This window comes from Chelon labrosus, assembly GCF_963514085.1.
Source record: "Chelon labrosus genome assembly, chromosome: 16".
Lineage (NCBI taxonomy): Eukaryota > Metazoa > Chordata > Actinopteri > Mugiliformes > Mugilidae > Chelon > Chelon labrosus.
Genome location: NC_140349.1, coordinates 24,665,416 through 24,736,519, shown reverse-complemented (window position 1 = coordinate 24,736,519; position 71,104 = coordinate 24,665,416). Strand labels below are relative to the sequence as shown.

The 71,104-nt window shown below is 41.7% G+C and overlaps 5 protein-coding genes across 5 annotated transcripts; 2 read left to right on the top strand and 3 right to left on the bottom strand.

The window, feature by feature from the left end:
• Positions 1-15,195: 15,195 nt before the first annotated feature.
• On the top strand, positions 15,196-18,112 carry marcksl1b (MARCKS-like 1b). Its single transcript, XM_084563646.1, has 2 exons — positions 15,196-15,737; positions 16,698-18,112. Exons 1-2 carry the CDS (start codon positions 15,651-15,653, stop codon positions 17,247-17,249), a joined length of 639 nt encoding a protein of 212 aa, XP_084419772.1. The 5' UTR covers positions 15,196-15,650; the 3' UTR covers positions 17,250-18,112.
• A 3,509-nt stretch (positions 18,113-21,621) lies between these two features.
• hdac1 (histone deacetylase 1) lies at positions 21,622-28,340 on the top strand. Its single transcript, XM_084563535.1, has 12 exons — positions 21,622-21,868; positions 22,682-22,794; positions 24,399-24,516; positions 24,602-24,676; positions 25,076-25,214; positions 25,492-25,633; positions 25,756-25,848; positions 25,948-26,056; positions 26,146-26,526; positions 26,630-26,785; positions 26,864-26,909; positions 27,253-28,340. Exons 1-12 carry the CDS (start codon positions 21,820-21,822, stop codon positions 27,278-27,280), a joined length of 1,449 nt encoding a protein of 482 aa, XP_084419661.1. The 5' UTR covers positions 21,622-21,819; the 3' UTR covers positions 27,281-28,340.
• A 150-nt stretch (positions 28,341-28,490) lies between these two features.
• On the bottom strand, positions 28,491-32,358 carry eif3i (eukaryotic translation initiation factor 3, subunit I). The gene is made up of 11 exons (XM_084563536.1): positions 32,253-32,358; positions 31,795-31,887; positions 31,616-31,703; positions 31,428-31,493; positions 31,145-31,294; positions 30,060-30,187; positions 29,855-29,965; positions 29,315-29,404; positions 29,140-29,213; positions 28,909-29,001; positions 28,491-28,791 (listed from the first exon to the last, which is right to left on the bottom strand). Exons 1-11 carry the CDS (start codon positions 32,253-32,255, stop codon positions 28,710-28,712), a joined length of 978 nt encoding a protein of 325 aa, XP_084419662.1. The 5' UTR covers positions 32,256-32,358; the 3' UTR covers positions 28,491-28,709.
• A 301-nt stretch (positions 32,359-32,659) lies between these two features.
• On the bottom strand, positions 32,660-40,128 carry txlna (taxilin alpha). The gene is made up of 11 exons (XM_084563289.1): positions 39,836-40,128; positions 38,997-39,189; positions 38,138-38,401; positions 37,835-37,926; positions 36,549-36,719; positions 36,023-36,217; positions 35,801-35,920; positions 35,628-35,702; positions 35,445-35,537; positions 35,256-35,351; positions 32,660-34,997 (listed from the first exon to the last, which is right to left on the bottom strand). The coding sequence occupies exons 2-11, from the start codon at positions 39,178-39,180 to the stop codon at positions 34,656-34,658; spliced, it is 1,632 nt and encodes a 543-aa protein (XP_084419415.1). The 5' UTR covers positions 39,181-39,189; positions 39,836-40,128; the 3' UTR covers positions 32,660-34,655.
• Positions 40,129-40,159: 31 nt separating this feature from the next.
• Positions 40,160-54,426, bottom strand: kpna6 (karyopherin alpha 6 (importin alpha 7)). Its single transcript, XM_084563297.1, has 14 exons — positions 54,214-54,426; positions 51,764-51,897; positions 51,561-51,653; positions 51,337-51,436; positions 51,133-51,227; positions 50,581-50,712; positions 50,374-50,462; positions 50,156-50,255; positions 49,275-49,438; positions 49,100-49,178; positions 47,874-47,999; positions 46,696-46,823; positions 45,928-46,112; positions 40,160-45,572 (listed from the first exon to the last, which is right to left on the bottom strand). The coding sequence occupies exons 1-14, from the start codon at positions 54,215-54,217 to the stop codon at positions 45,385-45,387; spliced, it is 1,617 nt and encodes a 538-aa protein (XP_084419423.1). The 5' UTR covers positions 54,218-54,426; the 3' UTR covers positions 40,160-45,384.
• Between the last annotated feature and the right edge of the window lie 16,678 nt (positions 54,427-71,104).

The following is a 71,104-nucleotide window of genomic DNA, read 5'->3' as shown; positions in this document are numbered from 1 at the left end:
TTTTCGTTCATAGCTGGATAGAGAGAAAGTAGACAATTTCCAAATTTGACCCAAAGCTGAGGTCATATTTGAATCTCATTGTAATAGAAAGGCTAAACTAAACGGATGAACCGTGTGTTAGAGTCCCTCACTGAACAATATAACCTATAAAAACAGTGGTACCATGTACCATGAAGGTATTTATAGCCATGATATGATACTGCAGTCTTTTAGGAGTGTCTGTAGTTGCTCATACTGTAGAGGGTCACAGGGAGCTGGAGCCTATCCCGGCTGGCACTGGGTGAGAGTTGGGGTCCACTGTGGACGGTTTACCAGTTCATCGCAGGGCACAGAGACGGACAACCGTTCACACTCATACACGTCTGCAGTTATGCATCTTTGGACTGTGGGGGGAAGCCAAACGGGCACACAGAGAACAAGCCAGCGGGTTTAAATCCAGAACCTTCTTTTCACCCCTTCTCTCACACAGAGAACCTTCTTTGGAACCCAAAACCTTCTTAGTAACAGACCTACTAGTCACTACAGGCACAGCATGTCTGAGATAAACAAGGTATCAAAGCGCCAATGCTGTATCAACATATTAAGGTCCTTATGTAAAATAATGTTGTCCTTCCCTCCAAAATGGACCTACTGTATATGTTAATGATACTTAAACTGTTGATTAAGCAAAGACATGAACCAATCACATGAAGCATCTCTGTCTGATTAAGCATGAACATAGACTCTGGCCAGGAATTAGATCAACCCTCCTTTACATTCTTACATTTTCCAAGATCTGAATCTAAACTATGGAATCTTAACAGATAATGACTTCATTTGAGCCTAACGAGTATTCTAATAAATATTAGATTTCAGCTGATTTTAAACATGTTTGCCATGTACATAAGCTCACAGTCAGAGCAGACTAAATAATATCTTGACTGACACAAGCCATCGCTTCAGGGAAGTCTATTTCAGGTTTTTGATGTCATCTGTACAAAGGTCAAATTCAGGGACTGAACTGAATACAACAAGGTTGATATTTGTCATGTTGCGAGGAACAGTCCTCACAGCAATCGATTTAGAACAGCCGCCTTCTTGTTCATCCACCCAGTGTTGACTGTAAAAACTGCTTGTGATTCCAGGAATGTTTATCACCGAATCCTCTAACAGATGCAAAGTGTGCCTTGTAATAATGTGGCAGAATCAATGCGAGGAGGCACCTGGGCTGGTGTGCTGTTTACCTTGCAGTCAAAAAAAGAAAAAAAAAAAAAAAGAAAATCATTAATATTCTCCTCATTGTTTTGTGTCGTCTTCTCAGATGGTGGGTTGCATCTCAATAGGCATTTCATTGAGAGAGAGTCGGGGAGTCAGTGAGCTTATCTGGCTATTGGCAATATCATACGTGGTGGTTGTTGCTGTCGCCGTGCAGGGCCGGCAAAGGGCCTGTCTACATGAACAGTTCCTTAACACAAAGTCACGTAGGAGCATGCCGGGCCCACTGATAACACAGGGGCCATTTTAAAAGAGACCTCACGCGCGCATGCACACCATACAAACGTGCACACACTCTCGCGCTCCCCCCGCGCACATTCCCCCGGGCTGTAATTGAGAGCTGGGAGGCCCCCAGGAGATAAACAAGACCTATTGATTCAGTGTAATTTGACTCAGTGGGTGCCATAATGACATTATAGGACACGGCCGGTAAGTGTGTTTGTGTGTAAGCACACGTGTGTGTGCGCTCTAGTCACTGATGACACATTATTCAGCCGTGCCAGGGGAATTTAGCTGATTGGAAAGTGATATAGAAGAGGGCGAGCGAGATGAAGAGACAGAAAGAAAGGGAGAGAGGGAGTAGTGTGCCAGCAATAGAGTGAGAGTGTGTGTGTGTGTGTTATAGATGAGGAGGTGGCAGTGTGAAAGGAGAAGTAAATGGCGCTGCTCTCGTGTGTGTTTTTCCACGGGCACACAGCCATAAATACTGTGTATCTGTGTGAAACTCCCAGGCGATCAATGAGCCATCAGAATAATGTTTTACTTGCTAATCAAAAGAAGGCAAGAGAAAGAGGGAGGCTGTTCAATGGTGTGGCAGCAGATAAAGTCTCCAGCTGAATTCCAATCATTCCTGAATCATTCCAGAGTTCAACTACTGATTCGGAAATGCTAATCAGCCATCTGTTGATCGCAGACAGCAGATCAGGGCCATTCCCTCTCCTCCGGTGGATGCACTGCAAAAATAGAAACTCAGTCTGCAAAGTGTTTGTTTGGTTTCATTTCGACGCTTAGCAGCTGAAGAACGTGAAGAGAATTCCGGCACAGATCTTTGCGGGTTTACATATTACGCAGGCACACGCATAAGAAAGTGCCGGGGTGTTAATGGTTCGACCAGTGTTGCTGTATTTAAACTGCCAGTAGCAGATGTTTTATGCTGATACTCAGCATCGCTCAATGTGACAACTTTAATGCAACGCAATTACAGTTAATCAGGTTTTATTCTTGGCTGGATGGAAAGACTTTCTGCAGCAGCACTAATATTATGCAGCACTAAAGCCCAGCTTAACAATGGCAATAAAACACTATCATGGATACTCATGTGGAAACCAATTAAAACATTGTACTGTGCTCCGTTCAGGTTGGGAGCTTTTCTGTGATCTGGAACACATCAAATATACTCAGAATCAGAATCATTACATATTAGATTAAATGGTATAGCCAATATATTATATAGGATCTGTGAAGTCTCACTCACTGAAATCAGATGGAAACCTCCGATTTTAACGCAAACCCTGAAAACTTCCATAAGTACTGCACTTAAGTCTGACACAGACTCCGTTCATTAAGGCGGAAATGCGTAACTTAACTCAGCGGCTCCTTATACATCAACATGATGCCCAGGGTGAATGTAAATGCAACGTTGAAACGTGGTCTTAGATTGGATGATGGCCAGCCTTCAGGGGAACATGGATATATGTGCCAAATTCTATGGTAATCCTTTAAACTGATGGTGACACCAGAGGAAAAGCATTTCTAATGCCAGTATGATTCTCCCTCTGGGGAATGAGATATTGAGATATTTTAGTCTGGACTGATATTTTCAGTAACGTCAGTATTATCTTGACACCTACAAACACACGGCTTGACACTTCAGATCAGAGATGCGTTTGCCAGCCACAATGAGAGCTTCTAACCCCCCCAGTGGAAGATAAAGAGACTCTTGGCTGTCATTTTGACTTCTTCTGGCTTTTCTGTCCTCTACTTGACAGGCTGAGACTGAGGTAATTGGTGCCACGTATGATTCTGTCAACTTGGACCGCAGGTAACAAGAGACAGAGGAAGACAATGAGAAACACAGACAGACAGATATTTATGTCAAGGGCTGTGTGGGCATTTTTATTCTTGTCTGTTGCTACAGTAAAATTGACTTGGAATGGTAGAAGATTGGTTGCCATATTTATGCAAATGTATTATTTTCTGTTACACTTTGAAATCCTTGCCTTCTACCATCTGTTCTTGATTCATCAAGTTTGTGATATTCCACAAATGTAACATCCCAACCCTAAATGCTCAATTTGTTTGAGTACATGCATGAATTTGTTTCCATATTCTCCCAGTACTCCACCTTGCAGCACTGGCTCTCCTCCCCCATCAACTAGAGCCATGCATTTTTTAGCAGCTTGCAATATATATATATATATATATATATATATATATATATATATATATATATATGTTCCAACATCATATTTGAATTCAGGCACAGATTACATACAGAATCCACACACACACACACACACACATACAACCCTGGCTCAAGCCCAGTCCCAGGCATTACAGTATATGGCACCGACAATTCTGTCTACCACACAAGCAGCCATTTGCACAGAATTAGGTCAACACTTCTCCACACAACACCCCTCCTTCTCTCTTTCTCTGTCTTTGCTGATTACCAACTCATTCGCCTTGTCGGGCTTCCTGATTATCAGTTCTCTGTACTGTAATTTATATAAGCGAAGCATCCCCACCCCAAAAGTTTCGGTCTATCGTGCCTAATGCGAAGATCAAATTCTGTGTGTCGTTCATTTCAAAGGTGCACAATCGGTGGTAAGACTTGAAAGCATTTCCAGTCCAGTGAAAGTGATCCACCAGGAATCATTTTGGGATGCGATGTGTATTTCTTTGATAGGGAATTTTCAAAAGCTCGGTCTGCGGTTGCTGATTGCGACGCTCCAGATGTTCTGATCTCCACAGATGAATTATTCCACGCCGTGTATCTAGTGCATCGGTCTGGCTCACATACAGCTTTTAATTTAATAGGAGTGCGAGAGGCGGGCTGAGCCACGCAGCCATCTTGCCATTCTCGGATCGCTCTCTCTTTCCAGTCTCATCCTTGGGCATGCAGCCTCCCTCCCCCCACCGCTCCATGTGCCAGCCTAGAGGGTGTGCTTGGAGGGCAAAGCAAAGTGTGTGTGTGTGTGTGTGTGTGTGTGTGTGTGTCTGTTGATGCCAAGGGTAGCCTTGCTACTGTGGCTTTTCAGGCTTTGCTGTCAGTATGTCACAGCCACTGCCCTTTTCTTACAGGTCTACATTTACCCTCCAAAGCTGCCTTCCACCATCACCCATACTTGACCTGGTTACCTCATCGAGCACATGCTAAACGAATTCAACTCTTACTGAGACCAACACAAATTCTCTGCATTCTTTGGGAACGATGTGACCTGTCAGTACAGCCCTGGGTCGAGTTAGGCTGGGAATTTTGTGGTTTACTGTCTTGGGTTTACATAGTGGACCATTATTCCCCCTAACCAGCTGACTGTCTTATCTTATGTAAGCAGCACTGTAGGCTAAAACCCCATACGGCCAACACAGAACCTGTCTCACCTTCCTCTTGTGTTGATTCACAACAAATGGAAAGATGAAATGTTTTATGGCACTAATAACCACAAGTACAAACAAAGAGCATGGATTCACTGGCCTATTTCTAAAGGAGATGGCATCCCACTGGTGTGTGTTTTCATTGTGGTGATATTAAAGGGCCAGTGTCAAGCCACAGTGAAAGAGTGCACATCCAGGTAGTATCCTCACAGGGACCTGTCACTAGCTCTCAGTCCCTTCACATCCTAATACTGGTCACTAATGTTGTCATTTTGCCATTTTGTCATTGTGGGCACCATAAGAAACAAGCTGGCGCCCGACATATGCGACATGAAAGCTGAACAGGCTTCAACTTTGGTTTTGTCGCTCCTCTGACACGGTGATGTGTCAACCAATTATATGCGTTTGCTTCACCCGTTGCTTCGACTGGATATATCCAGTCAAAGCCTGTTCTAAACCTCAACATGGATGGCACCGCTGAGCACTTGAGTGACACTCCAACATGTGACCCAGTTGTAGCTTTTGTTGCCTATAGAGTGAACTCCCCATAAGGGTTAACGCTAGGCACTTAGTTGAGATGGTTAGGGTTAGGTAGTGAAGAATGTATTATATAAATGGAAAGTAAGATAGAAACATGAGTTTGTGATTCCTCTTCCTACAGATGCATGTCTTTATGATTTTAGGATGTATTTGCATATAAAACATTATTCCAGAGACATAGTCAGCACTGTTGTCCTTGGAAAGTGTTCAGCTTTTAATTAGATCTGTATCTCTTTAACGCACAGTCAGACTGAGTTAATTAGTAGATTTCAAGCATCCCTTTCCCAGTGAAAAATGGGTTGTTAGGTTCCTTTATAGGAACAATAACAATAAATGCAACTGTAAAGCTTTAAATAGGCTGGTAAAAGAAGGAAATATATCACACCAATAACACTAAACCTTGGGGTTTTAAGATATTTTAATTTTAAAGACAGCACCAAGGTTTCAGTGCCAGTGTAAGAAAACTGATATGAATACTAAAAGCATTTATTGATTAATCTGATTTTGCTCTGATGTGTGGTCAGGGTCAGCCACCACTGTTGAACCTTCACAAATGGTAGCCAGAAAGTTCCACACTATATTTAAGCCAAATTAGTTTTTGCTGTTCTTCCCAGTACTACTCATTAAAGCTGAAAATACACACATATGGATATTACACAGGATGATCAATACCACTAGCTTATCTTAACAAAGACATCAAAAAAACAATAGTCAGCTTGGTGTCCAAAGGTAACAATGTTTATCCAACAGTGCCACAAGCTGCACCATGCCAGAGAGCTAAATTACAAATGAAGAGCAAAATCAACACGTTTTGGTAGGAGGTGTAGGGCTAGGGTATGTACTTCTTCGACAGGCGCAGTGCCTTAGTCGAACCCAAACAAACAGACCAGAGAGAGATAACTGCACCTAGCACATCAACTCAATGCTAATATTAGCCGTGTTATTTCCTTTTTTTTTTAACCCCAGAAGGATAGATCCACTTTGTTGTTTACTTCAGTGAGAGTGAATGAGTGGCAGGGCTGTTGTGTATATTTTACTGGATGCTACACATCTCTACCCAACTCTGTTCTTGTTTACCATACAAAGATAAGAGTGGTATTAATCTTTTCATCTAATTTTCAGGAGGAAAGGGATTGACTGGACTTACCAGCCGTTCCTTGGAGGAAGAAAGTTGCAAAGTGGCCTCAAAGCACCTCTAAGTGGCCTGACTCTTCACGTTTTTGTGTTCCCGCTTTCTCCCTCAGACAGGGAGGCTCTTCACCTTTACACTGCCAGAACACATGACAAGGAAGATAAAAATATAGGAAACAGACTGAGTGAAAATGTAAAAGACGATGAAGAAGAAAGAGAGATGACACATCTCTGTGGCTTTGTTTGGTTCAAGAGTGACTCAAATTCTACTCTTCAAATGTCTTCAGTAGAACAATAAAACAAACTAATAGGTTTGTTGACTAAAAACTCAGGCAAAATGCTTATTTTTCTGGAATTTCTGAAAGGTTAGGCTTACAGTAAATGTCACATTTTGGCTTGGGGACTTATGACAAGACGTATGACATTAAGATGAAGGACTTTCAAATGACTTGAAAGCACCACTTGACGATTGTCCTCAAAAGATCTGACGTGTTTTGTGCTTGAAGTCCCTCTCACGCACTCTGTCAAAACACAAGGCTATACTCTGAAACTCATTAGGCATTGTAAACTAAAAATACATGTGACAGGTTTAGAAACCCAGTGGGGGCAAAGTTGTGAAACCTGGTGCATGTTTCCTGTTTCCTGCTTCCTCCATTTAATAAACTCTGACAAAAGATAGGCAATGATGATAGCAGAAGTGTGCCAGTGTATGGTCTCCTTAATTCAGTAAATATCAAGCTGTGTAACAATGGAAACACATGTGGCGCATAGGAAATCATTGCTTAAAATTACAGTCCAAAACACTCCAAAATACTACAGCATCTAAGTGCATGTATTAGTGTGAGTATGTGTGTTTCACCAGGCCAGTTGGAGCCACTGGCAATACAGCTGCAACATTAGTGGGTCAGTGTGCCATCAGCCCATTCATCAGCACTTCTCTCTCTTCTCTCTGCCTTCATCTCCCCTCTGACTCACCACCCGTCCTTCCATCCCTCACTACCTAGCACTCCCTCCCTCTCCTGCTCACTTGAGTTCGCAGCGTGGTGAGTGTTTTTAAGTTATGAATTAATTCCTTCAGACCGGCAACACCAAACGAGGTGTGCATATGAAGTGCGCCCATTACTGTTTGTGCGTGGAATCATTGCAAATACTGACAGACTCCTAGCAGGGATGTGACAGATGGAAAAGGTCAGCTTCTTCTATCTATCTATCTATCTATCTATCTATCTATATAGATAGATAGATAGATAGATAGATATAGATATATATATATATAGAGAGAGAGAGAGAGGTCAGGTCTTTAGAGTTGCTCAGAATGCACAGGAAACCTTTTCAGTAATTCAGCTATATAACGAGGGTGATATTGAAGTCATTCTTGGGGTGGCCTTCGTTTGCTTTTGCACCATTTTGACAAAGAATTTTTGGTATTTTGCACACAAATTCATGGTCCCCCGAGAATGTACACTGTGATCCACTAGTTTTTCATTTGGTATCACCACTAAGTTGATGTTTTTATGGTTCTGAATGAAATGAGTTTTAGTCTTGATGGTCCTATGGAGCGCTAATATAATATAGTAGCATTGGTTCAGTTTGAGTAAATTGGTCACAATAAGAATTTATTTTGATGTAACTGTAAAGGAGCATACACACAGGAGGCACCTAGCAGGGATGTGCCATCAAGAGACCATGGAATGTTAATTAAATTCAGCAAATAAAAAAAAGGTTTTAGCAATCTAAAGTGCTCTTGCACTGAGTCGAACTAATCTCAACTTCGGGGTGACGGTATGGAGTCAACAACCAATGGGAGCAGCCAATATGGTTGGGCGACATATGACACAAGCACAGTTGCCGCATGGAAACACCGCCCACAACTTTGGTTCCCACCATGAAATTCACCATGCTGATAGCGCCTCCCAGGTGGAACAGCTCACTGCATCCATACACTCGCGATATTTTTTACATTCTCCTTCTTTCACTTGAAAATTTGGGGCGGGAAATACTATACCAACCGGAGACTGGGACGCCCACTAGCAACCAACAGTCAGCTACACAGCAACAAGCAACAAGTTTATTGCTATAATGCCCTAATTTCCCCACGGGGATGAATAAAGTCTTATCTTATCTTATCTCTTATCTCTTATCTTATTTGTTTACAGGGCTCTAACTGAAGCAGCTCTTACAGCCTCTAAAACAGTCCATGCATGCAGTTTCTCTTTTCATTCCTATTTAATTTTCACTTTCCTCAAAGGTGCCTGCCCTCCATGCATGAGGTAAATGCAAAAAGAAAAAACAGTATGCAAAAATTCACGGCCTTCCCATTCCCTTACTTTACCTTGCCATTCTCTCTCTATCTTCCACAGGATGGATGGAGGAGAGTGAAGTAGAGAGGAGGAGGCAGGAGAGGAAAAGGGAGGGGGTGGATGTGTTGTTCAGTTCTGCTGAATGTGCTCACATGTATGAAAGAAGAAGCATTTATTTTAGGACTCTCGCGTGGGTGTACGCAGGTTTGAAACACACACACACATGCACACACGCACACACACCGGAGAAGTGAAAGCTCACAAGCCCAGAGATAGGCCTGACCTACCTTTATATCAATCTTGTTTTGAAAGCTACTGGAAGGATGCTTTTCTCTCTAGCTCCGGGACGTTTCCTTATACCTGAACTCTTTCAAATGCATTGCACATTACCCAGCGGATACACATACGCATCCACACACGCGTGAGGAGGGAAACGGGAAAACCGGGGCAAAGAAAATAAAAAGACACAAACCACATGAGGAGAAGGCAGGAGAAGAGAAGAAGGAAAGGGAAATAAAAAGCAAGTGGTTCACCTCTCAGCAGCACATCGCGCAAAAAAAGTGTCCGCGTTGTTGTGTCATATTGTGTCAGCATTGCCACAGCGTTGTTATCCGGCAGAAACTGTTGTCATGGTAATAAGGTCACTGGCATGCTCATATGTCAAAAGGGATTTATACTGGGCTGACACCATTTCCAGTGCTGCATGTGCCAGGCGTGTGCGTGTGTATGTGTGTGAACATTTGTGCAGTATGTTAGACAAAGACAGACTAAGTGCGGTCATTTCTTTGTTGGTGAGTAGCAGAGAGGTGGAAATTCCTCATTTAAGATTAACTCTGCTGTATTTTCTTTAAATTTCAACCCTGTCAAAGTTACACGTAACAAATGCTAGAAATTTTCCCAGCACATAAAAAATAAATAAATAAAAACCTATCAGAGCTTTCAGAAAGTCCTCTGCCTGTCCGGGCTTTCACTTATTATATTTGCACTTTGATGCATGCAGTAAACATCTACTCTTGTAAAATCCCCACAGGGATTCCCCCCCATCTCACCATGAAGTCAAACAGAAAGTAAAAGTAAAATGCCACCAGTCTCATGCCAGGATTGGTCTGAATGGGTCAGTAGTTGTATTTGGGTTGTAAATGGAAAGTCTTAAAATTACACTTCCTTGAAATTACACACTGACCTATTAGTCCAGTCAAGATGCAGTCCTTAAAGGGCATTATATGAGATACAAATGAAAAGAATCAATTCGAAAGTGTCTCTCCAAACATCATGTTACTGGGACCTTCCTCTTATTCAACAGGGCTTGTGTACAACACAATACTCCACCTCCCCTTACGCCATTGTCGCTTGCCCCCCCCCCCCCGACTCTGACCCTCGGCCACTGAGGCAGTTCAAAGCTGAAGTCATGATTATTTTCTTCTCGCTCTCTGTTTGTCCAGCTTGGACATCTGTCAGCTCAAACGCTAAGCCATATGCTATCTATTGTCCGGGAATCGCTGCTTATACGACTGAGCGAGCATTTAACAGATATTGACCGCATCTAGGCTGACTTTGATTAAAATGGCTGATTAGAATCCGGGGCGGGCGGCGTATGCTTTTCAAAAAAGATTTGCGCTGATCATCTAAAAACTGTTTAGTATGGCGACGTCCAAAAATAGTAAAGGGAACTTTTGGTGCACTCTCTGTTTTTTGCTGATTTGATACCCGTAATCCCCTCCGTGTCTTTCCTTCACTGTCTTTAGCCTACCGCCCTAACTCTCCTTCACCCCTCCAGCCAGACTTGTGATGCTCATCCATATGGTAAAGAAGCCCGAGACAATAGAGCCTTTGGGAGACAGAGCTCACCCACATCTCTACATCCAGGAACACATACACAAAGCTTCATTGACTGCAGCCAGACAGAAAGCAAGTGAGGGGGTGGGGTTTGGGATATCATACATACCTTTAAAATTAGCTGATGTGGGAATAAATTACGACTACCAGGGGGATAAAAGACGCAGGGCCGGTAACAGTAACCCAGAGATCAAGGGGGGCATTCTTACACCCTGAGCGAGGCTGCATGAAGAGCCTTGGGTGACGACCTCCAGTCATGCGATCAAAGCGTGGGAGGAGGTCTGGTCAAAGGCCAGATACAACTCAGAGAATCCCCTGAGGCTGAGCTGTTTAGCTTGGTGTGACAAGGTAATGGCAACCAGTGAAGAAAGTTAAAGAGTATGATTGGCTCAGTTAGACTTTTAGTGAGGTTTCCAGTAATCCTTTTCTGTCAGCATCTCACCACATATGTTGTGTCACACCATTAGAAGCAAATGACAACTAAATGAGCTGCTTTCATATTTGTGAGAATAGGACAGCACACTTTCAGTTCCACCTTCTTCCCTATCTACCACAACGCTGGTACCTGATTGGAAAGTACCTTTCTTACCCTGACACAATAAAAAGCGTCAGGCAAAGGAGAGTTAGGTGACTTCCTCCAAAGAACTTTTTATTTAAATGAGGAAGGTGTCCATGGTCGGTTCAAGGATTTGCACTACCAGACAAAACAATGTCATCGCGTTGTATACAGTTTTTTCCGTGAGGGCAAGCGTTGATTATAAGGCAACAATCTTGAGGCCAACATTTTTGCGTCTACCTCTGGGTGTTTTCTCTCTCTTCCACTCGTCCCTTTCATTCCATCTAAGGCCTTGGCTCTATCATACAGATCAGACTGCCCCCCCACCACCACCACCGCACACACACACACATTCACACACCTTCCCTCCTCTTTCCCCAGCTCTCTGCATTCCAGCCCTCAGCGCATCTATATGAACTCTGTCACAGCTGATGCCCCGATGCTTGTGTGTGTGTGTATCTGTGTGTGACGATGAAAAAAAGTGTGTCTGTCTGCGAAGGATTGCTTCTTTGTGGCTTTCACCCCCTGACGCTCACTGGTCCCATGACAATGCTTCCCTTATATGCACATAAGACACAGACGCACATGTGCAAACACAGAAATGCACATCACACAGAGCTGCGTGTCAAGTGCGCTGACGAGGAGATGGGGAGACGCCGAGCCTGTGCCTCATCCCTGCCCTCAACACCGTCGTCATTAGCATCACACGGAGACAAGGGTTTCATGGAAAAAGAAGAAAGCAGCACTTGATGTAGTTCTTCACTGCAAAAGTTAAATCTCTCTCTGTCGCTTCTCCCGGGCCGGATTTACCTCGGGCAGAGTGAAGAAGCCCATTCACAGGAGAAGATGTCTTGAGGAGACGAGAGGGCCTGCGTGCCAGGCATTCCACAGTACACAGTGGACACATTATTATGACATTTACAAAGCCAGCTAGATAGATACAGCGTGATATGGGAGTGAGAAGAGGCTGAGTGTGACTGCTCAGAAGCGAGGGAAAACCAAAAACTAACTCAGAGCGAAGGAAACTAGAAAAAGCCAATGATTAAACGACAACAGCACGTAGAGTTGATGCTTTGTCGGTCCTTGTCATCATTATCAGTTGTTCAAAACAAGTGCATTCTCTGTGAGATTGTCTGAGTCACTACAGGGCCAAATGTGTGCACCTCTATTGGGATATTTTAACCTTGTTCTGGTCGGGACCTGTTTCATGGTTTGGGCTTGGACTACTTTAGACAACAGTGTACTTCCAACTTTGTGGCTATTCTAGGAAATGGCCTTACCTTAAAGGACAGTACGTCCAGGCATCACCCCCACCAAGCGAGGTCCAAAAATGATAAAATGAGAATCAGTTTGGTATTAAAAGACTTCTCAGAAGAATGTTCGGCACTTTGGGAAATATGAGTTTTTGCTTTGTTGCGGAGTCAGTTGATAAGATTATTGTCGCAATCACAGGGTTGGAGGTTTGATCCTTGGCCCCTCCACATCCTGAAGTGTCCCTGACAGCAAGGCAGTGAACTTGAAGTTGCTTCCAATGGCAGGCGAGCACCTTGCATGGCAGCTCTGTCAACACTGGTGTGAGCGTGTATGTGTAGAAAAGCATTATATGTGGAACATTTACTATTTATCACTCTCCTCCCTAGAAGACAGTTAGCTTAGCATGAATACTGACAGAAGAAAGAAAGAGATAGAGTGGCTCCATCCAAAGGTAAATGAATTTTCCTACCAGAGTTGCTGCGCAGAAGCAGCCTAGAAACGGTCCCACCAGCAACATACTATAAAAATTGTGTCTGTTCTTTCTCTCTTTCGTTGTTTCTTTTGTCTTTGCTCTTATTATTATTATATTGTTCTTACTTGTAACAAAATGTGCTCAACTGATTGATTCAGAAGTGGTTATAAGCATAGATTCCCTTAGCTTCCACTGTTTTATTGCCAAGCTAAGCTAAGATAAGCAGCTGTCAGCTAAAGCTTCATATTTGTCCTACAGCCATGACAGTGATAATGGTCTCATCATCGAATCCACAGCACAATGGCAAAAAACAGCAAATTATTTCTTTATTATCAATATTTATTCTGCATGTTCGACAGTCACATATGGGTGTAATTATGTGGCATTCCAGTTCATGTTTATGGATCTACATACTTGTGGAATTTTAATGTCCTCCCCTACAGTGGCCTGTTCATGTGGAAATAATCTAATAAGAGAAATCTGCATGTTACAGTCAAATACTAATAGTGCAACATATTATTACAGTCACATGAATACATTTGCAGTTTCCAATAATTTGGTATCTACGACACTGATAATATGAATTTGCATGGCACTGTGAGGGGTGCACATAGCTGTCTTTGTCTGAGCATAAATGCATTTTTACAATTATATAATGTGGCTAATATGCCAGAGTAACTTCTGTTATGTGCTAATGGAGAGGCGTCACCAAAGGCTGCTTTAACTTCCGTGCAAACTGGAGGGCTGGATTGTTTAGCATGAAGACAGGCTGCTGACACACATTTCAGTGTTCCAGAGTCTTGCAAAATCAATTAGGCTGATTGGTCGCAATAAAGATCAATTTGTAGCCCTGAACACTGAAAGTCTTTTCCTCCCATAACTGAGATTTTTAGCCTTAACAGCTGTTGCGAGGAATGCGCGTGGAAGAAAACGATCAGGGGGAATGTGCATGATCATCACACTGACATATTTTGCTGCTGGTATGTTGTTGACAAGCGGAAGTGAACAACAGATCCAGTCATGGAGACATGAGGAGACAACGTGACAAGACATTTGCCAAGACGCAGATCCTGCTCTCTGGTTAGATGGCCAAAAAAATGCGTCCTCGAAGCCACAGTGTGAGCATTGAACAGATTCACCTCTAAATTCACCATTGTACTGAATGACAAAAGCAGGTTAATTTTACTATTCAGTTGGCGGAGAGAGAGGGGAAGGGTATGCCTGCAGAGTAAATCCACGTTTTCTATCTTCCTACTGAACTTTTCACCTCTATATTTTGTCTCAGTTCATGTCTTGTATCATGACATCTGTTACCTATTTTGCGCTTATGCCTGAGAGGCTATGACCATGATCTCATGACTCTTACAATTTACTCATTCCAATTCATTTCCGTGCAAACTGATGTGTTCCAGTGACTGAATACTGGTGTTATGTTGAGTTGTTCAGCAAAACCGTAGGTATTAATAGAGAATAAAATGTCAGCATGTTGGATTTTTCAGTACTTTTTTTCTTTAAAAAGGATAGATGTATAGAAAACCATAAACATAGAAATGTTACTGGATGCCTATGCTGTCAGCCACACACTGGATTTGTCAATGGCATAATGACCCTGAATCAGATGTCTTCCAGAAACAGCTGTTGCCTTGCATTTTGCCAAAAGTCTGACTCAGTGCTGAATCAGATTGTAATTTAAGATGTGCATTTGTGCGCATCTTCGGTGATACTGAAACCGAAAGAGTCACGCTCGGAAGGTTCCCCGCTTGATTTAGTCATACTCAAAAGTGAAACTATTACTGCATTGTGTACTGCTTAATGCCATGAAACAAGAGAGTCATTCCAAAGGGGAATTTATCTTGCATGTCATTTTAAATGATACAAAAAGGAAACTGAATATGTCCTGGTTTTCTCCTTCTTTTCATCTTTTATAGACCTCTTTGACTTCTGCAGTGAGCAGAGTTGCCAGAGTTAATAGACGTTAGACTTGTTGATGTATTCCCAGCTCAGAGTTCTTGATTTAACAGACTTTAAATCATACTAATTGAGTATCATTTACGACTTGCACTAATAATTAACAATTAGTTATGCCTCTACACTTATTTGTGTCAACACAACGGCTTGTAGGTCTCAGCTTAGATTGAATGCTCCACCATGAGGTAACTAGAGGTGATAAGTGAGCATGCAGTGACAGGCTCACTGCAATACAAAGAGAAAAGTGGATTTCACTTGGAAAATGTTTCATCTTTATGCCATGTCAGCGTTATTTTTTTATTTTATTTATGTGTTTAAAACACTGAATTCAACTGAATTTATTTGATTTCATTGCTGGGTCCTGTATAAGACAATTAGGGAGTCAGAGGTGGTTGGGTAGACGTGCCCCTGGACTAGACGGTGATTGGTCGAACCTGCGCTGGCCCCGCCCACGGGCGGCGCCTTGAACCTGCTGTATGTTGAAGGCTGGAGCTCAGACAGCAATGAGTTTAGAGGGTCTCTCTCTACTGGGGTGACAAGACAGACTACAGGAACAACCGAGGGAAGTAGCTGCCGGTCTGAAGAAGAAAAAAATATACACAACAAAAAAAAAAAACCGACACTTTTCATCATTTCACCGCCGGATACGTAACTCGCCCTGGGCTTGGATTAACTTGAAAATACCCTTTTTTAGTTTTTCTTTTTACTTTGCTTTAGAAGACCACACAACTCACCGAAGACAATGGGATCCCAGTCATCCAAGGGAGAGGTGGCCACGGAGGCGAACGCTGCTGCCGCTGATGCTGCAGCTGTCAAAACCAACGGACAGGTAATTACCCTCAACTGGCTCACTGTGGTTATTTTATTCAGCGGCACGGAGTAGTAAAAACGGATAAAAGTTGAATTTCTCACACGAAAAACCCGCGTTTGGCCAATTTAGTCGACGCTGGACCGGTTAAACTTGAATGTGGGGGGGCATTTTGGGTAAGACAGGTGGGGCTTTCAGCATCGCTGTCTCCCGCTGAGGGGTTGGTCACAGAGCAGATGTAAACAGCTCAGGCAGCGGACGGCTGTTATTTAGGTGTAGTTTAAGTGAGTAAGTGTTTATTTGTGATTGAGCTTCTAACCCAAAGTCCGCTCAACGTGTTGGATGGTGCCAGGCTGAGAGGGGGAGGGGGGCAGCCTGAGCGCACGTAGGCAGTCTACTACTCCTCCCTTCTTGATAACAATCCTGGATGTCGTCTGGACTCAGATATTGTAAACTGGGACTTTCCAAATTTTAATGTTAGTGACACTAGTCACATTTTAGTCATCAACTTGACACTCCAGACCTTTTTAGGAATGTAAATTACCCACGCACTCATCAGATACCCAAAAATTGGATTTGCAGATTTGTTTTCAGAAGGTTTTTCATTGATTCGGAGCTTTAATTATTAGTGTTATTTTTTCTTAAGAAGAAAAGAAAATGAAGTGTCTCCATTCTTCCATCGATGAGCTCCAGCCTTGTCTTTGTTGAGCCGATGTCTGTCTGGTACCCTAGGCGGTGTGTGTGGTGCTGCCGCCGCCTATCGGATGATTAGTGTACTGCAAGGCGTCGCCTCTGAGGCAGGCGACACGGTGGTTAATTGATGAGCTCAACGATGCTGTGAACGGAAAGAAGAGACGCTCAACGCAAATTAGTCTTTTATGTATTTTATGCATGTGCTGAAATATGTTTTATAAGGATGGGCAAGCTTTTGAATCATATGACTTATTTGTGACATGTTTATCTTTTGACCCCTTTTTCCAGGAGAATGGACACGTGAAAACCAATGGTGATGTCTCCACAAAGCCAGACGGTGATGCTGCTGCTACCAATGGCTCAGCTGAGGCAGCCAAGGAGCCCGAAGCCGGCGCAGAAGGGGACGCTATTGAGCCGGCGCCCACTGCAGATGGAGAGGCTGCCAAAACCGAAGGCGAGGCTGCGGCCAAGGAGACTCCCAAGAAGAAGAAGAAGAAGTTCTCACTGAAGAAGTCCTTCAACTTCAAACTGAATCTGAAGAAGACCAAGAAGAACGAGGCCGTGAAAGAGGAGGCGGCCGCTGCCGCCCCCTCTGAGGAGAAACCCGCTGAGAACGGCGCTGCTGCTCCTGCGGAGGAGAAGAAGGAGGAGGTGAAGGAGGAGGCTGATGTTGCTGCTGCTGCTGCTGCTGTGGCCGAGGCTCCTAAGGCAGAGGAGGGGCCAGCTAAAGAGGAGGCCCCCAAGGAGGAGGCCAAGGAGGCAGCTGCCCCAGTCCCTGAGGCCACGAAACCAACAGAGGAGAGCAGCTCGACCCCCGCTCCCTCTGAAAAGAAAGAGTGATTGTACCCTTAGCTCACAATGAACTGGGTGAACTGTTTTTCAAGAGAGAGAGAGAAAATTTAAAGAGTATATATATATATATTTATATATATGTGTGTATATGTATACATATGTATATGGATATATGTATATGTAAATATATACACATGTATGTGAGAGACTCCTTCGACGTGCCACTTTTCGTCATGATAACAAGACGACAGGCTAGATTCACTAGATCACTTCCCTGGTTACTGCTCGACATCTGGACCTGGACTGATTTTAGGCTGTGGGTTGGTCTCTGTGTGGAAAATGGATTTTAAAGGCTAGGACGCCAGCTAATGACACCATGAAGTATATATAGACGGATGAAGGATGGAGTCGAAGCATCTTTTCCCTGAAAATCCACAGATCAGGATGTCTCCTTGCTGAAGGAATGACGCTAAATACAATACTAGGACACCACCACCACTTGAAATGACTGTTAAATAATGAGAAAAAAAAAAAAAGAAATCAGAAAATTAAGAGACTCGCCAACTTTTTACATTGCTATATTTTAACCCAAATTTGAAGTATTTTGTGGTGTATTATAGAGAACCATCTTAAAGATTCAGAGAAGCTATGTCTTGTTTGTTTAAAGAAAAAAAAATAGACAATTTTGATTTTTACCTTACTATGAAAAAAAAAAAACACTTAAGCTTGCTATGTTCACTGTTGCGGTTTGATATGAAGCAGAGTTGTTTATCTGTCGTGTGTGAGCCTGAATCTGCTTTGTCTCTGTAAATACATTGAATTTACTTCTGTTCTTTATTTTGCTAATGTTGACAGATGTTACTGGTTTTATTGTAAAGTTGATAATGGTAAATAAATGTTGGTTACCTGCCTGTTTATGCGTCTTCACAGTCATTCAAGATTCAAGATTCCTTTATTGTCAGTTTCCCTGTATGTTCACAGCATTGAGAAAAATCGTTTCTCTGTCTCACATAAGAATATACAGAATAAGAAAATCTAAATGAACATAATGTAAGGGAATAAAACAAGATAAAAACAGATACAAAATAGACATTCTGGATATAGAAAAATAAATAAAATCAGCCTATATACAACAGTGCAATGTACAGCGTTTTACCAAGTAAGGTGCGGACAACTGTCAGGCTCGTCCTTTTTTTTTTTTTTGTGTTAGGAAGGCAGGTGAGGTAGAGGCCTTGTGAGATGGTCCGGGGGTGATGGTGCAGAGTTCAGCACCCCGACAGCCTGGTGGACGAAGCCGTTCAACAGTCTGGTGGAACGGGCCCGAAGGCTCCCGTACCTTTTCCCAGACGACAGGAGACTGAGGAGGGGATGTAAGGGGTACACCGGTAATACACATCAATCTGTGGGAGCCTGTTTGTCACAGAAAATGATTTTAGTGTCATCTAAGACCCACAAGAGCATAGGCACACTTGCAGAGGCTGCATCATTAACTCTGGTTTCACATTTCTTTCTGTACATTAGACAAATGAGAGAATAGAAAGCTGCAGCAGCAGTGATGTTACCTCATGTCTGACCTCAAAACCCAATTAAAAGTGCAAATATTCTAAGTTTCTAAGTTGAAAAAAACAGTCCTTTTGTGAGTTTGCTGTTTGCGTTAAGCAGCCATCTTATCAAAATGGTGCGTTCAGACCACTGGTGGAAAAGCAACAGGAAGTTTACAAACTGACAGAGGACAGGCAGACAGTGCGCTACAAATCTATAACGCTTCCAAATGAAGCACAACTAATATGTGTTTTATTTTTTGACGACATAACATCTAGGTCGGTGGTTTTACATCTTACATTGCTTTGATATTGGGACATTTTAAAAAGAGCTGCGGCAGCAAAAGCTGTGAGCCCACCTGGTGACAAAACTTGATAAGAAACCTCAATCAATCAGTCAATCAATCTTTATTTATAAAGCACTTTAAAAACAACAAGGTCGGCCAAAGTGCTGTACACAGACATGAGAATATAAAAACGCAAAGAAAAATTAAAAACTAGAGCATTACAGTGTTTCTGTTCCATCACCTGTGACTAACATGCATGTCTGTGGACTGTGGGAGGAAGCAGGTGCAAACGGAGAACCAACACAGGCACAAAAGACCTTCTCTCAAAACCAGAACCTTAGTAGGCGACAGACCTACTAACCAAAATAGACACAGCATGCTTGGGATAACGTGGTAGCAAAACATCAACGCTGCATCGCTGTAAGGTAAAACCACCATCTTGTGACAATTCACTGTTCTGCTGGGAAACTTTTGGACCTGACATTCATGTGGATGTTTTTTAGACATGTAGCACCCACCTAGACCAGACCAGGCACCCCCACCCCATAGCAATGACACTCCTTGATGGCAGCAGCCATCCCCAGCAGGATGCAGCCTGACACAGACACACACACAAAAACACTATAGGAACAACTAAAAACATGAAGAACAGCACAAGGTGTTGACCTGGCCTCCAAATTCACTAGATCCCAGACTGATCAAGTATCTGTGGGATGATCCACAGAGGCCCCTCCCCTCAACCCATAGGACCCAAAGGTCCCCAATAACAACATTCTGTTGCCAGACACCACAGGACACCCTCAGAAGGCCCATGTCCACTCTCTAATGAGTCATAACTGTTTGGAGGCACAAAGGAGACCTACACGATATTAGGTCATAATGTTTTGCCTGATCTGTGTAAAAAGCTGTCTAGTATAGCCAGTATGATTTTATTCAGCAGAACATGTGTCTCTAACTAAATACAATTCCAATTTGGAACATTATATTTATTTTTAAATACAATAGAAATCAGGTTTTTGGTGCCTTCAAATTAGTAGCTCATTAGCTCATTAGTAACATTTCCAGTTACCGGAAATGACTGTAGAAGAATCATTCCAGCACACAGTTATTCATGACTGTAAAAACTAGAGCGCAGTAGTTGAGTTGATAGGGATCACAATATTACACATGTGCTCACTTGATGTGTCATATGGGTCATATATCTGGGATTTGCTATGAAAGGTCCACACATGTGCAGCTGATTGGTTTAGTGATAACTGAACACTTTAATGTTAGTTCCACTGACCTCTGGCCCTCTATTAGTCCCGTGGCCCCTTAGATCAGCACCATTACCTCTGACCTCCCCTCCTCCCCTTCACTTCGAGAGGCGAGCCGCCTCTTGAATACAGCAAACTGAACACGGCGGCCCAGCTCTGGCTGAACTGACCTAGTTCACAGGGTGATATGATGAGTTGAGATCTGAGCTACGTTTGGATCCAGCCTTCAAACAATCATGAATTATTTAAACAAAGCCCCCGGCTGATACATTTCTTTGCCTCTTGTAGAGGATGTATTCGTTAACCTCAAACTGTAGATCATTGTTCATTAGCATCATTTACATCAAAGGCCTTTAAATCATGATCACAAGAAAAACCTAAATTGTGTAAAGCGTCCACACCCCCCTTACACTGCACACTTGCACAAGACACAATGAGCTGTGGATTATTAATGGCTGCTCCACAACACATGAGTTCACCTTTACATTGTTTCATTTATCTGTACATCACTGTTTTGTTTGCAATGCATGATGTGTATGAGATTGTGACTGATCACTTCAGAGGTGCTGCATTTTTCATTCAGCACTGACAAGGGCTCAGGAGACTTAGAAGTTGGTCAGACACAAATTAGCTTATACTGCCGCCTGGTGGCCGTTATCGTGAAAGACACCATGCCGTTTGTCTATTGTCTTGTTTTCTAATCTGCTCTAGTAAAGAGGCTGGGGTATTTGTAGCAATAGCATGTTTTAACAGAGGAGTCCAGTGTGTCTGTCTTACATTATGCACAGCATTTGTATGTTTCTATAATAGATACACCTGCTTATAAATAAAGGTTTATTCTATATGACTGAAAATTGGCTTTAAACTCTGGGCTTTAAAAAAAGTTGATTAATGAGTACAGGCCCTTTAAAACGATAATACTGCTAATAGTTATATATATATATATATATATATAAACTTTCCATGTGAGAACAAAGAGGCACTAGGTGTTTGAACCTGGAGCTTAGATCCACTTAAACAAAACCACTAAACAATCAATAAAGGGAGAAGGATCATAATTTATTCACAGTATCAACCTTTTGAAGCTGGTGTGAAGGTTCACAACAAAGGATCTACTTAAGGCATGCCAAGCAGCATTAAACAGAGCTAGGCGAGTGATTAATAAATGTATACAATCTGTGGAAGTCAGATCTGTTACATGTGTGTCCATTTATAAATCACTGTCTCCACCGTATCGTTGTCTTAGGAAGAATAACAGATGAATAAATAAATTGTATTCCATCAGCACATTATCTGATTGTCGATTATAAATGCTATTTTTTTTTTTTCTAACTGAATGGATAACTCTGCTCTACAATAGTCTAGACACACTTGTCTGGTTGCGGCTGCAACACAGGCGGCCCTCGGTTTGTAAAACCGGCGCCTCCCCGTCGGACGGGTGAGCCTCTGTGATTGGTTGACAAGAGCTCATCGCGAGCTCCCTGGTGTAGGAGAGAAATCGGTGAGCACGGAACAGTGGGGTAATTGGTGTAAAATGGCGCTGTCTCAAGGAACAAAGAAAAAAGTTTGCTATTACTATGACGGTAAATATCGACCCCGTGCACTTTCGTTTCCATATATATTGAATTGTTATTGGAGGCGTTTGAACGTTGAAGAATTTTTATAATTATTTCTTTTTTTCAAGTGTGCCTTGCCTCCAAGCTAGCTTGCCGGTATAGCGAGCTAACGTTAGCCGGTTCAATGGGCTAACTAGCATGTTTTAGCTAGTAGGAACGCTTGGCTAGCTGTTAGCTTCGGACTGCACGCACTGTATTATCCGGTCTTCCTCTAGGTTTCAGGTTATTCTATAACCGGAGCAATTTCCTAAATTTATTTAAAACATTTTACTGCGTTGTTATTTGTGCGTGCGCGCTAGTGTGGTCATTGAGGGGACACAGAGGAGCCATGAAGCTATCCGGCGCTAATCACATCAGTGTCCCTCCAACTTGCTATCAACTTCCGAGAAGTGGAGACCGATGGACCGGTTTCCAGTTTGATCAGCGACGTTTAGTGAAATAGTTTTAAGCGAATAGACGTTGCTATTTCCATTTTCTATTGTGCATAAATATTTTTAGGAAAATATTACATATGTGACTATATGAACAAATTACAAACGGAACGATTTAGCTGCGGAAACGTCTGTATTAAATATGGCGATAAAACCTCATCAGCTGACAGGATGTAGTCTCATTCTGATTTATGAGATGTTCAAACTTTGATTCACTTGAAGGTATCTAACAAGAATAGCACGTTTGGAACAGAATTTGGCACAAAAACAAAAAACATGAAGATGAATCATGGTAATATGTCAAATATTAATGATGTTAAACTTACCTGGATTTTGTTTTCTTCCAAAGGTGATGTGGGAAACTACTATTATGGTCAGGGCCATCCCATGAAACCTCACAGGATTCGCATGACACACAACCTCCTCCTCAACTATGGCCTGTACAGGAAAATGGAGATCTATGTAAGTCGCACTGCTCCGTGCAGACCTCAGATAGGCTTCAAGTTTCACAGGACCTCACCACAGTTGGCATGGGCTTTATTTAAGTAGTAAGCTATTACACTATAACGATTAAGGCTGGGAAATGTCATTTTGAAGGTAAACATTACTGAAAAAAAATGAGGCATGCATAAAATCCTTTTTCTTTGGTGTATTCAAACTCCTATTACTCAGTCCCAGTAGTACCAGACAGATTCTTACTGTCTGGGAGAAGAATTCAGAGTGTTATCTTTCAAAAGAGGCCAAAACCATGTCTGTACTCAAATCGTTCAAGAACAGATTTAAATTTACTTTGGCTATGCCTTTGTTTAGGTGTTTTAGGCAAAAATTGCAGGAATGTCAAGGGGTTAACTGACCTCAGACTGACACTCCAGCTCAGGGCGTTATTACCCACATCCTAAATAAGCATTAAAATTTAGGGTCTTACATTTTAAGTTCTGTTTCTGTTAGCTTTGTGTCGACAAATAACATGTTTTTATCTATATTAGGCTATTAAAGCTGTGTTATGAGTCTTCTAGTCATGCTGAGTTTAAAGGGGAATTGCCATTTTTCCAACCTGGACCTTATTTTTGGCATAAAATACGATCGTTTACTCACCCATATAACTTTGGTGTCACTTGGAGTCGTTCGGACGATATTTACATCCGCGTATATCCATGTAGTGGGAGTGACTGGGGCACCAGAACGCAGCCTCTAAATAACGCATTATCTGCCGCGAAACTCGATCATTTCACCAATATTTTGTTATGATACGCTAGTGCTATTCTCCATTGAGTCCAGAGTTATCTGTTATCTATTCGCGGACGTGCAGCGGTTTGTTGTTCTTTGGCCAGCTGTTCCTCTCTCTGCCTCCACATCCTCCTTTCAACGAGTTCCTCATCCGTATACTCTGGCTCAAGGACGTCCATCATGAACAAAGTCGTCGTCCACAACCTCAGAATCTGAAAAATATTCAGCTATGTTGCAAAAAACTCGCAGCAGTAAATTACAGCTAAACAAGCCGTGCGGGCTGCGCGCGACGCTCAGAGATGACATCATCCAGGTCAGAGGTTAGAAGGTCAATCTACAGACCCCGGATGATGATAACAGGTAACTCTGGACTCAACGGGGAATAGCACTAGTGTACGATAACAAAATATTGGTGAAATGAACGAGTTTCTCGGGAGATAATGCGTTATTTAGAGGCTGCGTTTTGGTGCCCCAGTCACTCCTACTATAAATGACACCAAAGTTATATGGGTGAGTAAACGTATTTTATGCCAGAAATAAGGTCCAGGTTGTAAAAACCGGTAATTCCCCTTTAATGCAGGTTGCTGGAGTAAAAGTTCACAAATATCCAACGTAGTTCTCAGGTGTTTTTTTTTTTTTTTTTCTTTTTCCCCCACTCACTAAGCTTTGACAGGTGTTGACTAAGATTTAGTTATAGTTGTAGCTAGTATGTGACTTTGATCCCAGATGTGAAAAACATTTGATTATATGCTTCAAATATTAGTTTGTTCCGTACCTTGTTCAGAGAGTAGCGACTCCGTTACATGATTAACCGTTATGACCTTTCTGTGTGAATTCAGAGACCGCATAAAGCCAGTGGGGAAGAGATGACAAAATACCACAGCGATGACTACATTAAGTTCCTGAGGTCCATCCGACCAGATAACATGTCTGAATACAGCAAACAAATGCAGAGATGTGAGTGTCTGGTTTTCTTCTCATGTACAGTCAAGTATTCTGCTTGTCCAGTTTTACTAAAGCTGTCTTGTCTTGTTCCTCACAGTCAACGTTGGAGAGGACTGCCCTGTGTTTGATGGTCTGTTTGAGTTCTGCCAGCTCTCAACGGGTGGCTCTGTGGGTGAGTTCCAACACTTCACACAGTCCTTCTGGTGCGCTGTCATCAAACAGTCGGGATATATACACTGTTTGGTTTCCAGAACATGCATTTTGAAACACTCTAAAGTTTGGAGTAAACATCTTGAGTCAGGTTAAAAAATATGTTTGACCAATTAGTGGCAAGTGTAAGTGCACACATCATTAGCCATAGAATGCTTACCGAACTGTAAAGTGTAGCAAAAAGCCCATGATTAAATAAAACCTGAAACAGTAAAACCATTCACATAGATTAATGGACTTGAAAGCTCTCAGATTGCTGGATCAGGTGTGCAGTCCAGCGCTTAAAACATTCCACAAGCAACTTCAGTGGGATGTGGACACTAAAGTGCATCAAATGGATTTTGTTTCTACTTTTCTGTAGCTGGAGCAGTGAAACTGAACAAGCAGCAGACAGACATCGCCATCAACTGGGCCGGTGGACTCCACCACGCCAAGAAATCTGAGGCCTCTGGTTTCTGCTACGTCAATGACATCGTCCTGGCCATCCTGGAGCTGCTCAAGTAAGCCCAGCACTGCTTTCTCTTGTTATTTACCCATCCAGCTACCCTCACACATGTGTCAGGGTTATGATTATTTGACCACAAAGGGGAACTGGTACACACTTTTATATGTAGATTATGAATGGATTACAGCTAAACCTGTGATGGAGCTTTGTCTAATCTAACGATTCTGTCCATGACAAATACATCTTTACATCACCACAGTTTCTTTTTGTCAACTGTAATTGTATGTAATTGTAATTAATGCATCATCTACTCAATGTTGTTTTCCGTCTAGGTACCACCAGAGGGTGTTATACATAGACATTGACATCCACCATGGTGATGGAGTAGAGGAGGCCTTCTACACCACAGACAGGGTCATGACCGTTTCCTTCCACAAGTATGGGGAGTACTTCCCTGGCACTGGAGACCTGAGGGTTAGTTTTTCTTTTCTACTACTTGTCGTCGCCTTCATCATTTTCCCTCTAAAGCATCATCTGTTGTGTATTGATCCTGTGTGAGCTCTAGTTCAGTGATATCTCTCTGATGTTTTTCTTAGGATATTGGAGCAGGAAAGGGCAAGTACTATGCAGTCAACTACCCCCTAAGAGACGGTATTGATGATGAGTCCTATGAAGCCATCTTTAAGCCAGTAAGTCTTCACAGTCATTTTTAACCAACAAGGAACATTAAAAACACATTAAGGCGTATTCTCTAACTGGACTTCTTTATGGTTGTTTTTGTGTGACAGATCATGGCTAAAGTCATGGAGATGTACCAGCCCAGTGCTGTGGTTCTCCAGTGTGGAGCAGACTCTCTTTCTGGCGACAGGCTGGGCTGCTTCAACCTCACCATCAAAGGTACAAATACTCCGTACACTCCAAAAACTATACTACTAACTGCTTTGCAATATTATAACATTTACTTGAATCTTTGTTGACACTTGTAGGTCATGCCAAGTGTGTCGAGTACATCAAAAGTTTCAACCTCCCTCTCCTGATGCTGGGTGGTGGAGGCTACACCATTCGCAACGTGGCCCGTTGCTGGACCTACGAAACCGCCGTCGCTTTGGACTGTTCCATCCCCAACGAGTTGCCCTACAATGATTACTTTGAGTACTTTGGGCCTGATTTCAAGCTGCACATCAGCCCCTCCAACATGACAAACCAGAACACCAACGAGTACCTGGAAAAGATCAAACAGCGTCTGTTTGAAAACCTCCGTATGCTGCCTCACGCCCCCGGTGTCCAGATGCAAGCCATCCCAGAGGATGCTCCTCACCCAGACAGTGGAGATGAGGACGAGGAAGACCCTGACAAACGTGTCTCAAGTAAGGGACTTCTGTGGAAATGGTTACGTACATAAAAGTTTCCACTCTAAAGACACAGTAGACTGCAATTGTTGTTTAATAATGAGTTATGTGTTTGTTTCAGTCCGGGCCCATGACAAGAGGATAGCCTGTGAAGAGGAGTTTTCCGACTCCGAGGATGAGGCAGAGGGGCAGGGAGGAGGCCGCAGGAACGCAGCCAACCACAAGAAGGCCAAACGAGTGAAGAAGGAGGAGGAGAAGGAAGGAGAGGAAAAGAAAGGTGACACCCTACACGAGACAAAATAGCACGGGAAAATGATCAAAAGCAATGATGGTAACTGGTTTGTTTGCTTTCTAGAAGTGAAAGAGGAGGAGAAGGAGGAAGAGAAGATGGATACGTCAGGGTAAGAAACATTTATATTGGGAAAGTGGTTCTAATATATAATAGTCTTGTGGATGGTGAGTTTTTAAGCCCAGTCTTCGCACCATAACTCTGAGTTCACTAATGCTACAACAGGTTTCCAGCTAGGCCATTGTCACTGCTAATATTAATTGTCTGAGATTTAAAGCCAGAGGATAATATAAAGGATTGTATTTACTATTTATTTTGAGGCTGCATGCTTCACCACATACAGTATTTGGTGTCCCCAGTTTACTCTAGTCATCTCACTTCCCATCAGGTTACCTGTTGTTGTCTCAGTAAACAGTCTGTTGGTCAGCTGAGCTCCTCCACTGTTTGTGTTTCAGACCAAAAGAAGAAGTGAAGACAACCTGAAGTCTGGCATAGCAAGACGTGGATGGTTCCACTGTTCTCAAGCCCCACTGATTCTCCTACTGCAATGATAGGACCTTTTTGTATTCCTGTTTTATGACATGTTGTTTAGGACACACCTGGTTCACCTGTGATGCACTAGCTCGGTGGGATCCCACAGCTAAATGTATGATCATTAGTTTCGCATGAAGTTCTTACTGCAATTTGCCCCTCTGTGTTATCAGTGTAAGCCCATCCATTCAGCACTCCACTGTAGTAGAAAACAATCGCCCCTAATCCTTTTTAGCTGTTGTGTGAACCAGGTCTGTCTTAATGAGAAGAAAACCACCCAGAGTGTTACTGCCTCCACCCTGGCATTTCAGATTTAAACCTGTTTGCAGGGTTTCAGCAAAAATACCTGCAGAGACGTAGATGATTTAAAAGTCAAGTCTTTACATGCAAAAAGGCTTTTTTTTTAGTTTTTAAACATCTACTTATGATACCAGCGTAAGGCAGACTGTTTGCCTTGCTGTTATTCAGTGAATGCATGTTTAGAATGAGCTCGCCTTTAGCGTGTACATATTCTGCCTTTACTCAGAAAGTCCCTGCTCAGTAAGTTATTTTAAATCATGAGTAGTCAGTCCCTTCAGCTGTGTCTTCCTACAAGTATCTGGTTTGTGTTTTTTTATTTTATGTCCTCCTGCATTGTTGGTATGTCCATGTATGAATGAGTTTAAACAGAGACCTGTGTTGGAGAGTGAATGACTTATTTGATATATTTTGTACCATAATACATAGACGGAGGAAGCCAGTGCATGGCCCTCTACTTGTGGTTGTTTGGAATTCTATCCTTGTGAAATGTGCATTATCATAACTTTGTTATAAAAAAAATAAAGAAAATCAATTCAATATTTGTTCCTAAGTTCATTCATACATATTTTGTCCCCTTGTCTCACAAGGACAGCATATCCCATGTACCATTACGCTGGAGTTTGTTTGGTAACTGATGAAATCACACAAAGTTTTAATGATAATTTTATGGTTATTTGTGCTGGAATGGTTTCACAACAAAAAAAAAAATGCATCAATAACTCAAATTGTGAAATTAAATACACTTGAGGAGTGTGGGTTCAAGTCCAGTTGCAAACACCTTGCACATCCAGGGTATAAAAATTGAAAGTATCTCGATGTTTACAAAAATGACTTTCTGCAAATACCACACTTCTCACAAAGATGCAGTTGTGAAAGATTAGACTACCACTCTCTTTATTTGAGTATTCAGAATTTCAATCACTGCTCGCCAACCTTCACAATGTTTATATGGACCTTGACTTCTGGTTCAGATGATGTGGTGTGTAAGGAGATCAACTGTAAATACACTCTGTTCTTCCTTCTTCCTGAATGGACTGAGTCAGACGTTAGTTGAAGCTGTGGGTTCGGGTAAGCCGGTAGTTTATGCCTCCAGTTCAAAGTCAAAGTACTGTGGGTCAAAGTAATGAATCCTTACATATCCGTCCTCTCCTCCGCTGCTGTAACTGTAGACAATAAAACACATGGGAGGAGAAAATGTTAGCAGCGACACACACCAAGCCGTTTTAACCAGACACAGGTCAATTTTAGGACTGTGTTTTAGTAGCACGGCCGTCTCGTACCTCTTGCCATCAGGATGGAAAGCCACACAGTTGATTGGGCCGAAATGACCTTTGACCCTGCCGAACTCCTCTTCATAAGCAGCATGGAAGAACCTTAGAACGACAAAGGAGGTTGATTACCGCTATAATACTTAATCTTGACTAGTTACAGAATAGGAGGGATTTTTTTTGTTACACAATCTGGATCCTGTATAAATGAATTAAACTGATTAGTGTCGACTGTCACCTCACCTGGCCTCAAACTTGCCAATCCTGGTAGAGGTTGTGGTGACCTCCATGGCTTCCTGTCCACCTCCCATCACCACCTGTATCGCACACCACATGTTAAGCGTTGAAGGCCAGCGAGAAGAAGATAACAGCACCAAATCAAAATAGACGATGTAACAGGAAGCACAGAAGTTCTTACATGATCCATAATGGGGGAGATGGCAGCAGAGTTGACCGGTCTTTCCGTCTTGAATGTCTTGATGTGGTCCAGAGAAGTGGAGTCAAACAACTGTGAGGAGACAATGAAGACAACGTGGTACAGTGTCAGTCAGTGAATGAAAATCAGATGACCAATCAACGATTTAACTGAAGAATCTAGAGGCAGCCCAACATGTGATCATCAGAATTGCTGAAGTCTTTATCAGTCAATATAATCCTTAATCCTTCTATGTATATAATATATATTTACTTCTGTCTCTATTTGTTCATTTGATCATTTTGTACATTTTTATTTTATTTTACTAGATTTTTACTATTTTATTTTAATCTTTAATTTTACTTTATCTTTCTTTTTACTTGTGGTTCTCAAGAGTGTTTTTATGTTCAACTAAGATACTGTAACACAGCAATTTCCCTTGTGGATCCATAAAGTTTATCTAAGTCTAATGGAACAGGAGTGATGTTTCAGTGACCCAAACAGGGTGCAGTATAAGGTTCTAGAGAGTAGTTGGGCTCTTACCTTAGCAGAGTTGTCCTTGGAGGCAGTGATGAACATAGTGAGATCCACTGATGTCTGGATGTCATTGATCTGCTTGGTGTGCTCCTTGATCTTCTTCACAATCTCTCCAGACTGTACACAAGTGACACAGGAAACACAGGTGTCTATTTGGCGTCTATAACCACTATCCAAGTCATAAACATTATGGTTCAAGTGAGTGTCAAACCTTGGAGCTGAACTGGTTGATCTCTCCGTTCTCATGGCCAGCATTGACAAACTCTCCCAGAGGTCCCCACACAGCACTGGTGATCTTGTGATCACTGCACGGTATTGACAGGTACGGCTGGTTGTCCTCTGCAGAGAGAGAGGGAGATTCATCCTTATACCACATATAGGAGCCATGTTCCTGTGCCTAAACACAGGGAGGTCCACTGCCACTTTATTTATTACTGAAGTTAAGATCTGATCGTCTGTATACTGTATTGCGTGACTTCAAATGGCACTGGAACGACAGTGTTTATTGATGATGAGACAGAAGAAGCTTTTTGAAGTGCACAGTGGCATACTGTTTGCTCAGATTTAGCCAAATGAACCAAAGTTAGTTGGACAGCGATTCACAGTGTAGGTGGACACCAATTTCTTGAAGGTAGTGAAGTAGTGGAATATTACACGATGACTGATCTCTACTAGAGACTTAACTTCCTGAATACATAACTAAAGACAGAAAGATTCAAACAAACAACTACTAAAGAGACAGCTGCAGTAAACGCCTGGTAAAACATCACAAAGAAGGAAACCAGGGACAGTCATTCCTGAATGTTTCAGATCATATTTTTAATCAACCCACTAAATTAGAGTTAATTAAGATTGTTTTTTATGTATAACTAAGCTACTGTGACCAAGCAATTTCCCTTGTGGATGAATAAAGTTTATCTAAGTCTAAGTCTAAGAGTCTGCACTTATATACCCATATTCAGTATATAACTGTAACTTGAATATGTTTTGATAAGCAGATTTAATAACATAAACATACAATAATATTGTATCTGTGTCCCACAAATATAGATCTAACTGCTAAGCTGGGATAGGCTCCAGCCCCCCCCGCAACCCTTCACAGGACAAGCAGCTACAGAAGATGAATGAATGAATGAATATTGTCCATAAAATAACCTTTGACGTGAACATGGATTTCCAGAAACAGTGAAAATGCACACTACTCCATTACAAGAACAATTAACCTTTCTAGAATGTGTAATGATTGACAGTTTTTTAGGTCAACGTGTCTGCTGAACGGGTGCACGCGGTGTGTACCTATCTGCTGCGGGTCCCTCAGGTCAAAGAAGTTCAGAAAGCACTGGTAACCCATCTGCTTGTCTGTGGAGAACATGATGATGTTGCCGCTGAAGTCGAAGCCGCACGTTCTGACCGCAGAGTTGGTGTTGAGCTGGGACAGCTGTTTACCTGGGAGACGGAGACAGACTGTGGGGCAGGCTGCAACTACAAGCTGGAGGACCAATGTGTGAGGAGTCCTATAACTGACATTACAGTAATGAGCTAAGTACAGCAAACCTTCATTCTAAGTTGTTTTACTTACCGGTCTCACAGTCCCACAGTCGACAGCTGTTGTCAGCGGATCCTGTTAATACATTTTTTGTGTCCCCTGAGAGAGGGCCGGTTAAAGAACCTAACGTGTGTCATCAGCTAGCACAGAATACCATGAAATATCATTCGTGTAAGCTGAAATAATAAACAGATCAGATGTCTTTTGTTGTAGGAGGATACAGTCACAGTCAACACACCACACAGCTCCTGTATGTCCATTGTAGGTACCGAGCCTCTCACCGTTGACAGAGTACCACACGTTGGTTACCTAAAGTGTAACATAACAAGACACATACAAAACAAGTTAGCCAATTATAAACAAACCTGCATGTTTTACGAATAAATGACTATTAACTCACAGTGTCTTTGGCTACAGAGAAGAGCAAGTCTCCTTCTCTGTTGTACTTGATTTGCGTGATGGACCTCTCATGGCCCTGGAGCAGGATGGGTTTCTGTGAACAACGGCAGCTTGGTTATTTAGTTTTCATAGATAAACTCATCCAATGCAGATTTTAAAAAGTGGGAACAGCTCACATTACTAACTGCTAACGTTGTGTTTGTTCATTTATCTTGACACTAAGCACTTACGTCCAATTCAACCAACTGTCAGGACTACATGGCGACGATAACGTTAGCTAAAACATATGCGCAGGCGGGCTAATCTGAGAGCTAAGCTAACGTTAGCCGCGGCAGATGTGGTGGCTAGCTAAACAGTCGCATCACGTAAACGTGTATAATGTCGACCAAAACATAACCGGTAAGAAGCGTTTACCGGGACATTTACTAACTATTAACATAACCATAAACATTTACAAACCATTTTCGTCAGCTACGCCTTGCCAGTCGTTTCAGTAACTTAGCTAAAGACAGAAAAGCCGAACACTCGTGTTTCAGGCGGCGGAAAAGGACGATGGCGTACTTCCTGTTTCAAAAAACCAAGATGGCGTCAGAGCGCCCCCTACAGTTCACTCCGATGGCCGATTAAACGCTCAAATGTTTTACAATGAACAAAAAATAAAAAAAAATTCCTGCCAATAAGGATGTAATAAAGGTGTAAGAATGGAAAACTATAATGTAAATTAATGGCGGCGATCTATCAGGGCACCTTAACGGGCTGAGTAGGTGTTTTTTTTGAAGAAATAAAAACCTTTACCAAATTGCAACTGTGATCCAAGTTTTCCAAGCTAGAGTCTAGCTGATTTTAAGTGGACACAATGCATAGCAGGGGTCGAATTAAAAAGAAATACTACTAGAAATCAGCATAAATATAAATATTAACATCTGTTCTGTGAGGAATAAATGGAAAACCTTGTGTTTAAACGCGTCTATGAGGTCAATTAAACAACAACTATTTACACTGTTAATGTCTTTTATTCAACAAGAAACAAAATATACAAGATAAAAGTACTGGAAAGACAAAATAAAGGAAACATCTTTGGTTCCTTCTCATGGTCGATGAACCTCGGGGAACAATGAACGTCCTACGGGACAATGGAAGTAAGGTTTGCCGCGTCTATTTCAGTTGCAAATCAGCTGAGTCACCGATGCTACATATTGAAGGAAGAATGTCTGAAGAGGAATGGACATGTCTGAAAGTGAAACTACAATTCAAAAGTCAGATAACATTCCCACTAGGCTCAGTCACGGCACCTTACAGAAGCATCTTAGAGATGCATGCTATTACGTTCAATGTCCAACTATTAAGATAGGTTTAGCAAAAAAAATAATAATAGTAATTCAGCTGTGAGATATGCCTTCTGTTTTTACAGTACATCCATGCGGGACAGTGGGTATAATGAATATACATTCTCAGCTAAGTGCTTGTCAGTTTAGACCGCCACAGAATCAAACCAAGACATGAGTGTTTGCATAGAGGTCCTTAAACATTCTCTTGTTAAAACCTGATTACAAGCTACTGCAATTACCAGGACTAGGGAGGAGATAAATGACACACACACACCATACACACCATGACACACCCAGAGCACAACCATGGAGTTAGACAAGTTTAAAGTGGTCGCTTTGATAAGATGATACGTAGACTGAAAAACTGGATAAGAAAGAAAAGAAAAAGAAAGAGAAATGCAACACCTTTATAAATGTTCTACATTAATAGAAAAATAATAGTAACAACAGACCTTAAGATTAAACACTGCACAGGAAGCAGTGTAAAACACTGTCAGGCCCTAACAAAAAGTCAAACTGAGAAATTTCCTGTAATAATCCTGTAGATCTTTTATTATTCTGATGTTATTAAGAACTGGTCTCGTCTAAAGAAACTGTCCGACATCTCTGTTAAGACTTTACATGGAAGAAAAAATTAAAAATGGCTTCAGTGAAAACCCCTTCGACGCGGGACACTCAAGCTGCAGATATGACACACACTCACACACTCACTCACACACACACACTGACACTCAAATAATTGAACCTCTTAATGACTCCACTTGGAATAAGCAGGTTTGGCTTGTGTCATCCCAGTGTGCAGTTATTTCTGTTGCTGGGGCAGATCTGTGCCTGTTACAACTAGTAAAACAACACAACACGGAGACAGTCAGCGCAATTGCATGCACTCTAATCGTGAGATTATTACAGATGATCGCGCGGGAACTCTTCTTAGTCGAGCTAAGGCTGAAGCTGGAGCTGGATAACTTTGTTTTAGATTATTCTGATGTTTGTGTGCATGTGCTAGAAAACCCCATCCTTTTGGGGTTGTCAGCAAAACGACTTCACAACTAATGAGGAGAATTATTCACCAACTTTTAAAAAGTGAGGCAAATATACTCCCACTTTTCTTCTTCCAATTTGTGTGGTTAATGATATTGTTGCTGGGGGCGACCACACGTGCATGCAGATGCTAAACCAGCCATTAAGTGAATAAGGAAATTATTGCAGTTAGTTGGGTTATTGTAACCCATGTAAATGCTTTAGTAAAATCTTAATCCAGTAATTCACAGTACTAGAGTTATAGTGTGCATGTTAATCCACAGAGGTGAAGCTGAATCTTGCGCTCACCTTTATATAAGCCTGCAGACGATACTGGGAAGATACAAGTTAACCCTTCTGTTACATGTCGATCAGATATTCTGCCTAAAAATATATAAACCAGTGTTTAACATTCATCCAGCAGAGGAGTAGTGGCTTGCAGGCTGGTGGCTTATCTTTTAGTGGCTTGATGCTAGAGAGGAAGGAGGAGGAGGAGAGTGTGAGCAGTGCTGCTTTATTCCTGTGCAGGGACAGGCTGAGCCCCCTCTAGTAAGGTGTCTGTGTCCAGTACGGGGCCACAGTGGCAGGAGTGGGAGCAGGAGGTGGTGTCTGGGGCGGGACAGGTGCTGGGCTCCAGCAGAGAGTCCGTAGGTGGTGGGGAGGGGGAGTCGGTGCCCGGGTCGGAGGCTGCTGTGGCTGCGGCTGCTGCTGCTCCTGCGGCGCCGTCGGGTTGACCGCTGAGGCCCTGGACCTTCTTGTTCAGCTCGTTTCGTTCCACTTTGAGCGCCCGCCGCAGCTTCTCGAGCCGCTGGACTTTTCCCTGAAGCGCCTCAAAGTCCCGGTCCCGCACAGATTTCTGTAGACGGAACACATGCACACAAATTACGCACGGGATGTTTTTATTGTTTTAACTCTGGGAACACAGTTTAGTAGAAAAACTAACAATAAATAACAATAGAAAATATTGTTTGCAATTATTTCTATTCTATTGCTAGTGGACTACAAGACAGCATTTCCATTTTCAGCCACCTGGAAACTGCTACGTTCAGTAACCTTCAAAAAGGCAGCAGCGGACTTATTTTAATATCCTAGTCAACATCAAATGCTTCTTTACCTCCTCGGCCATTTCCAGCAGAGCCTTATTGCTGCTCTCCCACCTGGAGCGATACATGGCCGTCTCCTTCTCCAGCTTTTTGATCTTTTTAGTCATCTGTGAGCACAAAGGAAACAAAAGTGCTGTTTTAGCAATGAAAAGTACACACAGTTCTTCCTTCCTTCTCTCTCTCTCTCTCAGACACCTCACCTTCTCCATCTCCTGTTTGAAGGTGGTGAAGACTTCGTTACTCTTGGACAAGGTCGTCTGAAACTCTTCAAACTTCTCTGTGTATAGTGAAAGCTAGGAAAACAACACACACCCAGTTTTAGACATAAACAAAACACTTGATCTACGAACTTTAAACCTGAAGTGTAAATACTTGACAGGAACCTGCTGTTTGAGGTGAACTTCCTGCTGCTTCATAAGCTCACACATCCTTTCAGACTCTACTGCTTCTTTTAGGAGCTGGGGAGGGAGAAGCGGACAAGAGACGAGGACAAATAACAGTTAGATTGAACCTCATGGTTGGATTTAACATGTGTGCTTGTAAACCGGATAATTACAAAGTCTTTCTCTCTGTCGTGGCGTTCCTCCGACTCTTTCAGCAGCTCCTGTGCCTGGTGCAGTTTGGCATCCACCAGCTGCTGTTGCAGGTCTTTGTGCTTCACCACTTTGTCTATGTGCTGGTGGGGTAAAGAGATGGTAACTTAAATGTCAGTTATAAGACAGTCAACTCATGGTCTGGAATGAAAGAGTAATCCTCGTGGGAAATGTTGCCCACTCACCTCTTCGCGCAGTTTGTACTGTTCGTAAAGTTTCTTGAGTTTCTCCGCCAGCTCTGTGTTCTCCTGTCGGAGGCTGGCGTTTCTCTCGTTGTGCTGCTCCATCTGAACCTGGATGTCGTTCAGCGTCACCTGGAAGTGGGACGTCACCTCCTTCCTTTTCTCCTCCTCCAGCCGGGTTCTTTGCATCCCTTCCTCCTGCAGAGACGTTGTGATAACACTGAGTGTCCTCAAAGAGCTTTACGTTGCACTCCCCCCCAGACGGCTCAGCTTTAAACATGCAAGACTGTTTTTTTTTTTTTACCTCTGCATCAGACTGTGACAGCTACTTTGACATTTGGTGTGAAAGTGACACCTGCCAATAGCTGATTTTAAAACCCACAACCATATTTAAATAAAGTGACACATTATTCTGCACGGCCCTGCACAGACACGAAACCTTAAGAAATATGTCTTGGCTGCAGAATCATTTTCAGCAGATTAATGTCTAAATATTTAAATTTGTAATAATTTAATTTAATAAGAGTACCTTCAGTGTGCGGTTGTGTCTTTGCAGCTCCCTGCAGAGGCTCTCCAGCTTGCTGCGGGCCAGGATGGCCTTGCTGTGCTCGTTGCGCAGGTTGTCTTTCTCCTGGACAAGCTGGGTCTGCTTCTTCTGCAGCACCCTCATCTGCTTCTGGGTGTTGCGGTGCTCTTCCAGCTGTAAAAGGCACACTCATTTGTTTTCTGACAAGCTCTTAGTAAGTGTCATCTAATGTGACATATGACCAAGACAGGACAAACAACACATCAGCTACACTAGAAACCATCGGCCTTTAACACAACTGCAGATCAGTTTGCACACATCATCTTTGACACATTGCCAAATATAAGTGAGCTCTCTCAGGCTCACACAGACACGAACCAGCGGTTCGACTTGAAACCCCGCAGTCGCAGATAAAAACTTCTGCATGATCATCTGAGGTTTTCTTTGCTGTAAAATGCTACGCAGCACCCTGACTCATATTGAGGTCACGGTACACTGCACCACTTTACATCTGTTTGGCAAAGATGTTTGCTGCATCACCTTGAAGTACACAAATCCCACTGGACAAACTGAGAGCTCAGGTGACAAAACAAAAGATTTCATCTTCTTATGCATGCTTTTCCAACTATTTAATAATCATGAATAGAGAGTTTTGGTCACAGAATTTTGAAGGAACATTTAAAATTTTCTCATCTCTATACAAGTGGTAACAGTAGACAGATAATAGTTGTTAATGCACTTGATTTTACTTTTTCTATAACAGTGAATGTCCCCAGAACTCAAGGTAACCTCCTGAGAATGTACTCCTAACATCTGTCTAATCTTCTGCACACATTAACCAAAAATCCTCACTAAAGCTGGAAACGAACCAGACTTCAACCACACTACGTTTTGGATCACTCCGTCCAAGCAGTAGCTTGATGACCTACTATAGCTATCAAGAGCCTGTTAGCTCCATGCCTGTTTTGCAAATGAGGCGTTACGTGGTGAATATCCGACATCTATGGATAGACTTGATCAAAGACTGTGTTCATTTATGGCCACACTAAAATCCACTATTGCTGTGTTGAGAAGGACCAAGATGAAGCACAGTGAGTGCTCCCTCTTGCAAAAGAAGAAGAAATCCTGTGTTGTTGACACCTGAGCTCTCAGTGTGGTCAGTGGGATTTGTGTACGTCAAGGTGATGCAGCAGTCTTTGTTAAACAGATGCAGAGTGGTGCAGTGTATCGTGACAGAAGTGAGTGCTTCTGCTTGACGCTTGTGTGAGGTTAGGGTAAAAAGGACTCACCAGTTCAGCATACTTCTTGCAGAGACCTGCAAGCTTTTCTTCTGGGGTGCTCAGTGTGTTTAGAGTCTGCATGAGAAGGGTGATCTCTTTGCCTACACAAAGCATGAAGAACACGGAAACAAATGAGCGATTAGTTTCTGTAACAAAGTAGTACAGCTGGATAAGAATCTAATTTTGGCAACGCGACATTCCAAAATGCAATACAGTCAGTCTCTCTAAAGGAAGCAGTGTGACGCTAAGTTTCAGCACACTGGACACAAAGTCTCTTCAGGGATGCTCCCTTAAGACTGAATTCCTCCTTACCCAGACCCTTCACTTTCTTCTTATCCTGAGACTTCTTCTGCTCCTTCTCTGCCCCGCTGCCACCACCATTGACCTTGCCTTCCCCTGCCTTGTCATCTTCCCTCTCGCTGCTCAGGCCATTGAGCTCCGGGCTGTGCGACTGGCCGTTGGGAAAGGCACTGGCGTCGTCCGAAAGGCTTTGCCGGCAGTAGGTGCTGAGGATGTCCTCCAGCTGCCGGCTCAGCTCCTCGGCCATGTCGCACTGAGAGAGGGCGGCATCCGCAGCTGGACACAGCCAAGAAAGAAAAAAAAAATCAAGCGGTTGAAACGAAAGTAGAGGTGAAAGCTGCAGCCGTGTAACAATGTCTTTGTTGAGCAATACACATGCCTACTGAGAAAGGTGCAGGTTAACGAGCTTTAATGCTAAACTTTATAAGGATCTTTAACTAAATTCAACGATATAATGGATGATTATTTTTTTAAGTGCAGTTTTATGTCTGTGTATGTGATTATGAAATTACATAGACACTAAATAAAATTACATTTACAAGCCCCACAACATCAATCCAAATAGAATTTTCTTTGACATGCGCAAAGCAGTTCTTACCGTGGCAAACTATTAATGAAAGAATATATTTATTCCAACAAAAGAGAGTGATCAGTCGAAGCCTTTACACTAATATTTTCTTAGTGAATGGATTATCACTGCCACTCTTGATCTAATTGAAAGTCCCTTAAAACTGGGATGGATTAGGCCAGTCTGCTCCGCCTGAGGTGGATACATGAGGCACTTTCAATCTGATTATCCCGATTCTTACTGGAACAGCAGCACATGTACATGGAGCAACTGAAACATTCATGCCAACGCCTAGACTTGTACCTTCACTTCTCCCCTTGTGTCCTTGTGGAGGTGTGTCTGTCTGCGGCGTCTGTGGTCCAGACTCTTTGGGGCTGCTGCTGTCTGAGCTGTCCTTAGCGGCTGCAGGTGACTCCATCCCTCCTGCTGTGGGAGGAGTATCCTCGCTGCTCAGGGTGGCAGACTCTTCCGTGTCTTGTTTTTTCATATCTGTCGTCTGTTACAGGTAGAAAAAAAAATAAAATAAAATAAAATAAACAGTGGTACACAAGTCTGACCAGGAACACCGAGTCGTGATTTTAAAATAACGGGGAGCTGTTTATCTAAGCCTTGGCTGGTGTCAGCAGCCGCTTCAGTGCCGTTAAAATTGGCGCAAGTGACTCGGTTAAAAAGAAAACCTTTTTCCTCCATTAAGTCTCAGCTATTAGTAGACAGATTAGAGTAAAGCAGCAACTGGTTTCTTTAATTGACACGGTCCTATAAAGCAGAAACTGTTCACGATTAAACAGGTTAGTGAATCTGTAAGTGAAACCTGGACTTAAATATTGAATTCATCTTATACAGGCGAATAGCCAAATGATAACATGTTCAGCTGCCACAATTAAAATCTCACGCTATTGCCCGGAATTCTTCTCCCCTGTTAGGTTTCGCTTTCCCACTTGCCACCAAAATTTCACATACGATAGCTAGTCCAAGCTAACGTCGTTATCCGCCTGAAGCAGCTAAACTAGCTTGCATGACTACTAGTTAGCCAGCGTTAGCTCGCGTACACTGGGGATAAACAACAAAAAACAAAGACACACTACATGTACACTTGTTTCTAAATTATATCCTGCCACCACGTATAATATGGAATTGTTTACCTTTAGACTCGAGGAGGAAATAGCTTATGTGTCTGTGTACTGCAGGTTTCGTCAACAGCGTGAGACGAAAAGCACTTACTTCCGGTTATAACTTTGGCCGCTTCTTACTCTTCGTATATTTTGATTGTAGCTCTCAACCCATCTCGATGCTTTGTCGCCCTCTATACGATTCAGAAGGTATTACCTAGACCTAAAATATACACGAATGCATTCATTTGTTGCGGGAAGACGGCTAAAAAATGCGGCTTTGGACTAATCAGAGAAAGAAATGTGAATTTTAAGTGTTTAATCATTTGAAAGAAATTTAATGTAGATAGTACTGAACGAATCTTTCACTGAAAAAAGCAGCAATTCGCTGGTTTCATACTGATTTGACAACAGGTTACAAAGAGATTTTATTTTTTGCATTTGAATAAATGTCACTGACACCAAATGAGGTAACACAATTAAACCTACAACCCACGGATGAAATTATATGTCATCTATGCATTTAAGGTATCCAATATTTAGGTGTCTGTGGAGACGCTTCAAAACCACACCTGTAATTACCACATACCGCCATAGGTGTCACCAAAGAAAACAAAACTGAAATGTTTGAGATTGCCATTTTGAATTGTTCACCTCACATCATGTACAAAATGTCATTTAATGTAAAGAGGAAATTATTTTAGTGCTAAACTTAATGACCAAATAGCCTATGCCAATTATAAGTATTAGGAAACTACTTCCATTTATGCTACTCACTTATTATCTTTGAAGACAGATTTGAAAACTACTGAGAATGTGATTTTTCCCCCAACATAATGCATATTCATAATCATTTCCATGCTTCCACTTTAAGGTAAAGACAATGACTGGATCAACAGGTAAGTGCTGCATCTACTTTCCACACAACTGACAAAAATAGCCTGCAGTGAAAGAACATATACATTAAAGGGTTGCAACATAACTTTATTTGTTTTGAACAGTATTCCCACTGAACATAATAATTTCATTACATTTTCAATATTGTTGCCATTTCTTGTATGCATTTTTTTTTTTCTCCAATGTTTGTGTGTCATGTTCAGTTGAAGTGTATTAGTTTCTCGTCACTCATTCATACCGTCGGTAAAGTCAAGTCAAGTCACAGTTTAAGATGGGTCATTTTTAAGCAAATGAAAAATTATAAACAAGAGAATAGAGAAAATAAATACACGTAAAATAAATGCGAGGACCAGAGCAGAGAATACACCAGAACTGGTCAGTGATGCCATATGGAAAAGTATTTTACAAACGCATAGCATTGTAAACATTTGTAGCGTAGACATAACTTGACTAAGCCAAGCCTGGCTTTAGATTTTGATAAAGACATTAACAGCTTCTAGGACGGAAGACAAGTCAGATTTGAGATATTTAGTGACGTCTGGTTAATCCTCTATATATATTCCAAGGCTCCTGATCATACAGCTGGACTGGGACAAACTCTGAAACACAATTATGCAAAAATATAGCCCAGAAGATCCTGATCAGGAAAAAAAAGATCAAGAAAAGCAGAAAAAGGCTTGTATCCTCTCCTCTTGTTTTATTTTTTTTCTTTCTGTGACATGTTCTAATGAGGCTTTTTTTCTCCACTTCGCAGAAGTGATTAGAATTGCATGTGAATCCCTGTCAATGTATCAGAACATACATGTAGTTTAAATCATAATACTTTTTAATGTAAATCACTGCACTATTTCTGAATCCCAGATGTTTATTCTTAGAAAAATGTCAAGTAGTTGCCCGTGTCCGCTCCCCACCCAGTGGAAGGAGTGTCACCTTTGAGAGCAGTTTGTGTCGGTGGATCTTCGCCTCTGGGGTGTGCCTGATTTTGGACAATATTTATTGCAGTCTTCTGGATTACTTTTGCAGGTTTTGAAATTCTTTAAACAGCACTTCAATTTGAGAGAAAAGAAAAGTTGAAAGAAAGAGGGACTTCTCTATTGCAGCTTCTACTGAAAAGAAGCAAGTTGAAAAATGGCCTCACGCAATCTCTCAGTCATTCTGACTGCATCGACACGAGCCGATGACAAACTACTGAAAACGAAACATCAAGTAAATCATTTCAACCAGCCACCGGGATGACAAAACTTTGGTAAACTACCTTTGACAATAAGGTTAGTACCTGCAACTGTCTGCTATGATAGTCGCTTTCCTATTTGCATCATGTGCCTAAATAATTGTTCTTTGATTCCAAATACTTGCAGCTCAGCAATGCACAGTGAAAACCAATAAGAAGACTGTAAAACTGGGGACCATCTTGCCCATGGACTGCAGCTGGGAAGTAGCAGGAAAGACCAGTTATATATATTTAATCAAGTCTCGTCCCTCCCAGACGTCTTGAATCAAATTTCATATTTAGGTGCCCATAGTAAAGAATGCCACTTTTCCAAAGAAACAATGGCAAATGTAACTTTATAGATAAAGAAAATAGAGCAGCAATGTTCTGCACAAAATGTGTGCACATTCAAGTAAATAAAAGATATAAAGAAAAAAAATCTCTAAGTCAAAGACAGTTACATAAGAACCTCCAGTCTTTGTTGGTCAGATTGGCACTTTTGTGAACAGGAGTGCATTTTCGTTCTTCAGAAATATAAATATATTTTTCTTCCTGGTTGATGCACTGATTTTTTTTATTTTCATTTTTATTTTTTTTTTAACATTGCAATTCTGGCATTATTTGCAGGCCAAGCACAGAATTGGCTGTGAAATCGAAGACTTGTTGTACAGTTGTAAATGCGGCCCTACACATCTGACGTGTAGAGAAAAGTTCTTGATGCTCAATTATTCATGAGTTTCCTCTCCTGTCTACGGGGAGCGCACGTGTTCTGTGGAAAACATCTCAAACCCATGATGCAAAAACAGCCTCTCTTACATCATGTACTCCTCAAACCAATGCAGGAAACAGCAGCAGCTTCCACCACGATATGATGCACTGACACAGGAAGTAAGGGGTTTGTGTAAAAATAGGATACTGAAATAAATAGAAAAAGAGAAGCTCTTGCATGCAGTAGATGCTTTACCCAATAAGAGGGAATTTCTTTGGTCTTGATATTCAGCAGATTTTTTTTTCTTCTTCTTCTTCTTTTTTTTTTTTTGAGAAAACTCAATTCACAGCTTGATGATTTAACATTTGGGCTCCAGTGATCCACAGAACAAGGGCTCCCAGACTCTGATTGGGACATAGTCATAGAGTCGATCTACCTCTCCCTCACACAGTGCCTGTCAGTCGAACATCACACAACCACAGTTCTGCTTCATCCACAAATCCTGAACACTGACCCAGGATCAGCCTCGGTCAGGTCAGTTTGCAGGGCTAGTTTAAACCATCGTAAGTCATGTGGCAAGAAACAACTAAAAAGTTTCCATAAAATGCTCCTGACTTCAGAAAGAAACATCCCTCAATTGAATTGTGTCTCTAATAATAAAACTGAAAATAATCTTCATTAAAACAGAGCCGAGGGTATCAGTTTCATAAATAACAAGAAAACATATACTAAGTGCTATGAAACGAAAAACATCCAAAATGGCAATCGCCACACTTTGGAGAGACAAAACTTGAAAATTAAATAAAATTAGAACTTTTTTTTTTTAATATTTTTTTTTTTAAACCCAAAGATTATGGAAACTATTTCATTTGCTACTAGCCACTCATCTGTGTGAAGTGTGTGTGTACAGTGTCTGCTGGTGTTGTATGCAAGTGTGCGTGAAGTGTGTGCAAATATATATTTATTTATATATATTTATCTATATATATTTATACTTGAATTTTTGCTGCAGTTAGATTTGTCACTAACCTTAGACATATCCCTAGCCAAACTCTGGTGGTTATTAGACCCATAAGGGGACAAAGAACCGGCGGAGACCTTCATTGCCAGACGGAGAAGAGGCTATTTACATCAATACCTATACGTATCACAATGGACCCATGCAAATTCATTATCCGTTGTCATTCCCATTCCTCAGAAATCTAGTGATATAGAATGCCAAAAGTTATAAATCAACTCTACCACTATACAAAACACCATCACTACACGATCACTGTTAACACCAGCAAATTCATTACGGCCCAGTTCCTTCTTTCAACTCCAAACGCTGCTCACGCCGAGCAGCAGCAATGTTACACCTATACTTCTCACTGTTCTCCATCTCTCTGTGCCAGCTGTCTGTGTCTGGCCAGGGATACTCAGTGACTGCAAGCAGGGTAATATAACACCATGCAAAAACCCTACCACATACAACTGGAGAGGGGGGACACAGGGCCTGGCTAGTCAGCAGCAACCCAGACACAATGGGGTTCAGAGAGCAAAACTATTATCTTGACTGTAGATGCCAAACATCTGCGATGCACCGAATCCATTTCAATATAAAAATAAGTTGGGTTTACTGCTGCTGCTGCTGCTGCTGCTGCCGGCTCTTCTCCCCCCAAATCCACGACTATGCCTTGTTTAATGGTTAGCTCACATCAGAATTCAAATGTAATGTTATTAATAACACAGCACACAATGAACATTGGATCTCTAACTATTCCACCCTCAAAACTTAGATTTTATTTAGTTTTTTAGATCTTTAAACGGAGCCTCTAAAAACCCAATGCCTTCACCAATATCCCATGCAGAGCTCTCTAATTTAGGGTTCGTACTTATTACCCCCCACAACTTTGTCCCATTTAGGAAAAAAAAAATAAAATAAAAAAGATTCCACCTCTTAGCTTGGGCTTTGGCCCAATACAAAGCCCTTGACTTTGGATGGACATTTGTGCCTCTGTGCTCCCTGTACAGAATATATTCTTTTTCCCATCAGGAGATATGCAGAGACCAGCCTGAAGCCTCATGATCAGGGTGTCCCTTAATAAGCGCTTTCCATTAAAGAAGAAAAAGAAATAATCAAAAGCACAAAAAAAATAACAGCAGATACACAAAGGGTGTGGAAAAAAAATAACTACTTGTTAAACTCAAAAGGGATAACTCTACAAGTGTATTCTGAATTGCACTAAGTCAGACTGACATCAAGAGCTGGGCATATTTCACCTTATGCACCCCAATCTGTAGCATGGGATGCATTGGTAATCCTAAAAGTAGGAATGTCCCATTGGAAAAGAAATGGAAGTGTATATAAAATATATTAACCAACAAACCACCGTTACTGCCAATGAGAGAACCTTAGAGCAATCAAATGGCAGGAAGATGTCTGTGTGTGCGTTTTAAGCCAGAGCAGACTTACACTTTGGGCTATGAGGTGATCACGTCCTTTTCTAAGTGTAATGGAGTTTTTGTGGCCCGTTCCCCTTGGCCAGAAAACAGCAGTCTGCCCTGTAACAAGCCAGTCCACTGGTTGAAAAGGAGGAAGAAAGGGGGTAACGAGAGCTATCCTCCAAAGGGTGTGTCTCTATGTTGATGATAGTTGAGGTGTGGGGGTAGTGGCAGATCAGGGAAGAGGGCATAGTGGCATGACTTAGGCATCTAGGGGCCCTCCATGAGCTGGGGAGGTTCAGAGGGGGTAAATGATGTATTTTAGAGGAGAGGATTGCCGACTTATAGCTGGAAACCCTCCATAGGAGCCTCCTGTTGGGGGAAGAGGAACTGCTGGTTGGCCTGGTCCACCTGAGGGGCCAGGCTGCTGTCCTCGTCCTCCACAACGAAGTAGTGCTCAATTAGATCGAAGGCCTTTTGGTAGATCTCCTGGTTGTCGTGGCTCTGCAGGAACTCTATCTTGTCCAGACCTGGGAAAGCAAGTTTAGATTGTGTCAGAATATTGGACGTGAATTAACTGTGACAGCTGACATGTTGAACTTAAATTTTCAAGTTGGTGAGGTGAGTGAAATTTTTTTTTGTAAAAGTTTGGAAAAAAAAAAAATTCAGCTCTGTCATACAATTATGTACAAGGCATTTCTTTACAGCCCACCACATGCTTGTTGTTAGTAGTCTAGTCTCAGCATTTTTAACAACTCGCATAAAAATAAATCGTTCTGTTATCATTACATTTATTTTGTCTTTCAGTAGATTTTTTTTTTTTTTAAGAAACTGAATTCACATCATAAATATGTTTCCATTAACTTCAAATATTTTCCACAGTACCATAGGCTTCTTCGATGAGGCTGCAGTAAGGATTAACTCCGGTGCCGTTGTTCTCCTGCTTGGCCTCCTGCTCGCCCAGCCTCAGGATGTTTTCTAGCCCGTTGAGGGCGACCTGTACGATCTTGGAGTCCATCACGGTCAGAAGATCACACAGGGGCTTAATACAGCCCAAATTCACCAGATATCTATACGCAAACAGACACACATGTTTGAACACTGCAGAGGTGTGTGACACGCTTTTTGGGATCAAGGTTCAGATCTTGAGTTAAAACAGGGTCACACAGTTTGAATTACACTACACAACAGTTTGTGTTAAATCAGACTTCCAATAAAGTATCTACTGTATTTATTTGGTTCCTCACCTAATATAATAAATCTTCATGGCCACTTCCCATTATGGCCTGAACTGAGTCCCTAACTTGAACTGTTGAATTTTCTAATCAGTCAGTCTCTCAGGGGAGCTTTCATTTGAGCAAGCTTTTGGTTAATTTACTATCACAATACTTCTTCACAATAAGACCTCTGTCATACTGAAAATTGATACTTTAAACAAGCTGAAACGTTTCTAATTCAGGTTATTTAATCCTGTACTATTGAAATTAACAACTAAACGTTTTCTCATTCAACACCTTAACGTGTCTTGTCCATTAAGTTGACCCTACAGATCTGGTACTGACATAATCAACTCACTGAAACAAGAGATATCAAACCACTGGACATCTCATCCAAATGGCTGAATAGACTTATAGTATTTACTTTAAATCTAACCTGATCTGCTCTGGTGTTCCTCCAGAGGTGGCGTTGGTGATGGCCCAGGCTGCCTCCTTCCGGGTCCTGAATTCAGCTTTCTGCAGAATATCGATCAGGACTGGAAAGATGTTGGCATCGATTACAGTCTGTGGAGAGGTTGAAAAAATGAGATCAATAAAGCGACAGGGCTGTGTATTTTACATAGTAAACATTGCAAAATGTACCCTGAATCTAAACGCATCTCATCTGTAGCTATCGGGGGCTGTGATGTGTGGAGAGAAGGAACAATAAATCACCTGGTGTGTGTCAGAAATACATTTTAAATCAAACATGATTATATGTTTGGCAAATGAAAGAATAATGGAAATGAACTACAGCAGAATCACATTGTTTAACAGAATCCACTAAACAAAGTGACAGCAAACACCAATAATGTGAGTATACCTGATGTGCTAGGACAATTATCCCTAGTTACAGCATATTGTGCTTGTGCTGAATTGCTTTTGTGTCAAAACATGCTTTGATTACAGAATATGAAATGAATAACAATTTAGAAGCAGCATTTGTTATAAAAAGCCATCCAAGACAGCACAGAACCAGACCAAAAGATTGAAGTTAAAATGCTAACAGACAAGAATATTGTTTTCTGGTGGAAAGAATTATGAATCGGGGGGAAAAGGGTACAGAACATAGACATTAGCAGTGGTTATATAAAGGTAGTAGTGTGCACTGCTGACATTTCAGCACAGAAGTAAAGAGGGTATCACAGAAATGATGACAAATATCTACGTTCTCTTCAGAGCCTTAATTCTTACAAGCCATTGGTTTTGCCATTTATAGCATTATTACAAAACAATACAGCAGCAAACAGGTTCCGCTGCCATGGCTCGCTTACAGGAGGGAAATGTCAAATGTCAAAGTGTGGTGCCATATGTATAAATAATGAGAAGCTGTAGTTATGAACACGCAGAAAGGGCAATGGCATGAATATGTGACATTTAGACCTTATGATATAATGAACCATTATAAACTACAAACAGAAAAATCTATGCAAGTGATAATCCCACTGCACATAAAAACAAGCTTTAACCAGAAAAAAGAACCTGCTTTGTATACAATGGAAAAAAGATAAGGGGTAAAGTGGATTTTCCAAAGGACTGGCACCATTTCAGGTCTAAACTTTGTACATGTGTCACCTGTATTTGTGCTCGGTTTCCTGCTGTGATGTTTGAGATCGTCCAGCATGCCTCTTTTCGAATGGACTCTTTAGCGCTGCTGAGAAGGTGCAGCAGACATGGCAGGGCTGAGCAGTTCAACACCACCTATACACAGCGAGACAGAGGGTTATTAACCGTACAGGGAATTTATAAATAGGCTCTGCATGCAAATAAACCCCAACATCATCTGGGGTGCAGTAGAATACTGTAACAGCTGCTGTCTCTAATGCATCACTACCGCTGCTCCAGAACCGAAAACAGTGCTGTTTAATCTGTGTGCGTCATGACTTCAGAACACACGTTAAGTTATTATTTACTGATCTCCAACCTGACGTTAAGTTAGACCTGCACAAAACTCAGATAATAACTCCAACCCTTGAAGTTTCTAATCACACCATCTCCAGTAATAAAGGTAAATAAAGACATCGGTAAATGAGGAAATACATAACATAACCACACACAGCTCTGCATCAATAATTAACTGCATGCCGACATGTTAATTTAATGACAGAATCACACTGTACTCATATTAAATACTTTCATTTGTTAATCCTCATTTATATTTATTTATTGCTTACGTAATTAACAGCTACAAGGACCCTTAAGGTGTGTTCCCACTTAGCAAGTTTGGTGCAATCAAAGTGAACTCATGTGCGATTGGTCTGGTCCTTGCACACCAAACTAAGACTGAGGCTGACAGACACCCCTTCAGGGAGTCCTGGCCCAAATGAACTATGGTCTGACTAAAATATGAATGCAGCACATACCAAAGACATAAGTACTGCTCTTGAGTGATTGACTGTTCTTGATTTTATGATTTCAAAGGACAAAATACTTAAGCATACCTGGTTCTTCTCGCCATGAGAGCTATCTTGTTCAACTGGTACGAATATTACCCCACATTCAACAAGTGCATTTAACCCTACACGCAGCAAAATATTTATCTTTAAAGTTGTCCAACCAGTTGTGCCCTTATCTGTATGTCTTTTGTTTGGTATCTTTTGGTTCAATGTTTAAGATGCCTGTGGGATCCTTCTGATTTGGTCTGGACCAAGACATTTGAATGCACTCTTAAACTCTTAAAGAGTTTATTCAGAATGAACTACACTACTTAAAACCCTTTAGTGTCCTAGTTTTTATTTTCCCTTTAGTTCAACAGGCAAAGGCAGATCCACAAAAATAACTTTAGTTTCTTATACTCTCACCTGTGTTTGGATGTCATCTCCAGTCACAATGTTTCCTACAGCTCTCAAGGCAGGAGAAGCCACCTTATAATCAGTGTGCCTGCAGTAAGAAGGGTTTAATAGAGAGGGCACTTTAAGAATTTTATAGGTCAAATTTACTGCAACAGAAACAACTAAGAATAAAGCCTGAACTTACATGAGTAATTCTACAAGGCGCCTGCAGACGCCAGAGTCAATGACAGCCTGGATCTTGTCGTTGGGACCGTCTGAGAGGTAGGACAGAGCCCAGCAGGCGTCTGCCAGCAAGTCTGGGTCACTGCTAAATAAAAGCCTGGACAGCACTGGCAGACAGGGTGACACCTAGACAGCACAGACATAATACATATTTATGATCAGAGTCAACATGGATTTTAACACCCCACATGAATCACAGAGAAATATTAAGTGAAAACTTTTACAGCAGGGGTTGAGGGGGAAAACAGCATCGTTTGTTACCATCTGATGTTTTTAAGGTTAAGCTACTACTTTTCAAGCACTTTTGGACACTGAAAACTGGTATTCAGACAAGAAAACTCCAGCAAAAAGTCTGCATGTATACACTGTTTTAGAAGTGATGCTTATGAGATTATTCTATGTATATAAGTATATAGAATTTGAATCAATGCGATCATTCAGAAAAGAAAAAACAAATGACATACTGAAGTTGTGACATGGGACAAACCAGTGACTTGCGTTGGCCTGAATGAGTTGATTGAAGCGGTATTGCACAAAGTTAAATGTAAGGATTTGTATGACAGTTTCAGAATCTGTGTATGGCTTCTATAAAATCTATTTAATTCATTGATTCACTTTTATCATGAGTAAATAGTAGCACTAAGTTTTGTCATGCCAATAAGAAACTGGAAAAAGAAACAGAAATGAAACAACTGCATTAAAAACACAAGCTTTATCCTACACCTGATTGTATATGTGTGAAGATCTAACTTTACATGTGTTTTGATAGCCGAAGATGTCTAAAGCAAAATATTCAAGTCCTGGGCCTGTTCTTAAATTATGAATGTTTTTGTGTTGTGGTACCTTTTCAAAAGCAGGTGGAGGGTTTTTTCCTCTACAAAGATTAGATAGAGCCCACACAGCATTTCTGGTCATGGTCAGTCTAGTGGATTTGGTCAAGAGCCTGAAGAAAATTTAAAAAAAAAAAAAAAAAATCATTTCTGAAATATATTAAGGGTAGAAAAAGCATAAGACTTGATTAAGGATTGCTACTAGAGATGCACAGATATAAATGAACTTACATTAATAGTGGTGGAAGAATGTTGCAGTTCAGCACATAGTCCCTGCATACTGCACTATCCCCTGCAATATTACCCAAGGCCCACACAGCCTGAAGAAGAAGCAACACACAAAGTCTTCTCAGAAACAGTAGGGACCAATGCAATACAATTAAATCTACAACCATCAATATGAACACTACTCGTTACACCAAAGAAACTGTGTGTTACTTGTTCTTGGACATCCTCAAAGTCTGAGTTAAGTAGCTCTATGAAGATCGGCACTGCTCCAGCTTCAATCACGGTCTTTGTCTGCATGGATGTTCCTGACGCTATGTTGGTCAGAGCCCAAGCGGCTTCAAACTGCAGTGGCACAAAAAGTCACAGAAACAAACAGCAATTGAAGAAATTTTATATAATGAAGCTTTAATACATGTTGAATAAATGACGGCCAACATTAGAATTCTTTCTAAAATGTTACGTGATCTCCACAAACAACAAATTACTGTTCATTTTACATTGGTAAGATATTTGCATACTAGTGATAAAGTTCATCTGCTTGCTTTGAAAAAACAGACAGCCAACAAAAACAGGTTCAAATTACTGCTTTTACTGTCTTGCCATCAGATAGAGTGTCTACGGGCATGTATCAGCAAAATCTAACAGTGCAGAATGTATGACTGACTGGAATGCATCTGATATTGTCTGGCTCCTGCAGTACTTCACATACAAGTCTCTTACTCAGAAGATGTTCTTCCGTTGGAACTGTTTTAATTTACTGACCTGTAGCGTGCAGTTGATGCCCTTCTTCAGGAACTCCACGAACCTCTCCACTACTCCAGTCGTGTTTATAACTTCATCAATTGGTGGGTTAGGCTCTAAAACCGGAGTAAAATTACATGTAAGCATTTTGTTTGGTCTCTGAAACCACCATGATTATCACCACTAATATGTAAATTCACTGAAGACACTATACTCAACATGTACCTTTAGAAAGTAGTTTTCTGAACTTCTGTGTTGTGGCAAGCTGAAGTTCTGGGTCCTCTGAGAAAAGCATCTCAACCATTTCTCTGGTAATAACTCCTTCCTGCAAGGGTAGAAGTACAAGCACTCTCAACACGATCCACTCAGGACAGGCACAGCAGTAATGAAATATAAACTTCAAGTGTAATCCTCTTTGCGTGAGAATCATTAAGAAAACAGGCACTCACTGTTGCTGGAGAGCTGAGGTAAGAGTCCACCAGTGGACTCTCAAACATGGCCTCTTCTTCATTGAGAATGTCCACATTTCTCCTCTTGAAAAGCTGTGATTACAAAATTATGAGATTCCACAGAGTCACAGACAAGCTAGATTATTCGCCTTGTGCATGGACAACATAGCCACATAATCTCAAATAAAGATTTGCAATAATACCTGCTGTTCTCGTTTCTGTTTCCTGAGCTGGATACCTTCCTCCTCTCTCCTGCGCCTCATCTCTTCTGGATTCAGTGCTTTGTTCTTGTAACGGTTCATCCTGTAGTTATCCTTGGCCGGACTGGCTGACGGTTCTGAAGGGCCACGGGTACACATTATGATTAGGATGCATGTAAGAAATAAACTGTGTACATCTGCCTCACCCTAGGCGAACTCAAAGAGCACACCATGTGTAGGGCAGTTTAAGCAACCATGTAACAGATTAAGTTGCATTTGTTTCCCCTCACTTCTCTATTAATAGGTGATGGTGATGACACAGTTTACAGACAGGCCTATATATAAAAAGGACTTGTATAAACGAGCTCATAAAAACTGGATAACATGACCTAAAAATACACACATGCACACAGCTAAGCTTTTCATCAACCAGTCAGCTGGCGGTCAGAACAAACGTATTTATTCAGTGGGGTTAAATCGCAGAGTTGGCATAAAGTGGATCCCACACAGGACAAACTGCTCATTCTCAGCATTTGTGCAGTCATGCCACCAGAACACAGCACCAGGCAGAGCACTGATTCACCCGGGGGTTACAGGGGAGCAAAAGAGTGGTGGGGACAACACCGAAAGCTGCCACCTCCTTTCTGTGCCAAAAGAACTCCATCATAACAGAAGGGGGGGTTCCAAGGTTAAATATCTGAACAAGTGTGGCAAATTAAGGTCATGTTATGGTTTGAGGGCGTTAGCACAACCGGCCACGTGAAAAGCTTATGTGCATTTGTGATGTAAGGAGTGCAGATGGTAAAGCTACAGGGATGGACCGCACACAAACACAGGTTGCAGCTGGATGCTCTCTTTTTTTTTTTGTTAGACAGATTAGCGGCTATATGTGAAGTGTACTGCCTGTGGGCAGATTGGGTTGGTTGGCACGGAAATAGCTCAGCTGAAAGGACATTTCAGAGGAGACCCTACTGACAGCAAGGAAGGAAAGCAGACTGGTAGGAGCTGTTTGAGAGTTTGCTATCTCAATTAGGAAGAACACCAAGCTCCTACGTATACCTAGTGTCTTTTAGCCATGGTTATATAATCTACTCTCAAATTTCTGCCACTAATAATCCTAAAGATGGGGGTGAAGCGGCAGATATGCCTCGACCTCTGCAAATAAACCTGAAACTACATGCATGGTTGCAAACACAGTTCTACTGTTTTGGTGAACAAACTCAGCCACTTCATTTGACTTGATTAAAGCCGAGACTGATTTGGTGGGAAGTCAAGCACAAAGAGTGGTTCAAGTCAAGAACCAGTTTTTAATATTAAAAACTAATAGAACTGACAGTGAATTTGAAAGGTACTGAAGGCCGTCCTTTCCCCTTTCAATCCACCTTGTTTCACATACGACTTTTCCAGTAAAGTTGATGTAAAGTAAAAATGTTTAAAACAAAGAGAAATACAATCCTGTATGAGAATAGTCTGGAAAACATGGGGACCCCTGGTGTCACATGTGCACTCTAGCTTAGCTTACAATTAAAATACGTCAATATTTCTTATTGGTGTTACCAAGCCATTTTTTTTCATTAGATGTATTAGCTCACCATTTTCCGATTCACTGCCAACATACTCAAAATAATAACACCAAACTTAAGACTTGTATCAACGTTTTAAGTAGCCTACTTGAGCTGGTCTGAAGAGCGAGGCAGAATGACAGCTAACGTAGCCACGCTAGCATAAGCGCGTACACAAATCTGTGACACAGAATATTACACGTTGTCATCCTACAGGTAATGGCCTAACACTTTTGCAGAGTCGTTGGAAGTCTGTTGGCAGGTTACCGTTGCCATACCCACAAAACAGTACACACCGAACAGCTGAGATACGCCTAAAGTATCCACAATACTGCACTAGCGCCGCCTTACACCCCGACAGCTTGCTAACATTCCCGCTATCAACACCTCACTGTAGAGTAAAAACGGGCGTCAGAGTGGGTTGCGAGTGTAACCTCGACAAGAAAGAAAATATCTTGACATGAATGATATTAACCTGAAACCTGAGCTATACTCGTCTCTCCTCCTCAAATAAGTGCAGCTACAGCGCGGTGCTAACGTAGCTAAGTTTAACGGTTAGCTAAGTTTCTTCGCTACAAGTTGGCTAACAAACGGAACTGGCCGTTTCTGGTTGGGATTGCGTTAATACGCCTCGTATGATATCTGATAGTATACGAGACAATGCCCCAATACCACATAACGTAGTGACATTGCACTACACAACAAGTGAACTAGCGTAAAATAGCAACTCATCCTGCCCTAATAGGTAGCTAGCCTAGCCTAGCTAACGAAGTAGCTTACTAGCTAAACAACAGTGACAGGACGAGGATTTCATAATCAGTTATTCCGACGACACATATGAATCTTAAAACCACCAGAAAAACTACATTCTTAATTTTAGAAACATCTTACCCATTGTGTCCTATTGGATTCGACTGTACTGAGCTGTTAAGAAGTAATCAGTTTTAAACACGTTCCCACTTCTAGCTTTCCAGAATTTGCTCCTGTAGCAATATGTCTGCCGGGAGACGGAAACGTCAAAATATAAACGACTTCCTGCCACCAGGGGGCGCACTTGCCCCACGAAACATTCCAATGCTCCATTAACGTACCCTCGGTGAAGTATACAACACAATTAATTTACATTACTAATGATACACATTGATAATCCGTCAAACACTGAATTTATATCATTAATAAATGCATATATTTGTGGAAATGGCTAAGATGAACCATTAGCTTATTAATTCAGTCATTATGAAAGTACCTCAGTTTTTCATTAGGGAAGAGCAAGAGAATACCTGATTTCATGACAGGTTTCTTCCAAAGTCACTGACTGTTCCTCCCTCTTTATACGCTCTGGCATGGTTCAGATGACTGTATTTGTCATGCATCAGCATATCTCCCCCAGGTTTTAAAATGTGTGAACAGCCGTGGCTCTCTTGTGTTTTTCTTAAATTGAATGTGACAGAGTAATACAGGTGAGATGCATTCATGGTCAATTTGCTGGGAGCAAGTGGTGGTAAATTACTGCACTATATTGTGAGACAACATTGTCCTCTGACATGGCCCCTCAGGGGGGGCGGGGGGAAATGCACCAGAAAAGAACTTTAGGGGGCAATGTTGTACAAATAAAAGAGGAGCAGTGGGGCATTCACTGCTTCCAGACTGGCTCTTCTCCCTGGTAAAAGGAAGGTGGAAGGTCAAGTCAACTGTAGCACTAACTGCAGTTACTTTGCCACATGATTACAATTTCTTGGCTGCTATGACCAAACCTCGTCATAGATATGTGCTTTTTCAGTGTAGCCATGGGCTTTGGACTGAGCTCAGTCGAGCCATATAGCCGGAGAATTCAGAGCCTTCAGCAGGTGTGCTGGCGCAGAGATGAATCAAAAGACACTCCTTTCTGCTCTCCACAGGTATCAAATAACACAAACACACAGGACCAATTTGTGCTACAGAGTCAGCATTCAAATGCTCTCAGATCCAGCCTGCAGGGCTGTAGCTGAGGCTCATAGAGCCTGATTTCATTTTACAGGCCCCCTTTTATGAGTTCTTTACCTTTCTCATTTCTAGGCGTGCTGAAGCACATCACACAGCAGCCTACCCTTTACAGAAACGCAAAGGCTATCCATTAGTCAATGCCACAGAGTAAAGACTGCCTCTGTAATGGAATCATAAGAGCAAAGCACGGCAGATAACTGAAGGGTTTTAAAACTGAAGTAAAGAGGGGATGGTCACTTGTGCTTCAGTCTCCCGCTCGTCATCATTTTCTAATGCAGGCATAATAAACACCGCAATCAATAACCTCTCTCATTTTCCATGCGATTTCAAAATGCTGTAAATAAAAGAACAAAAGGGCGTATGCTAATGAACAAACAGGAAGACCTCTGCTGCCAACCTCATTAGTGACCATTGCAATCCTCGGTGAGTCAGCAATATTGAGAAACTGCACCTAATTTTTAACAGGCAAATTAAGAGTGCTGCAACAGCATAGTGAGCGAAACAACAGCTTCAGTTTTATGGAAAGGTTTCTTTTTTGTTTTTTTGTTGTTGTTGAGTCTGTAGAGATGTCTGAATTTCTTCCTCAGAGGCCATTTTGGTCATTTTGGTGACATTACAAAGACCTCTACGCCTCAGTTGCAGGGAGATTGTACTTTATCATAGAGGTTTCACAGGCAAATGCCGGCCCTGTTCTGCATCATGCTCCTGGCGGTATATCCGTGATAAAACATCAAGCAGGACTCAGATCTCTGCAGGTGGATACTGCAACAAGAAAAAAAGAAAACCCTTCTGAGCATTTCGTCTGCCCAGACAACAACAATGCGAGCCACACAAAGAGGGTAATAACATCAAGGAGCATGTTTGCGGAGTAGAAATTCAATAACGGAGCGTCAAAGGCAGTTTAGTTTTGATTGTGCTTATTTGATTGTGCAAATATAGCCAATTTAAGTGCCCCTTAATTCAATTACACCAAATATGATAATAAGGGCAGTTTGCTGAAATGTGAGAACGTGGTCGGGGCCGCCTGTGGGAGAGAACATCTGCAAAGCTCTGCACTGAAACGCTTTGTGTGAGAGTAATAAAAGGTGAGAGAGATTGCGCCGCGAGGAGGATAGTGCGCGGAGAGAACAGTGTGTCAGTGCATGTGGGGCGTGAATGGAAAAGAGGAGATGCGTCTTCATAATATAGTGTTGGAAATCCATTCAGCACCGTCCATTCCCTACTTCTTTTTCCTTTTTTTTATCTGACGTCTAAGGCCCCCTCACTCTCTCTGTCTTCCTGCCTCCCGCTCCCTTTCTGACATCTACCAGGTGGCGGGGCCGATAAGTGAGATGCTGAGTAGGTGATTTTTAGAATATTCTGGTGGATCATTCGATCATCCGTTGCGTGAGAGAAGGAGATTTGTGGGGATATTTTTGAATGCTAATGTATTATTTTTTTTTTACCGTGCCAGATAAAAGGCTCAGCGAGACAAATCTGTAGCCATCGGTGACTTTGACAGCACCTGTCGTTTTAGGTGGCAAATGGTCACAAAATTCTAGGGCAGCAAAACAAACTGATGTTCTAATGAATGAGTCCTTTTATTCCACCATTTCTTGGAGAACTGTGATCTGATTTTATGGCGCACGCGTAATGAGCCTGCAACCAACATGCCGCAGTGGAAGGAGTTGGTTAACTCCCTGAGAGGTTCAAGGCGTTCAGGCTGTTACCTGCAGCTCTTCATCTAACAGCTCACTGTGGCTGCTTCTTCTAGTTCCGTTACCCCCTAAAATATTTCAAACTGATTTGCTGTCAAAAAAATAAATCCCCAAAATCACTGTCGTAACCACAAAACCATCAACTATCGTCTGATGACAATATCTCTTTTTATAGAGATCACATTAGCAGTAACTCAGTACAGCTTTGTAATATTGCTAATTTATTACAATACTTTCATCAGTGGGCTATAGACTCATTCAAAGTTTTGCATGTTGCCAGATTGAAACACACCAGAGCTTAGTTTTTTGGTGGGATAAAATGCTTAGTTTGTGCTCAGGACAAAAGTAAAGAGAAAGGAGGTTTTTGCAAATGTACCATGCTCAGAGTGGGCATTGTCTGAGATAGCAACCCAGCTTTGATGAATGTAAATGAAAGAAAAAAAAGCAATTTCATAATGGTATCGACAAAGAACTCAACGCCAATAACGTCAATAGGTCATTTTATGGCCGATACATGGCCCATTTAACTAGATCTATATTAGCATCAGCGCTGAACCTGGGTGTCAGATCGCCAATGCAAACACCAACTAATAATTTTCAACAGCCCAGAATTCCTACAGACACCCTTCCTCGCGTGCATCTCATCCTTCGCAGAGCTTCTTTGCGGGCTGGCTCATCGGCTGAAACAAAATTGTCCTGCGAAATGGCGCAGCAGTGTCACGGTGTAGGCTGATGTGGTGGCGCGCAAAACATAGCCGGTGCCAAAGATCGAGAGAGGCAGCCGCAGACAGAGGGGGAAAGAGAGACAGGCTTGCATCAGAAAACACTTAGGCATGCCAGCAGAGTAGATGAAGCAAAGAGATCAATGTGGCACAATTATTGTACACGCACTATAATTGATGAACACGTGGCTCGGGAGGACTTCCTCTCGACTCTCTGAACGCCGCAAGCTAATTTCAGCCCAATCGAACCGGCTCAATAAGGCCTATTAACTCAAAGTGCTCTTATTTACCTGTTATGCGGCTTGCTACTGGTACTGGAGGACATAGCTTTATTCTCAGGCCTTCTGTAAATAACACACTAAGTTGTAAAGAGTCTTTTCCTTTTCTAGTCACAATACAGCACTTTCAACTATTTCATATTAACATCTGAATCTGCTGCTGCTTATAATCCCTGAAATACCAGCTCTTTCAACTCAACGTCCTGTCAGGCATCCTGTGCAGACAATGTGACTCAGTATAAAAATAGTGGGCAAATTATTCAGCTTCCACTCGGGTTTTTAATTAAAGCTTTTTGATGTTTTTCTCTCGAGCATATTGAGTCCCTCCACGGCTGGCTCTGTAAGAGTAAGAACGGAGTGACCATAAAGGTGATGTGTATGGCGGTGGATGTGCTGGAGCACATAACTACCTCACTACAGGGCTTTTCACAGCCTCCCTGCGGTGACCATAAATCCACCCTGTGATTGGAGAGAGGAGGTAATGAGGGGCCTGGTGCACTATGCAGCCACCCAAACACAGACGGTGGCCAGAGTGCGCACACATCTCTCCGTAAATAACACCACCAGCACTGACCCTGACAGCAGTCTGATCATCTCGGTCAGCCACAATCACCTTCCTGCAGTAAATCTATCTAATTAACTCCGCAGCTGAAACCCGAAGAGTCTCTCCTCAAGTCAATCTGAAGTTTCTGCGACGTAATAGTTCCTGACAGGACACAGAATTAACTGGATATTATTAATAGGCTCTCCGCTCTGCGTTCCTGCTTCCCTCCGCAATATTAATTGTTGTTTTCAAAAGTTGGGGACGTGCGGAATTGACGGGAGCAGGATACAATTTAGTTCAAAGCAGACAAACGGCTTTTAGGTTAACTTCAAAAAACAGGGGCTGAATGTTCTTTGACAGCATGTCACTTAACTGGATGTATTCCTGCTCCGTGCATAACGCAGCGCTGCCTCTGCTGGTTTTTCAAGCGGCCTATTATTGATGTAACAGTCAGATTGAGCGGAAAATGGGAAAAACAGCACAGAGTGATGATAAGTGGATTAGAAAATTGCCTCCGTGCCCTTAAACAGTTCTGAAAAGTGCCTTTCTTGTTCTTTATTTCTGACTCTGCCCAAACCAAGCATAACCTCTGCTGACCTTTTGCGTGTTCAATCTGAGTAATTGAATGAGAACCTGGATAAAGTTAATTGGCTGCTTCCATATATACCGAAAGCTGCTGTTAATTAATCAGGGAGAACAAAAGCTACTACATCACCAGCTAATTATGGGTGAGCACTTGGCAGGCTCCACACACAGGCTCCTGATCGGTGGTGTCTTTTCATTTATCCGCAGCACGCCGTCGCGCGTGGGCTTGTTTGTGTGCATCATACAAACATACTGTAACGGCAACTCTGCCTCATTACTTTCTCAACAATGGGTTTTGATTACAGCGAGCAAACCGCTCTCGCAACACATTTCAGGTATTTGGAATCTTTGCTCAAAATCTAATTACCTAATTATGGAGTGTCAGCGAAATGCGGGAGCAGGATTTTCATAGATTAAAACTCAAGGTCTGCCTTTGAGTTATTGGAAATGTTGGCGAGTTGAAGTGCAAGATTTGATCTCTTATCTGACTTGTCCCAGAGTTTTTAAACAATGCAAGAATATAAAGTACACAAAGTCATGGCTAAGTTTTAGAAGAAGTTCTGTTTTGATGGCTCACATATATATATATATATATATATATTTCTGTCTCTAACGGCCGGCCTTAGATGGGTCCCTCCATATGAGCTGGGTTGGGAGTTTTTCCTTGCCACCGTCGCCTTCATGCTTACTCTGGGGGTTTCAGACCTGAGTTTGTAAAGCGTCTTGAGACAATTTGTATTGTTATTGACGCTATATACAGAAAACTGAACTGATCTGACTTGAACATCTACGTGTGAGATACTACGGGCAAAACAAAAACATTTTTCATATGGACTGGTCAAACTTTGTCAAAATTAGTGTCTGTTTTGTTAGATAATACATCATTTGCGCATTGCAATACACAGTTGTAATACTATATAAATATGACTGTCATAATGCAAGTAATCGAATATATCAATAGTGGCATCCAGTACAAATGCATGGCATTCTAAAATACGTATGTAGGCCTTTAAGTCTGTTTTCTCAAACAGCCTGTTTTTCTCTTCTCACACTCTGAGCCAGAAACCTCCATTGTTGTACCACTTACATACACTTTACTGTCTCATTATTCCTATCTGTATTCTGAAGGACGTTGTTCATATATCATTCGCAGTGCAATTTGTCACAGTTTATTCCCGAAAATATTTTTTTTCCCCTTGCTGTTTCCTAGGTGGCACTTTTATACTTTATGGAGTGATAAAAAGAAATATCCACAACTCTCTCAAAACCTTCTAACTCTCATATGTAAACAAGAATTCTAAACTTGACTCCAGCGTTCAGATTTCTATTCTGGTGATGTATTTGCACATCTTTCACCAGATAATACGTATTTTCCATGTTCAGAGTTACAGTTGTGAAACGAGTAATATAAAAAAATATTTTCTTGATGCAAGCAGTCTCCTCTGGGAGCCTATCTAGTCACATTTTCTTTTTTTAAGTATCACCCCTGTATGAATATGTTACAAACCCAGTCATGCATTACGAGAGCAAACAGACAAATAATAAAAAAAAAAATCTAAATTCTCAAACAAAGAAGTTTATCTCGACTCCTTCCTGCCTTGCATTGCAATGATGGTAGATGGTGCGAATTCCAATCTGACCTGATGCAAAAGCCATGCTAGCAGCTCACTGAGGCTGTACTTAGGAACAGCAGCCCTTTGAGCTAAATGCTAACATCAGCATGCCCACATGCTTACACTGGTCATGCTATCATGCTAGCACATAAAGTTTACCATCTTTTTTCCTCTACGTTTATCGTAATCCCATTAGCATTTCCAGTTGTTGAAAACATTTCAGTTAAAGGACAAAAACGTCTATCTTATGGTGGCACTGGGGGAAAAGTCACGGCATCACCAGAGATATTATTCTCCTCATGCTCCTGAGGTCATGAATGGGTGCACCATTTTCCACCTTGTCATGGCATTAAATTCAATAGTTGACTTTCCTGTCCAGAGAACAGTGAGTGGATGACTGGGATTTCCATCCCCAGCGTGGCCAAAAAGAAACTTTTTCCTCTGGTTCATACATGCAGGTTGCTGCTCCTCACTGGCCTGAGCTGGATGAGCTTCAGAAGGACAGCTAAAGGCCCAGCATATCACCAGCATAATAAATCAATCTAATTGGATAACAACATAACTGGTAACACAATATGTAAGTCATTAGAAAATATTGATTTGTTTTGTTTGATGACTGATTGATACATAGAAATGTTTGCTTTTGTGCTCCTCGCCGAGGCAATTACGGCCACGCGATGTAAGACGATCAAACGCGCATTGATCGTTCCATTCCGGCTTTTTGTAGAAACGCGACCTCCCCGTGCTTCATATCTCGGCTGTAGCTTCCTTTCAACACTCGGTAATTTGCTAGCCAAATTGGCTCTCTGCAAAAAGACATGCAAAGGAGAAACGCAGCACAAGACACTTGATTTGAAAATTTTGATCAAACTCCTGTACAATTACCTGCACACTGAAGAGATTTTATGTTCCTCTAAACTCAAATGACTTATCCCCAGATAAAAACACTGCCTCAGATGTTCTGGCTCCCTGCTTTGGAAAAATTATTCATGACAGAGGCCATCATTAGGTCCACAGTTTCCAGAAACTACGTGCTAGCATTATTTAATCTGTGAGATTAAAATCATCTTGGTGAGATAAATAACATCATCAGTTTTTATTGGAAATACTGTCTTATCTATGTACCGGTTTGTTATGTAATCAATTAATTAATCAATCATTTTACCATCAAAGTCTTCCGTTCAGTGTCTGATGTTGTAGCCAGATTACATTTAATAATTTTTTTTAGACAGGTCTCTTTTATCTTCTAAACGATAGCCGACAAAGTCATCTTAAAAGTGCCGAATATTTTTTCGTCTCCCTCTGTTTCTTCTCTTTCCATTTTTTTTTTCTGCCCTTGTGTGCCTGTGGCATCAGCCTTTTATTAAGGGATGTAATATCCACCATACCACGGGGCCAATATTCCTCAGGGCTTCTCTCCCTCTCTCTTCCCCCTCCTCAGATTCTCTTTTTTTTCTCCACACACTCACACACACCCACACACAAACAGCATGGCAGGAGCTCCATCTTAAAGAAATGAGGGGAGCTGGGGAGCAATTAGATTCAGCTGGAGACATTTTAATGTGAATTCTTCTCAAATGCAGCACTGCTTTCCTCTGGAGGAATCTCAAAGTCAAATATAGGATCTTTGATCATTTACAGCCATATGGCACGGTGAGACACGGGCCAAGGTGGTGTGTGTGTTTGTGTGTGTGTGTGTGTGTGCGCGTGCATGTGCTCTGACGGTGTTTGCAAGGTCGAATAATGCAAAACTAATTCTAATGGCATACATCCCCGGGTGAAAATCTGACCAAAAAAGTCAGGAGGGAGGTGTTATTCCAAGGTTTCCTAAAATATTAGCAAAATCAAATTAGTCTGAGTTGGAAAGGAGCGGAAATGTAAACTGAGAAAGTCAAAGCTCATGCGAACTTAGAGATGAAGGAGCCAGTGAGTTGAGTCGGGTTTGACCACACAGATTGTATCTCCCTGGTATGGAGAGTATATGAAATCAAAGCCTGAAGAAGTGGCAAAGGGTAGACACGGTGGAGTCCTCTGACACCGCGACTGACCACAGTCTGGGGTAACTGATGGACCTGCAGACACAGATGTGGATTTAGTTTAGAATCTTTCTTAAAGTCAGACATCCTGATGTACCTGTTTCTATCTTGATCAATGATTGATACATTGTCAAAATGGTAGGCACCAGGACAACCTGACAAACATCTTCATACAGTACTAACCACATATGTGTCTGCTGTTGTCTGCTTTGTTTGCCCACCATCCACCCCCACCACCTCCCTGTAACTACATAGTTAAAATGTATCTGAGCTACAAAATGGGAAAGGTCACTTGTTCCGGAAGGGATTTTACACACTTTATTTTCAATTTCTTTCTTTAATGGATATCCTAAATGTCGCTTAAACACAAAAAATACAAGACCCTTCTAGATAAAGTGATGATCCTTTGTTTATGCTGCCACTTTTAAGTGCTCCAGCTTTGTTTCCGAGAAATCACGTTTTGTCATTTTGGCACGACAGACAGCTTAATGTGCTGCAGGTCCGTGAGAAACAGCGACAGCCGACTGGAAGCAAATTCATAAAGTTTTGTCTCTAAGGCACCATAGTTGCTGAATTAATCCAGAATTGACCCAGAATTTCAAAGCGATTTAAGCCGAGGATAGCATCATCTTTGGCAGTCTGCTGCTATTAGCGGCACAAATAGGAGTTTTAAGCTTGGGGATTGGATGCTTCTCAATGATATGCAGCTTGGGAGTTGTAGTGGATTTCTGCTTTGAAGTTTTTATGTACACGGACTTTTATTAAGGAGCATATTTTGTAACATAGTTGTTAATGTCTTTATAGCACTGATTTAGCCCAGAGAGTTTTGTGCCAGCTCTGAACAGAAAAACCTCCAACACTTCTGCTGTACTGCATGATTTTTCATTGTCCTGCAGTTAATTATCATTTCAACTGACTTGTTGACCCTGCTTGACAGACAGGAACAAGCAATTCTACAAAACCCTGGATTGTGTTCCTCCATGCCACTCTTTTGTTGCTGTTATTTTACCAGCATCTTTACAAATCTCATTCTGGTAAAGGTCAGGGGAGGATGATGGTAACTCCAACCTACAGATACTAGCGATGCCACTGAATGCTGGCAAGAGACGTAATAATATCATCCTTGCAGCATTTTCCTTTGTCTACAATTACTACAGCCACAATCTAGATATCTAAGGAGTGAGGAAGAAACAATCCAGAGAACAGTTACAGTATACCATTGTGATCATTCACGGACACCTTGATACATCTGTTAAATAATTAATAGATAATGAATGTTTTGTTTTGTCACCCGTTAAAAAAACACAGCAATAGTTGATTAATTAAGATGTCTTTTAGGTCATGAGATCATTAAAACCGCCACGAGCTACTTCTAATCACACTTTGCTGTTACGATTTGCTGCAGCTGACACTATGAGAGATGAAGCCTAGCACCTAACTGCATGTATTGCTACACTGTAAAATCTAATTAATTGACTTCTTAAAAAAGTATGCAACATGGTGAATCAGAGCTAAGTTGTTCAGTTTAAGTACTACTTAATTACTACTACTTGAATATAAAGTACAACTAACATTCACTTTTTGAGTTTGTTTAATTGATTTCATTTCGTGTCCACTACTTGACACAAATTGGATCCTTCTAAAATCAACATTTAACTTCAGATTTCAAACCAGTACAGATTAATATGGTGAAAAGAATGCACTTTTAGATATGGTCACGCAGCCAAAGCATTAAAAAGTGTATAAAAACAGAGATGTAATTGAACAGAACCTGATGTAGTACAAATGTTTTTTCACTTAAAAAAAGAGAATGAAAAAAAATAATAAAATGAAATTCTCTAAATAATAATTTTAGTCACATCTCACCCAGGCATATCCCAAGCATACAAACAATAAAATGTGTTTCTGGTCATATCTGAACATGACACATTTACAAAGTGCATTTAACTGAATAAAAAATCACTGTTTAATTTGTCATGAGTTTGTTTCAACTTGATGGTAAAATAAAAAAGTATTTGTCTGTTTCAGAGTTGAAAACGACATAATGTAGATTCTGTATTTTGGCACTACTCCTGTCAGCATAGTTAGCCACGCTTCAAAACCATGGAGTTGTTGAATTCACGGTCTGAAACACTGTAGAGAACTGACCAAACTAGTTACCCTAAGCATCTCTTTAATGAGATAAGATAAAATAAGATAATCTGTTAATTCATCCCACAGACTGGGCTACTAGGCCACATATGTCCCGCGGGCGGCTAAATGAATAAGCCTGACCTGGAGGTACAACCTCCCTGTAGCCTACTCGAGCCTGTCGGTTCCTGAATCGACCGGATTAATGATTTGAATCAGCAATCACGAGTCCGAGGTCTCCATTAATCCGGTCCATGTGAGTCTTTTTGCAGGCTGCTGATAAGTACACAAATGGAGTTAGCGGCCTATAAGGAAAACACAGCAGACTCAGGTGATCCGGCTGAATCTGTTGTTCATCTTATAACATATGAGCACAAAAGACAACTATTTCGAAATTTTCCACAGCGATACAACATTACCAACATGGCCTGGACACCAATGAACGCTCCAACCGTCAAACTCAGGATGTCAATCTGTCACCACTGTTAACTTGACAGCTACGAACACTTTAGAGCTTGTAACATGTTTTCTTGAACATAAAGCAACCACTTAGTAACTGTTGGAGAACATTTAACTCTTTCACTTAAACATTTCCTTTAGTTGTTTGTGGACGGGGCTACAGTATGTTAGTGGGGAATTCCCCCGACAATAGAAAACCGCTGAAGAGCAGCATTTGCTTTTACTGAACTCAGTCACGACTCAAACAGTTCTCTTAATGAATTTCACAATTTTTTTTTTGCATTTTTTCCTCAGAACTTTAATGAAACAGAGTAAAAAGGCGATTAAATACCATGTTAGAATTTACAGTATAGAGCAAGGTGTCGGGACATTCAAGTAACAGCAAGATCGATTGTCCCTTTCCTCCTGAACCTGACTGGAGAGAAACTGAAACAAAAAAGGGTTTGTATCTGTCCCAGAAAAAGCATTTCACTTATGTTAACATGAACTGTAAAAAGCAGCTCTGACTTATTTACTTCTGGAAGTGTCAGGAACGTCAAAAATCACGAAATAAGGCAAAGAAAATGAGACGTGATTACACAAAATTGTTCTCGTGCTTTGAAACGAGACAGAATTATTTCTGCTGTTTTTTTTTTTTATCCCCAGTTGAAAAAAAAAGGCCTCAATAGAAAAATAAATCACTTGTCAAGATAAAATTGCAGCACAAATAATAAATATGTGAAAGTGATTCTTAACAGTCCAAATAAAGACACGCTTAGAGCAGAAAAATAAAGATCAATCCGAAATATGCTTTCATTAGAAATCACTTCCAAACATTTCTTTCAGTCTGGCTCCCTGTCATCAACCGTAGCTGTCAAAACACAGAAGCAACTCAACAAATGTTCATGAGGCGTTGGTGAGATGAAATTAAAATAAAGATATACTTCTTTTCATCTTTTCTGGGATGAAGGTATAACTTTTGATTACATATTTCACTTTCAGCACTGATGGAAGTAGTCTTTAGAAACAGTTATCTGCATAAGAATATGGACAATCTGTGTTTCTGTTTGTAGCCCGACCAACTGTGTTTGAGCAGGCATGGTTAAATGAGGGGAAACAGGGCATGTAGAGAGCAAAAGAGGTGGAACGTGTCACGTTCGTCAAAAAAAACACCTTAAACAAAGTCGGTTCGGTGGTTTTAAGCTGTTAACTGAGTGTGAACTCTCAATTCCAGCTCCTTTTTCTAAGGTTGCTACTCAGACGGTGACCATTAAGTAGCGCACGGAAGATCTGCTGGTTACACTGGAAGGTCCAAAACATTAGTCATTGTCCCCAGATGTTTTCCCAGATCAAAGATGTGAAACAAATAGCTATTATAGTCATTCTAAGCTATCATTTTCCCTTCTAAGAGCATTTTTTTTTTTTTTTTTTGCAATTCATCTATTTTTCTTACACACGAGGCTGTGGAACATTTCCCATGATGCAACCAGCAGCATCTTTTCATTACGTCATTCCTTCCCCATGTCCCCACATTATAAAACAGGATTTCTTGACTCTCAACCAAGATATCGCAGTAATATTATAGGGAGATTCTGAAATGAAACACTGTAAAGCTAACCCCTAACCCTGACCCTTATTTATCCTTCATCTGATTTTAATGACAGTTAGCAGAGGGCTACCTACAGTAGGTCCTGTGTATTTTCTAAAATAGTGAAATATTCCATTAACTGATCCTGAAGTGAGGTTGATTTCCTCTTTAACTTACATGGTTTACTAGACTTTTAAAGGCAGCCATTACAGCTTAAATTAAGCTACTCATTTCTAACATTTCCAACTGAAATTGACACATTTAAAGCAACCCTTAATCATTAAAAGTATGCAGTATAAATTCTACTTTAACATATTATTATTTAAGTTAAGTTAAATTTATTATGATATATAATTTAATAATATATTAATGGTTGCTTTTACGTCACCTACTGTTTGTTTGCTCAAATTTTGTCAAGACTCTGTAAAATAGAATAAATGAGGCATGAGATGCCAAAATCACAAAGTGTCCCATTTGGTTTCAGCTGAACAGGAAAGATCATTTTGTTCTCCGACTTCTCATTATGCCAATTTGAACTCAAATGTTCTCAGTGAACTCCTTTCTTTCAGACAAATTTTCACACTTTGCACCGTGTCTTCATTGATGTTATGTATGTTTTCGAATGGATACATTTTTCTTCGGCTGCCCATTAAATTCGGATTGAAAAGGTCTCACGCTCCATTTTAGAGACTCAGGCGAGTACATTTCTGGAAACATTCTGAATGTGTCTGTGATTTAAAGCACATTCATGTGGTTTTCAACAGAGCTCAGTGGAATGGAATAATATCGTCAGTAATTCACTCCTCACAAAAGCGTCTCTGGTATTCGGAGTTAGGAATTTGGTTTCTGTTTATGCAGATTTTAAAAGAGCAACTTTGTAATAAATATGTTGTAGGGTTACAATTCACAAAAGCAGTACTTTCTTCCAAGGCAAGTTGTTGTTTTACTTCTGCATGAATGTTGCCTTTAAATAGTCAAGGTCTGTGTTTATTCCTCAGCGCTGGAGTGTTTTTATTTCAGGCAAGCGTCAAGCCCTGCCCCAGTGCATTTATAAAAACTGCTGACTTGGTATGTTTTCGAGCACAGAGAACTGGTAGCGAGGTATTAGAAAAATACTCTCTTCAATCCGCTGAGACTTAAACTAAATTTACTATCTGTGGTGCCTGGGAGCTATGCTGCTGCCCCCCTCTGAGAGAGAGGGGAAGGAGAGTAGGATGCGAGGCAGAACCATCCTAATCCTTAACAAGGGAAGTTGAGATAAACTTTTTACCATGAGTGCTTTTGTTTATTTGCGTGTCTTTGGTTTTCCAAGTATCTTTGTGAGGACCAGTTGGAGTTTTACACCATCAGAGTGGGGATATTATGACCAATCCTTACTGTTACATTGCCCTTCAAATGGGCTGTTGATTTTGGTGTTAGTGTAGTGTTACGGTTTAGAGCAGGTTAGGGTTAGGGTTAGGCACTTAGTTGTGTTGGTTAATGTTAGGGTATGGGGATAGGGAATGCTTTATAATCCCTACAAAGATTGCCATACAAGCTTGTGTGCGCAAAACCCACAGGCTTGTGTCCTCAGCCCTATCCTCTACAACGTGTTCACCCATGACTTTGTCACTTCCCACAAGGATAACACCGTCCTGACGTTTGTGACACTGCAGCGATTGGACGCATCACTGGTGGGGACGAAACAGCCAACAGGAGGGAGGTAGACAGTCTGGTCGCATAGTGTGAGGACAACAACCTCACCCTCAACACGGACAAGACCAAGGAGATGATAGTGGACATAAGGAAGCAGAGAAATCCCCATCAGCCACTATTTATCCGGGAGCTTGAAGTGGAAAGGGTGAGCAGCTTTAAGTACCTAGGGGTCCGCATCACTGAAGACCTCACCTGGACACTGAGCACCACACAGCTAGTCAAGCAAGAAGGCTCAACAGCGACTGTACTTCCTGAGGAGGCTGAGGAATTTCGGCATGTCGCCTAAGATCCTCCGTTCAGAGCATCTTGACCAGCTGCATCACCGTGTGGTACGGCAGCACTGCGGGCATGGACCGCAAACGCCTGCAGAGAGTGGTGAAAACTGCTGAGAAGATCACCACTGTACTGTCCTCTCTGCGCAGCATCTACCGGCGTCCACAGGAGAGCCAAGGACCACAAACCCCCCCACACGGACTGTTCACACTCCTTGCAAGTCAATGTCGCGGGTGTGGAAAGTGGAGCCATGTCATGACCTGCCCACGCTTCCGCCAGACTCACTTGCGTTTTCATTTAATTAATACTGCGCTCTGCTCTGCCTCCACCAGTTACAAAGAAATGTTGGATTATGCAGTGTACTTATTTTATTTTTTATTTTTTCCAACTCTCACCTATGGGACTGCTTCGTGGAGTGGTTGGCATGGCAACTTGTCACGATGTCTGCAAAAATGGACATTTGAGTTTGCATCAGCATTATATTAGCCACCTAAAATGACAAAAACCATCCTCGAAAAAAATGTATTTAAGGTGTATTTTAGTGTTTTAGTTTGGCCCAAGTCCCATCCACTAACATGGAGGAGGTGGAGGTTATGACCTATGCTGCAGCCAGTCACCAGGGGGAGCTCTACTTGCTTTGGCTTCACTTTTGAGGACCAGTTCTGTTGTCTATCTTTCTGCAGTCTATGGCGTGAACCATCAGTTCTCCTCTCCTATGGAACCAGCTCCCAGTTTGGGTTCGGGAGGCAGACACTCTCTCTATTTTTAAGGTCAGGCTTAAGACTTTCCTTTTTGATCAGGCTTATATTTAGGGCTGGACTAAACCATCCCTTAGTTATGCTGCTATAGGCCTAGGCTGCTGGGGGACGATGCACCAAACACATGTCCTCCTTCTTTCTTCTCTCTCCTCTCTCGCATCCTCCACTTTCTTTTCTCTGGCACAGAGCTCTTGCCCTCTAATTTCCTATATACTACTAGTCATACAATTCTGTGCTATTACTATGTAGAATGTTTACTGCTGTGTGTGTCCCACCCCCCTTCCCCCCCCTTCCCCCCTCTTCCCCCCCTTCCCCCCTCTTCTTGTGAGTATCTCTGGCCTGGAGTGGTGTGTTTCCCGTGGAGCTCTATACTACATCTGTTGTCGTGGTCTCATCAGCCTGCCTAGTCTTCATGGAATCCTGAAGTTATCCACTCCTACCTGAATGAACAATTCTCCAACCTGCCTATGATTCCTCTTACATTTTCAAACTGTCATGTAACATCATCAGTTTGTATCATAAGATTCCACATGTACACTTTAGTCAGATATGTGTATCTATGACAGATGTATGTTTATCTTGCTGTTCTCTTCTCTTCTCTCTTTGCTGTTCTCTTCTCTCTTTCTTCTGTCTGTACCCGGCTGGCCTTAGGCAGATGGGTCCCTCCATATGAGCTGGGTTCTGCTTGAGGTTTCTTCCTGTTAAAAGGGAGTTTTTCCTTGCCACCGTTGCCTTCAGGCTTGCTCTGGGGGTTTCAGGCCGGGTTTTTGTAAAGCGTCTTGAGACGATTTGTATTGTTATTGACGCTATATAAATAAAATTGAATTGAATTGAATCAGTGTGTCCGTTCTTGTGTCCTCTGCAGCTCCCTTGCTGTGGCAGCCTTTGTGAGATCACCAGGCCTAGACTGCATAGCTGTGGCTGGGACAAAACAGACCACGAAGAGGTCTCACCTCTAGTTAGTCTCAGTAGGACAGAGTCTAGCAGCTAGGTGACATGACAGAAAACAACTGCTGCTGCTTCACAGTCATCGCAAGGATACAATCGCTCAGCTGGTCGGACACACATACACATGTGTCGTGTGCAGGGGAACTTTTCATGACAGTAAGGAGTTCGGCGGGATATACAGTGTTTATCTGAGCATCCAACGCACAGTTTTAGTGTCCAAAACCCCGTCCCACAGTACCTTTTTGTTCTCAGATAGGGGGTTGCCTGCGCCGCCTATTATCCGTAACTCTCCAATATTCACACCCACTTCACACTGTGACTGGCCAGCTGTGCAGAGGTGGAGAAAAACCTGGCATTGTGCTTCTGAATATAGCTCTCTTTTTCATTTGTTACTCAAACATTTGCGCCACTTTTAGTGTGTGCGACGTTATCCTTGCCTCCCTGGAGAAACCCTCAGAAAATGTGACCCGTTATCCCCTGCGTTACTAATTGCA

Excerpts from the sequence above, each read along its gene's own strand:
- marcksl1b (XM_084563646.1), top strand. The coding sequence starts at position 15,651 with ATGGGATCCCAGTCATCCAAGGGAGAGGTGGCCACGGAGGCGAACGCT. Across the intron at positions 15,738-16,697 it reads CTGTCAAAACCAACGGACAG|GAGAATGGACACGTGAAAAC; the intron begins GTAATTACCCTC and ends CCCTTTTTCCAG.
- hdac1 (XM_084563535.1), top strand. The coding sequence starts at position 21,820 with ATGGCGCTGTCTCAAGGAACAAAGAAAAAAGTTTGCTATTACTATGAC. Across the intron at positions 21,869-22,681 it reads AGTTTGCTATTACTATGACG|GTGATGTGGGAAACTACTAT; the intron begins GTAAATATCGAC and ends TTTCTTCCAAAG. Across the intron at positions 22,795-24,398 it reads ACAGGAAAATGGAGATCTAT|AGACCGCATAAAGCCAGTGG; the intron begins GTAAGTCGCACT and ends GTGTGAATTCAG.
- eif3i (XM_084563536.1), bottom strand. Across the intron at positions 31,704-31,794 it reads TCTCTGTAGCCAAAGACACT|GTAACCAACGTGTGGTACTC; the intron begins GTGAGTTAATAG and ends GTTACACTTTAG. Across the intron at positions 31,295-31,427 it reads ACTGTGGGACTGTGAGACCG|GTAAACAGCTGTCCCAGCTC; the intron begins GTAAGTAAAACA and ends TCCGTCTCCCAG.
- txlna (XM_084563289.1), bottom strand. The coding sequence starts at position 39,180 with ATGAAAAAACAAGACACGGAAGAGTCTGCCACCCTGAGCAGCGAGGAT. Across the intron at positions 38,402-38,996 it reads ACACAAGGGGAGAAGTGAAG|CTGCGGATGCCGCCCTCTCT; the intron begins GTACAAGTCTAG and ends GGCTGTGTCCAG. Across the intron at positions 35,352-35,444 it reads TCAAACAGGAGATGGAGAAG|ATGACTAAAAAGATCAAAAA; the intron begins GTGAGGTGTCTG and ends TTGTGCTCACAG.
- kpna6 (XM_084563297.1), bottom strand. Across the intron at positions 51,437-51,560 it reads ACCTCAGCTCTCCAGCAACA|GAAGGAGTTATTACCAGAGA; the intron begins GTGAGTGCCTGT and ends CTACCCTTGCAG. Across the intron at positions 46,824-47,873 it reads GAAACCGAGCACAAATACAG|ACTGTAATCGATGCCAACAT; the intron begins GTGACACATGTA and ends ACCTCTCCACAG.